At 43.6% G+C, this 72089-nt stretch overlaps 2 protein-coding genes across 9 annotated transcripts; one reads left to right on the top strand and one right to left on the bottom strand.

Moving 5' to 3' along the window:
* Nucleotides 1-7327: 7327 nt before the first annotated feature.
* On the top strand, nucleotides 7328-34935 carry LOC110527258 (voltage-dependent L-type calcium channel subunit beta-4). 5 transcript variants are annotated; one of them, XM_090207481.1, is made up of 14 exons: nucleotides 7328-7644; nucleotides 10434-10517; nucleotides 16900-17082; nucleotides 17444-17566; nucleotides 19782-19909; nucleotides 20509-20585; nucleotides 21408-21427; nucleotides 22304-22384; nucleotides 24034-24092; nucleotides 24522-24631; nucleotides 25117-25268; nucleotides 25721-25816; nucleotides 31193-31378; nucleotides 31580-34935. In XM_090207481.1, exons 1-14 carry the CDS (start codon nucleotides 7579-7581, stop codon nucleotides 31856-31858), a joined length of 1644 nt encoding a protein of 547 aa, XP_090063607.1. In that variant the 5' UTR covers nucleotides 7328-7578; the 3' UTR covers nucleotides 31859-34935. The 5 variants fall into 5 exon arrangements, with proteins under 5 accessions (XP_090063607.1, XP_090063608.1, XP_090063609.1 ...); XM_090207482.1 differs by having other exon boundaries at nucleotides 31583-34935; XM_090207483.1 differs by lacking the exon at nucleotides 20509-20585 and having other exon boundaries at nucleotides 19782-19906; nucleotides 21406-21427.
* A 2719-nt stretch (nucleotides 34936-37654) lies between these two features.
* LOC110527257 (ETS translocation variant 5) lies at nucleotides 37655-57431 on the bottom strand. 4 transcript variants are annotated; one of them, XM_036951755.2, is made up of 11 exons: nucleotides 57232-57431; nucleotides 47359-47517; nucleotides 47027-47162; nucleotides 46365-46415; nucleotides 43943-44063; nucleotides 43259-43534; nucleotides 42744-43042; nucleotides 41959-42087; nucleotides 41188-41357; nucleotides 40289-40390; nucleotides 37655-40016 (listed from the first exon to the last, which is right to left on the bottom strand). In XM_036951755.2, the coding sequence occupies exons 2-11, from the start codon at nucleotides 47404-47406 to the stop codon at nucleotides 39774-39776; spliced, it is 1575 nt and encodes a 524-aa protein (XP_036807650.1). In that variant the 5' UTR covers nucleotides 47407-47517; nucleotides 57232-57431; the 3' UTR covers nucleotides 37655-39773. The 4 variants fall into 4 exon arrangements, with proteins under 4 accessions (XP_036807650.1, XP_036807648.1, XP_036807649.1 ...); XM_036951753.2 differs by having other exon boundaries at nucleotides 40283-40390; XM_036951754.2 differs by having other exon boundaries at nucleotides 47027-47165.
* Nucleotides 57432-72089: the final 14658 nt, after the last annotated feature.

Here is a 72089-nt window from a genome sequence, read left to right on the forward strand (position 1 = left end):
GACTATTTACAGCAGAGGTTCAGAGAGAAGACTTCATTTGACTATTTACAGCAGAGGTTCAGAGAGAAGACTTCATTTGACTATTTACAGCAGAGGTTCAGAGAGAAGACTTCATTTGACTATTTACAGCAGAGGTTCAGAGAGAAGACTTCATTTAACTATTTACAGCAGAGGTTCAGAGAGAAGACTTAATTTGATTATTTACAGCAGAGGTTCAGAGAGAAGACTTCATTTGATTATTTACAGCAGAGGTTCAGAGAGAAGACTTCATTTGATTATTTACAGCAGAGGTTCAGAGAGAAGACTTCATTTGACTATTTACAGCAGGGGTTCAGAGAGAAGACTTCATTTAACTATTTACAGCAGAGGTTCAGAGAGAAGACTTCATTTAACTATTTACAGCAGAGGTTCAGAGAGAAGACTTAATTTGATTATTTACAGCAGAGGTTCAGAGAGAAGTTTTAATTTGACTATTTACAGCAGAGGTTCAGAGAGAAGTTTCAATTTGACTATTTACAGCAGAGGTTCAGAGAGAAGACTTCATTTAACTATTTACAGCAGAGGTTCAGAGAGAAGACTTCATTTGATTATTTACAACAGAGGTTCAGAGAGAAGATTTCATTTGATTATTTACAGCAGAGGTTCAGAGAGAAGACTTCATTTGATTATTTACAGCAGAGGTTCAGAGAGAAGACTTAATTTGACTATTTACAGCAGAGGTTCAGAGAGAAGACTTCATTTGACTATTTACAGCAGAGGTTCAGAGAGAAGACTTCATTTGACTATTTACAGCAGAGGTTCAGAGAGAAGACTTCATTTAACTATTTACAGCAGAGGTTCAGAGAGAAGACTTCATTTAACTATTTACAGCAGAGGTTCAGAGAGAAGACTTAATTTAACTATTTACAGCAGAGTTTCAGATAGAAGACTTCATTTGATTATTTACAGCAGAGGTTCAGAGAGAAGACTTCATTTAACTATTTACAGCAGAGGTTCAGATAGAAGACTTCATTTGACTATTTACAGCAAAGGTTCAGAGAGAAGACTTCATTTGACTATTTACAGCAGAGGTTCAGATAGAAGACTTCATTTGACTATTTACAGCAAAGGTTCAGAGAGAAGACTTAATTTGACTATTTACAGCAAAGGTTCAGAGGGAAGACTTCATTTAACTATTTACAGCAAAGGTTCAGAGGGAAGACTTAATTTGACTATTTATATTTCAGACGGATATGTGTCTGGATCGGACAGAAGCCTCATTGTCAGGGAGAGAGACGTAGGCAGTAGTTAATTACATTTTTCTACTTAAGAAATGAAGAACCTTTCTATGAACGGGCTCTTTCAATCAGACTTTTGTCTCTATTCTCTCCTGTATCTAAGACATCCTCTTACAACAAAGATCATGGCTCCAGATACACACACACACACACACACACACACACACACACACACACACACACACACACACACACACACACACACACACTACTCAAGTCTCTTATACATCACCAACTCTACTAATAACCCAACTCCTTTCACCTCTGGATCACTCTGTCATTCCTAGAACCTTTGGTATTTGGTATTTTATTAGGATCCCCATTAGCTGTTGCAAAAGCAGCAGCTGCTCTTCCTGGGGTCAGTGGATATGACTAGCTTGTATAGTAACACACCAGGCACACCAATCACACCTCTTATAGTCATCTGGCGAAGTAGGCCAATTTATCTGGCAAAGTCCCTGCATAGTGCTCTTGAGAGGTGGAGGGATACAGTCTGAGCTCCTAATAGACTGGACAAAGCACTGCTTTTGTGTTCCTCCTCACATTGTCACAGCAGCACACTGTGCAGGGACTGAAGCCAATGGAACTTTTTTCTCTCACTGAGATGATTAGATCAGACCATCCACAGGCAGACCTCCAGTCTAAGACATATTGGTTTTGGCCCTTTACTTATCTGGTCAGGGTGTGAGGTTCAGTTTTGAGGAGAACGGAGGGCTCACACAGCCTAATAGAAATGGCACCCTAAAAGTGTAGACTCGGGGGTGTCAAACTCATCCCATGGAAGGCCGAGTGTCTGCTGGTCACGTTCAATCTGTGTCCAATTAAAACCTAGACAACCAGGTGAGGGGAGTTCCTAACCAATCAATGACCTTCATTGACCAATTAAGCACAAGGGAAGAGTGAGAACCCGCAGACACTTGCCCCCCCCCCCCCCCCCCCCCTCCCCCCCCGTGGAATGAGTTTGATACCCTAAAGGTGCAAGGGGACTCAAATCTTCTGACAAAAGTCAGAAAATGATGTCTTTCAACAGATGTCTTGATGTCATCATGAAAACTCCAGTTTTTGGGACTTTTCTGAGAGTAAAGGGATAGATTTCTTCACTCGGTTTGATTAGCTTTAATCTAGAGCACAAAATGGTTGCTTGGTAAAACACAACATGCCTTTTCTACAGTATATACAGTATGTGAAGCCATGCATGGCTTTATAGCCTACACATAACACAACTTTATAGCCTACACATAACAACACAACTGTATAGCCTACACATAACAACACAACTTTATAGCCTACACATAACAACACAACTTTATAGCCTACACATAACAACACAACTTTATAGCCTACACATAACAACACAACTTTATAGCCTACACAACTTTATAGCCTACACATAACAACACAACTTTATAGCCTACACATAACAACACAACTTTATAGCCTACACATAACAACACAACTTTATAGCCTACACATAACAACACAACTTTATAGCCTACACAACTTTATAGCCTACATATAACAACACAACTTTATAGCCTACACATGACAACACAACTTTATAGCCTACACATAACAACACAACTTTATAGCCTACACCTAAACAACACAACTGTATAGCCTACACCTAAACAACACAACTGTATAGCCTATACATAACAACACAACTTTATAGCCTATACATAACAACACAACTGTATAGTCCACACATAACAACACAACTGTATAGCCTACACAACTTCACAACTGTATAGCCTACACATAACAACACAACATTATAGTCTATACATAACAACACAACTTTATAGTCTACACATAACTCAATCCTCTTCCAATTCCTCTTTCTTTTACTATTTTCAACTGTCCCAGACAGTGAGAGCAGGATCAAACGTAGCTTCTTCTCAGAATTCATGTGAATAATACTGTCAAGACAAAAATGGCCCCTCTGAAACAAGCAGGAATTTTATAATAAAGTCAGTCTTTGTTGGGCCTTTTAGAGTAAGAGAGTCACTCTACGGAGTGCAGACATTGCACCAGCAGTCCATAGCGAAACCCCTCTCCCCAGTCAGTGAAAGGCAGACCAAGTTCAGCTACGGTCCCCCTCTGACAAACACCCAACTGTGTGAATATAAATACACACCCAGTCCCCATCACACTAAATAAGACATGGACTAGACCTGTCATCTCTACTCAACCTGACACACTCTGTTAAAGGAGCAATCTATGAATTCTACATCCATTTTTGGACTTGTAAATGATTTATATATTAGCCATGATTCTTCAGGAATATAACCTATAAACAAACGTCTCGTTAGCTTTGTTCAACTGTCTAACCCCCCCAGAACCAAAAATATAAACATGTTTTACTCCTTTGTTTGTAAACAATTTAATTGTAAACAAGCACTGTATTATTTTTTTTACTATAACTTTGATATTATGGAGTCAGTCCTTGCATTCATAGCTCAAATCAAATCAAATGTATTTGTCACATACACATGGTTAGCAGATGTTAATGCGAGTGTAGCGAAATGCTTGTGCTTCTAGTTCCGACAATGCAGTAATAACCAACGAGTAATCTAACCTAACAATTCCACAACTACTACCTTATACACACAAGTGTAAAGGGATAAAGAATATGTACATAAAGATATATGAACGAGTGATGGTACAGAACGGCATAGGCAAGATGCAGTAGATGATATAGAGTACAGTATATACATATGAGATGAGTAATGTAGGGTATGTAAACATAAAGTGGCATAGTTTAAAGTGGCTAGTGATACATGTATTACATAAAGATGGCAAGATGCAGTAGATGGTATCGAGTACAGTATATACATATACATATGAGATGAGTAATGTAGGGTATGTAAACATTATATTAAGTAGCTCTGTCTATGAATTTGAGAGTGGTTACATTTCTCCAGCTCCATCCCCATGCTTTTTTCCCCCAAAATAGTGGCAGGGTGGTGCTTTGTTATTGTTTGAATTGGAGATTGCCCCTTTGAAGGGACAATCAGATTCTCTAGCCCATCGCTCATCTTACCAAGCAAAGGGGTGGGGTAAAGGCTGTTGAAATTGAAGATCTTGGTTATCACTCCTCCTCTGATAAATGATTTAATTGTGTTCTTCTACAGAGAAAGAAAAGAGTCTCCCTGTCAAAGGGGAGTGCATTGATCCTATTTCTATGGTGGCAGACTTAAGCCCTAGGCTGGAGGTTCAGCCAGTCATATTACACTGTGATACATTGGCCTACTTTGCCAGCTTACCTGACAAAAGTTAATTAATCTCAAATCAAATCAAATGTTATTGGTCACATACATGTGTTTAGCAGATGTTATTGCGGGTATAGCAAAATACTTGTATTTCTAGCTCCGACAGTGCAATAATATCTAGCAAGTAATATCTAACCATTTCACAACAATACACACAATACACACAAATCTAAAGTAAGGGAATGGAATTAAGAGTATATAAATATTTAGACGAGCAATGTCAGAGCGGCATAGACTAAGATACAGTAGAATAGAATACAATACAGTATATACATATGAGATGAATAATACATAGACTAAGATACAGTAGAATAGAATACAATACAGTATATACATATGAGATGAGTAATACATAGACTAAGATACAGTAGAATAGGATAGAATACAGTATATACATATGAGATGAGGAATACATAGACTAAGATACAGTAGAATAGAATACAATACAGTATATACATATGAGATGAGTAATGCAAAATATGTAAACATTAAGTGACTAGTGTTGCATTATTAAAGTGGCCAGTGAGTTCAAGTCTATGTATATAGGGCAGCAGCCTCTAATGTGCTAGTGATGTCTATTTAACAGTCTGATGGCCTTCAGATAGAAGATATTTTTTAGTCTCTCGGTCCTAGCTTTGATGCACCTGTACTGACCTCACCTTCTGGATGATAGCGGGGTGAACAGGCAGTGGCTCGGGTAGTTGTTGTCCTTCATATTGAGTGCTGTAGGTGTCCTGGAGGGCATGTAGTTTGCCCCCCCGGTGATGCGTTGGACAGTGCGGTTGCGGGCAGTGCAGTTTCCGTACCAGGCTGTGATACAGCCCGACAGGATGCTCTCAATTGTGCATCTGTCAAAGTTCGTGAGGGTTTTAGGTGTCAAGCCAAACTGAGGTTGAAGAGGCTGAGCCTCCTGAGGTTGAAGAGGCGCTGTTGCGCCACCCTCTGGAGAGCCCTGCGGTTGCGGGCAGTGCAGTTTCTGTACCAGGCTGTGATGCAGCCCGACAGGATGCTCTCAATTGTGCATCTGTCAAAGTTTGTGAGGGTTTTAGGTGTCAAGCCAAACTGAGGTTGAAGAGGCTGAGCCTCCTGAGGTTGAAGAGGCGCTGTTACGCTTTCTTCCCCACACTGTTTGTGTGGGTGGACCATTTCAGTTTGTCAGTGATGTGTACGCAGAGGAACTTGAAGCTTTCCACCTTCTCCACTACGGCCCCGTCGATGTGGATACGGAGGTGCTCCCTCTGCTGTTTCCTGAAGTCCACGATCAGCTCCTTTGTTTTGTTGACGTCGGGTGAGAGGTTATTTTCCTGGCACCACACTTCCAGGGCCCTCACCTCCTCCCTGTAGGGTGTTTCATCAACTGCAAAGTTGCCTAGGAACTAAAATCACGGCTGCCCTACCTGTCGGCTCAATTTTACTCCATCTTACTCCACCACTCCATTAATTACTCCATTACTGGACAAAACAAAGATAAACCCATTTTCCTCAGATCTTAGTGTTTATAGCAAACAGTCATTTTTAGCCTTGCAATAAACCAAAACCATTATTAGATACTCTACTGCCATCTACTGAGTATGGTTCCCATTGTCACAGTCGTCAAACAATACATTTAGCATGTCCTTTAATAGCTTTTGTAATACTGCCCTCTTCTGGCAAAAAGGTTTGGCCTAAATCGCCAATATTGGGGGAAAATTGAAGAAAGAAAACCTTCTCTCCAAACCTTCACAGCAACTGCCAAATAAGAAATAAGCTAACAGACTAAAAAAGGAAATCTCCCAGGGCAATGTCTCCCAGGGCAACGTCTCCCAGGGCAATGTCTCCCAGGGCAACGTCTCCCAAGGCAATGTCTCCCAGGGCAACGTCTCCCAAGGCAATGTCTCCCAGGGCAATGTCTCCCAGGGCAACGTCTCCCAAGGCAATGTCTCCCAGGGCAATGTCTCCCAGGGCAATGTCTCCCAGGGCAACGTCTCCCAAGGCAATGTCTCCCAGGGCAACGTCTCCCAGGGCAATGTCTCCCAGGGCAAACACCAGACTAGGCCCGGATCCAGTGCTCTATCTGAGTCAATAGATGGATCAACATAGGAGTGAAATACATTGGATTCAAGGATATGATTTTGTAACAGGAAAAATAATTCAGGCATTACATTTCTACAATACCATTATAGACCTACATTTAACAAAAATATATGTTTAATAAATGCACAATCTGAACGATGTTCTATTGATATTGACATTGATTAAGAATTACATGGCTAATGATCTTAGTACAAGTAAGCTAAGGAGGCCTGCACCTACACTATCATAAACAATATATGAAATGTTATTATGAGTCTTTATGCCTATTGTTTGTTTGTTATCCTCAGACATTTGTAAACAATGTCTACTCAGGTTAATCTCGTTGGCACTCCTATCTATAGATGCGCAATTAGCCAGGGGAACAGTTTAGGCTACTTATAGCCTATGTTTAAAACAATCATGTTGATCTCATGGATGGACTGTCAGTCCTTGTATCCATACAAGCTGTCTATGACTTTGAGCATGGTTAGGTTACAATTCCACAGCTCCATCTCTCAGCTTTATAGCAAGTGGCAGGGCCGCTTTGGGGCTGAAACAGACATGGGATTGTCAATTGTTTAGGAAGATGCCTTCGGCAAACCGATAATAATTAGCCTAGTGACAAAATGTACAACTTTTTCCACAAGAATAAACCCACTGACGCGCACAATGGGATTAAATCCCAAAAGACGCTGCTAACCATATTTTCTCCGGTGAAGATGTAAAGAAGTCATCTCCTCTCACTTCCGCTGTAGAGGCTCGAGCGAGTTGCAGTGGCGCGAAGCAGCAGTTGCAGCCAGTGCGCGCGCGCCGTGAGCACCTGTCACAAGGTGAAGAGCAGAACGAGTTGTTCGACTAGTACAAGAGGATATTGCAGGGGCTTGAAGCTGGAGCAAGTACACCACACTCCACCACACTTCCACTGGGCTGGGCCAGAGAGGCAGCAACCACCCATTTGGACCGATGTTCTGGCCGAAATGCAGTCTCGACACATCTACATTCGGAATAAGATCGGCGAGGGCATCCAAGCGACCAGCTTTCAGGTAGGTCACACCAACGGGAGAAGATAGACAGTTGTAACTATTCTCCTCAGAAACAGTTTTGTTTTCAAGAAAAACAACTTTGGCACTTGTTTAATTCCTTGTTTTACTACACACCGCGCCTCGTGCTGTTTTGGAATGTTTTATCATACAATCTCAATATTTAGTGTCGGCTACTGAGTGTTGTTTTAAATCAAATAAGAGTATCCAACATATCCTAGCTTCACCTAGTAATTACTAGACTAAGTAAGTAATGCATGTGCTCTAAGTCACATTTGGTAAGGTGTTGAACAGACAACATGCCCTATTTTATTTTCTGGTTTTATGAAACATGTAACGTGTTATTTCCTCCCCTAGCCTATGTGATTTCTAACCAAGTGTTTTCACCTAATTATGGCCACACCGCAGCAAGATGCAATACAAGACAAAGGGACACCCAGTGACTAACGTGACCCAGTTAAGATGGCCCTATTTGGTGTAGATTCATGGGAAAAGTAGGTTCTGATATTTTAATAGTGACATTGCTGCTAACTCTGGAGACTTAGCCATAAGTGGAGCAAATCACTGCTAGATAATTAACCTGCCCCTTAGAGGTTCAGGATGGGCCTATATTTGGCCCTTTTAGAGACTTGCTAATGAAAGTCGGAAACAGTGAAAGTCTTCATTATAGATAGGGTTGAACATTTCCGAAAATCTTCCCAAAATCCTCAGGGTTTTCATAAATCCTGATTGGAGGTTTTTGGATTTCTTGCATTTTCCCTCCTGATTCCAGGAATGTTCCAACCAGGATTTTGGGAAAGTTACCAGAATTTTGCAACCCTTATAGATCATTATGTTTCCTTGAATTTCAATGTTATTGTGGACATATTACTAGCCTACATAACATTACTAGTACTACTACAGATCTACAGTAAGTTACATCTCTCCTATGTTGGGATGACATTGGCTGGCTAGAGACAGAGTGGGGGGTTGTGATTGGGGGCTTGTGATTGGTCTGTAGGTGTCATGTTGCCGTCAGTGTCATGTCTGCCCTATGGGGGGCGATGTCACCGGGCTGCTCTGATAGTTCTCACACTGAGTCTCATGTGCACACACACACACACACACACATAGTCTTCCATAGCCTGACAGGATCACAGAGGACAAATGCGACAGGAATCTCCTGACATCAATATATAGATTAGATAGACTAATTGATACTCCCAGTTGGTATTAAATAGAACGTTGCGGCCCCGCCCACCAGTGGGGAAAACAACCCATGGTTACCTTGGTTACCCCATTGGTTCACAGGAAAAACTAGACTTATTCAAACACAATTATCTTGTTGTCTGCTTGTTTTAAACAATTACAAAACTACATTTAAGAAAAGTACAACATGTCTAATGATAACTTTTCAACATTGCCTGCTCCGAAGCATTAACACTACTTAGAAAAACCTAATGTTGTAGAACTTCCCTCATCAATCAATCAATCAATCAATCAATCAATCAATCAATCAAATGTATTTATCAAGCCCTTTTTACATCAGCAGATACATACAGAAACCCAGCCTAAAACCCCAAACAGCAAGCAATGCAGATGTAGAAGCACAGTGGCTAGGAAAAACTTCCTTAGAAATGCAGGAACCTAGGAAGAAACCTAGAGAGGAACCAGGTTCTGAGGGGTGGCCAGTCCTCTTCTGGTTGTGCCGGGTAGCGATTATAACAGTACATGACCATTAAGGCAAGATTGTTCTCCAAGATGTTCAAACGTTCATAGATGACCAGTAGGGTCAAATAATAATCACAGTGGTTGTAGAGGGTGCAACAGGTCAGTAAATCAGGAGTAAATGTCACTTGGCTTTTCATAGCCCGGCATTCAGAGGTTGAAACAGCAGGTGCGGTAGAGCGAGAGAGTTGAAAACAGCAGGTCTGGGACAATGTAGCACGTTCGGTGAACAGGTCAGCGTTTCATAGCCACAGGCAGAACAGTTGAAACTGGAGCAGCAGCATGACCAAGTGGACTGGGGACAGCAAGGAGTCATCAGGCCAGGTAGTCCTGAGGCATTGTCCTATGTCGCTAACGTTAGCCATGTGACTGAGTGCCAGCTAGCTACCAACCAGAACATTAAGCTATCCAAGACCAACAACACAAATGAATGGACTATAAATTTACAAGTAGTGAGTGGAGATAAAAACGGACTACTAAACAAGTTAAATGTCTTACCTGTGATGAAATATTATCCACACACATAGCTAGCTACGTGTCGTCTACTTGGACACTGGGTCTCCACAATTCCCCACTCTTCCACAGTGAATAGCCTGAAGCCACAGAGGTCTTCCCGCTGGCTCGTTTTCCATACATGGGAGCATTGCAAACCATAGGTCAGGATTTTTGACCTGGTTACTTGTACATTGAACAACACAGCAGCTCTTCAGATTGTTTTGTTATTTCTGTATAACAAAAAAATGGTGACTAAGTTGACTCTTTTACATTGGGGGTCAATGGGAAATACTGTTTTCCCCAATTTGTGGTCATGTTTGAGGGGAATTCATTCTTAGGACATGAATACCGACTCGGAGTACACATACCAAGTTATAGAATAGAACATAATATAATATAATTAAATAGAATAGAATACAACTATGTAATATAGGTAAGATGTAACACGGAAAGCAAGTCCATCAGCAACTGCTGTCTACTGTACCAATATGTATTGGGTTTTTTTTTCTGTTCATGTTTGTGTTGTTCTTTAGCTTGATTCCCCTTGAGAAGGACTTGGTTGGTTGTGCTGTTTGTCTGATCCCACACAGGTGAACCGAGGGACCTACTCCAGGCGAAGCCGATTGAAGAGGTCTGATGGCAGCACCACCTCCACTAGCTTCATCCTCAGACAGGTAGGGCCCCTGGGGTTTCCCCTAGGTACAGATCTAGGATCCCCTCCCCCAATCCTAACCTTAACCATTAGTGGGGGAAATGGAAAACTGACTGAAGATCAGCGTAAAGGGGCAACTTCACCCTATACCACAGGTAGGCTGGGATGGGTTAAATTCCAGAAAGATGATCCCTTCCCAATGTCCTCCTTCACTACCTCTTCACAGATCTGATAGGACTGGATAGGTGAAAGCAATATGGCGGAAACTAGCTGGAGCTGTTGCTAGCTTACACCTTACACCACAACTTTCTGGGATGAAACACAACTTTCTGGGATGAAACACAACTTTCTGGAAGGAAACACAACTTTCTGGGATGAAACACAACTTTCTGGGATGAAACACAACTTTCTGGGATGAAACACAACTTTCTGGGATGAAACACAACTTTCTGGGATGAGAACCCACACTGACAGAGAGACAGATTCAGCCACAAACAAACACGCACACAACAAGGACACACATCTTGGAAGCATCTGAGTAGTGCTTTTACATAGCCCAGTTGAATTGAACCATGAATTGGTCCTTGAGGCATACTACAGCAGGGAGTTAACAGCTAACCAGGATGAGGGAACAGCCAGAGAACAGTCACTGGAAAAGCAGTCATCCGTTCAGTCATCCATATGTTGCTGACCTGGGGAAACCAACCAAATCACCTTCATTGTGCAGCCCCAGGACAGATCCTTCTAGAGCAGGGGTGGGCAACTCCAGTCCTCCAGGGCCTGATTGGTGTCACACTTTTTCTCCATCCCTAGCACACACAGCTGATTAATCAAATGTCATTCTAAACTGAAGATCACGATTAGGTGATTATTAGAGTCAGGTGTGTTAGCTGGGGCAAAACTGTGACACCAATCAGGCCCCCGAGGACTGGAGTTGCCCAGCCCTGTTCTAGAGAGATAGAGAGCAACAGAGTATGCAGGTTGTTTCTCCAACCCCACTCTAACGCAGCTGATTCAGCTAATCAAGGAGCTGATGAGCTGCTGATTAGTACAATGATGTTTCATCAAGGCTGGAGCAAAAGCTTTACTGTACCTATCTCTCTAGGAGGAGGGTTGGCCAGCACTCATCATTTTGTTATTATTTCATGAACTTATTATGCAGATACACTTACAGATATTTTTATAATATAAATACTGTGCAAAATATATCTACAGGCCAATGTCTTTATTTAAAATATTTCTACTAGTGTGTCTTTCCATAAGAAGGTCCAGTAGATTTTATGAACCTGCTATTTTCTTATTTGTCTTTTGTCCCTTGTTTATTTTAGAAACGGATACACTTAAATAAGCATCAAAATGATAATGTGACTATCAGAATGAAAGCTTACAATTATAACATGCAATACATTGTGGTACAGAAAAACATTTTGGATTAAGTCAATTATATTCTGGTTATCCTCTATACTCTATACAGCTCATTTTGTTTTATATTCTGGTTATCCTCTATACTCTATACAGCTCATTTTGTTTTATATTCTGGTTATCCACTATACTCTATACAGCTCATTTTGTTTTATATTCTGGTTATCCTCTATACTCTATACAGCTCATTTTGTTTTATATTCTGGTTATCCTCTATACTCTATACAGCTCCTTTTGTTTTATATTCTGGTTATCCTCTATACTCTATACAGCTCATTTTGTTTTATATTCTGGTTATCCACTATACTCTATACAGCTCATTTTGTTTTATATTCTGGTTATCCTCTATACTCTATACAGCTCATTTTGTTTTATATTCTGGTTATCCTCTATACTCTATACAGCTCCTTTTGTTTTATATTCTGGTTATCCTCTATACTCTATACAGCTCCTTTTGTTTTATATTCTGGTTATATCTGTGGTGCTTAGCCTATACACTGGAAGAGAGAGAGAGAGAGAGAGATGGATAGAAAGAAAGAAGGGGGAGAGAGAGATAAATGGATAGAGAGGAAGGGATAGAGATAGATGATAGAGAGAAGAGGGGAGAGAGAGAAAGATGAGGGGAGAGAGAAAGATGGATGATAGAGAGAAAGATGAGGGGAGAGAGAGAGAAAGATGAGGGGAGAGAGAAAGATGGATGATAGAGAGAAAGAGGGGAGAGGGAGAAAGATGAGGGGAGAGAGAAAGATGGATGATAGAGAGAAAGATGAGGGGAGAGAGAGAAAGATGAGGGGAGAGAGAAAGATGGATGATAGAGAGAAAGAGGGGAGAGAGAAAGATGAGGGGAGAGAGAAAAAGGGGAGAGAGAGAAATATGAGGGGAGAGAGAAAGATGGATGATAGAGAGAAAGATGAGGGGAGAGAGAGAAAGATGAGGGGAGAGAGAAAGATGGATGATAGAGAGAAAGATGAGGGGAGAGAGAGAAAGATGAGGGGAGAGAGAAAGATGGATGATAGAGAGAAAGAGGGGAGAGAGAGAAAGATGAGGGAGAGAGAAAAAGGGGAGAGAGAGAAATATGAGGGGAGAGAGAAAGATGGATGATGGAGAGAGAGAAAGATGAGGGGAGAGAGAAAGATGGATGATAGAGAGAAAGAGGGGAGAGAGAAAGATGGATGATAGAGAGAAAGAGGGGAGAGAGATGGATAGAGAGAGAAAGAGGAGGCGAGAGAGCGAAAGATAGATGGATAGAGAGAGAAAGAGAAGGGGACAGAGAGAGATGGATGGATAGAGAAATAGATGGATAGAGAGAAAGAGGGGAGGGAGAGAGAGAGATGGGTAGAGAGAGAGAATGATGCTGCTGTCATCCCCCTCTTCCTATACTCCCTCAGTCAAGGAGAGAGTGCGTGTGCGTCCAAGCTGAGTGGAGGGCAGCACAGCCAATCGGCTTGCTGCACAGCCAATCGACTTGCTGCACATTGGCTTTGTCATCGGGTGCTGATATTGAGGAAGGATTCTCTATGCTGCTCCGTTCGGTGTGTTTAGAAGGGCTGATGAAATGCCAGGATTGGGCTGCCTCTAGGGAGAGCCTCTCTGCTTTATAATGTGAGCCAGTAGCATCCAGGCTCGGGCTAACTCACAACCATCGACCAAGCAGGCCTAGGGGAAACCAAGCAGGCCTAGGAGAAACCAAACAGGCTGGCTCTGCTACTGCTATTACCCCTTCTCCTCTTCCAACCGAAAAAGGAGGGATTTGTTTTTTACCGTCATCCCCCCATCCATCCTGTGTTCTGTGGTGGCTCCCTCCTCCTCCTCCTCCTGTTCCCCCTCCTCCACTACAGCCTCCTCCTCCGCTCTCTCGGTTTTTTCCCCCTCTTCCTTTTATTCTTCTAGAGGTGTTTTTGGAAATAGCAGACCTCCATGTATGACAATTTGTACCTGCATGGATTTGAAGACTCGGAGGCGGTGAGTGGTGGGGGGGTTTAGCTTCAGATCGTGTGTGTGTGTGTGTTTGAGCGTGTGTGTTTGTGTTTGTCGATGGAGGTGGCTCAGCTGTGGTGCACACACAAACACAGGGCTTACTGTAGGTAAGCTGACGGTCTCATGCTGTAAATGGAAGGATCGCGGTCTCCGCTGGGGGGGGGGGTTCAATGTAAGGAGAAGACAGAGTCAGACGTGTGTGTGTGTGTGTGTGCGCGCACACAGTCGTGAGAGTGTAATTAGTGATGATGTGTATAAGAATAAGTAGCAATATGTGTCTGTCAGCATCAATCAGCCCAATGCATCTGAATAGCTGCATCATATCATCAGCACATTTCAATGGCTGATGATAGCTATACAACGTACACTGTAGCCATGCATTTAATGCACAGCACACGTAGGAGCACAAAGATGGAGATAGCATTATATAGCGAGAGATGAGCAGTGTGTAAATGCTAATTCCTATCCCCCAGAGGGCCGTGTCGCTCCCTGCGTGAGGTTATGATTGTATAATGTATCCTCATATCACAGCCTCTCCAAATGTAGGGTATAGCCCTGCTGCATTTACTGCCTTTGTTTAAAGGGCCAAAGCTTCTATTTTTACACCCGGCAACAGCAGTGTGTTGTATTTCTGCTGCTGAGGACAGAGAGGACAGAGAGGAGCGTGCGTTGTGATGTCATATACTGGAGTCAGATAGACATGAGTCACGTCAGTGCTCCGTTGGAAGCCCGGCAGTCATACAATATGGCCGTGAAGAGATTCTGTACCCCTAAATGCACCCATCTAACTACCCATATACCCCGTTATCCATTTTGTATATATCGGCTGATCAGCAACCGGCTATAATTATTTATTCAGATATATAATTAAGATATATAAAGGAACATAGTATTTGTTGAGGGGGGCGTGAGAATACATGTTTACAAAAACACTAGAAGAGCTGGGTGGTAGTATGTGTGTGTGTGTGTTGTGTGTGGTGTGTGTGTGTGTGTGTGTGTGGGGGGGGGGGGGGGGGGGGGGTGTTCTAACAGGGTGTTCTTATAATATACTGTATGTCAGTTGGGTGCTTGTGAGTGCTTCAAATAGCACACCGTTATAAGACAGTGTGAAAACAGGGAGCTTTTACTATTACTAACAGAAATACTTTGAACAAGAGCCGTGCAGGTTGATTTGTGTCGTGTGTTTGTGCCATAAAGGTTACACCCGGTAAAAAACATTTAATGATTGTGATTAATAATTAGGCTCATAGTACTTTTATCACAGAACCTTAAAGTGATCTATTAATTTATATTAGCATCTGTTTCTTAATAGCATTGACTCAAGATGCAATTTCTTTTTTTTTTCAGAGCAATCAATTATTTTTCTAAATAAGCAAACCTCCTCGTTTTTTGTTTCCCAGACCTGGCATTTAGTGATTGGCCCACACAATTCAATAGAGCCCGTGCTGAAGTAAGCCCAAGAAATAGCTTGTCTGTTGTAAAAAAAGTGCTGTACTATGACTAGCGTCTGTGGATTTTAGCAGACTGCGAGACTTTCTACGTTCCTAAAGCGATATTGACACACATACACAGGCACACACATACACATACACACACACACACACACACACACACACACACACACACACAGACACACTTGAGTTAATGTTGTTCCCCAATTGGATTATCTTTAGTAGATTGACTCTCTGTTCTTCTAAGGCCAAGGCTTGGGTCAATACTTTAACTCACGCTCCAGTCACAGCCAACCTTCGGGGACAGTTTGCCTAGTGGTTAGAGCGTTGGGCCAGTAACCGAAAGGTTGCTGGATCGAATCCCCGAGCTGACAAGGTACAAATCTGTCGTTCTGCCCTTGAACAAGGCAGTTAACCCACTGTTCCCTTGGCGCCGAAGATGTGGCTGTCGATTATGGCAGCCCCCCGCACCTCTCTGATTCAGAAGGGTTGGGTTAAATGCAGAAGACACATTTCAATTGAATGCATTCAGTTGAACAACTGACTAGGTATCCCCCTTTCCCTTCCTGGTCAGTCTGGCTACCTATGGGCCACTGCTCACATATGAGCGTAACCGGTGGTAATGTGTAACCAGTGGTCATGTGTAACCAACCGGTGGTCATGTGTAACCAACCGGTGGTCATGTGTAACCAGTGGTCATGTGTAACCAACCGGTGGTAATGTGTGACCAGTGGTCATGTGTAACCAACCGGTGGTAATGTGTAACCAACTGGTGGTCATATGTAACTAACTGGTGGTAATCAAACATCTGGGCAATCAAGTCTCAGGTGGTGCTAGCTCATCACGAGACATGCTCTTCCTGGTACAATAGTGCCCCCAAGATAATAAAAAATAAACTGCAGTCATCTCAGAATATATTAGTCAGGATTATTCTGAAACTTCCGGCACGTACTCATCTTGACCATTCCCACTTTGAAAGCCTCCGATAGGTCAAAGTGGAGGAGAGAGTCTCTCAGATTAAAGTGAGTCTCGTTCATCAGCTTGTCCACAGACCCAACAGTATTGTCCCCAGGTACCTATTTAACTACTTTAACTTAGTCCGGGATAACCATAACTATTCTACTAGAAGGAGTGAAGCTGACGTTGTTCTTTTTAGATGTAATAGTGGTATTAATTAGTGGTATTAAATAGTGGTATTTGTACTCAGCTGCCATTCTTTGAAATAGTCTTCCAAATCATTTGAAACTATAAACTCCATGGGCTGTTTCAAGTTCTCACTGAAAAAAGTCTCAAAAGTGACCTTTCGTATGTGGGTGAGAAGAGTAGAAAATGCTCCCCCCACATTTTTTTTTTTTAATGAATCAATCAATTCCAAATCACCTCACCTCTGTTTAGTAAGATAAACTGGATACAGTTACAGAGCATTATGGGTACTGTAGAACGTCATCCTACAACCTCCTCCACCTGGTGACGTCCTGGTGATGATGATGCTGGCTGTGTGATCATGGTGACAGCTGCTGTCTTCCTGTCTGTCCCTGTCCTGTTGTATTGCAGGGCTCAGCTGATTCCTACACAAGCAGACCATCGGACTCGGATGTCTCTCTGGAGGAGGAGCGGGAGGTGCCGGGGCAGGTCCAGGGCCAGAGCCCGAGCCAAGGGGCCCCGGGGACCCAGGCCCCGGCCCAGACCCGAGAGCAGAAGGAGCAGCAGGCCACCGTGCAGCTGGAGAGAGCCAAGGTGAGACCCAGAGAGAGAGATACCTCACTAGGTTGTGTTCAGTAAGGATAAAACATTTTTTAAAGTTTTAAGTGAAATATGAGGGTAGTAGCTGGACTTGTGCAGCAAGAAGACTGTACTATGTAAAGGATGGTAGAAGGGTTATGCCACAATTGGCAAAGAAGCAGATGTAAGGATCTGTTATAGCACCCTTATATTGTATGACATTTGCTTATAAATGATTTGTGAATCATCCATGTAGGCATTATAAAGGGTTTATGAAGGCTTTATTAAGCCTTGTAAGCCATAGTTCATTCATGTGAACTGAAGTTCATACTTTGCGGCTCTCTGACTGAATCTTGTCCCTCTCTCTCTCCCAAAGGCTAAAGCCGTGGCCTTTGCTGTGAAGACCAACGTCAGCTACTGTGGAGCATTGGACGAGGACGTGCCGGTGCCAGCAACCGCCATCTCATTCGATGCTAAGGACTTCCTTCACATAAAGGAGGTAATGTTTTTTGTCACAAGAGACAAGGTTGAACTGTGGCAAACGATCAACCAGATTTTAATAAAATACATTTGTGAAGTACTTTTCAATGTCAAATGATTTAGGTCAGAGTGTGCAGTTTTCGGACTATACCATTGTACCAGACAAACTAGATTTAGCATAGCAATCAGAATCAACGGAGGCTGCTGAGGGGAGGACGGCTCATAATAATTGCAAATGGAATGGTATAAAACACCTGGAAACCATGTGATTGATGTATTTGATACCATACCTCTCATTTCACTCCAGCCATTATCACAAGCCTGTCCTCCCCAATTAAGGTGCCACCAGCCTCCTGAATTTGATATGTATTTGACCCAGGGCCGTTATCAACCACTATTACAACAGTGTCGTGACTTGACTTTAACATTAATCTGAAGACATTTATCTAATTACCTAACTATGTTTAATTGTTATCCGATTAAATTTGTCATGTAACAATTAACTCATTAGGATCTGGGGCACCACGAGAGCGGTTCTTTAAAGAGTTACCATCTCCCGAATTAAACACTGAAGGTCTTTACCTATCACATCTATAAACTTATTAATCATAACCTCGTATCATATCTTCATTCTGAACAGTCGTAACCTCCATGCATCTGCAAAAACCCCAGCCTTACTTATGATTCAGTACTACACAAATTGGTTAAATTATTTATTTACTAGCTAATTAAATGAGAACTCAGGATAAACATACACACTTTGCATCGGTTATTGACTGGAAACCTAATACGCTCAAAACAGGTCCCTAGCGGAATGACAACAACGTGGCTGCTTGTTACAAAAGAGATGGAGGGAGAGGGGGGGACAGAGACACTTAACATTGGTACTTTCAGAAACTACTCTCACTTACAGTAACCATATACTTTGCACATGACCCGCCGCCCGCTTGGTTTGCCGGATCTCTCGGTGGACATGGTCGACTTGCAAAAGGAGTTGGGCCTTTTTGTGACATGCTTTTAAGGCTCTGATTTTCCAAAAGGGTTCCAACAAGTCTACTGTTGTTCTTCTTTGTAGTTTTCTGGTATCCGGTGACTTGTCGTGCAGTCCTGCACAGAACTACACAGTTTATTTTCATTACATTCGATATTGAATATGCTTCTTTGAAGATAGGCTAGCCAGCCATGTCGATGGTTCCCATTGGGGTGATGAGAGTAGCATAATACGATGGTTTGAGCAGAGTAGTATAATGGTCCTACTTAAATTCGCTTTCGAAGATACTTTACTTAGGACAGCTAATCAGCCGTACCAGTGATTGTCCAGGAGGTGACTATCGTCTCTACCTCGTGTTGATAGTCACAGTTCAAACCACTTTAAACGTAAAGCTGCAGCTTGACGCTTTTCTGGTCTATTGTGTTCATTTATATAGTTTGTTGCAAAAGGGGTGGTTCCGTCATGCTGACCCGCTCTCACTCTGGGGCATTACTTGTCATTTGTACAAAGTTGTGTAAAACAATGATCTCATATAGCTTCTCGAATCACATCCCTCTCTTAACAAAAACACGTATAATTTTTTATATTACATGCACAACGCATAGTATGGAAACTTCATACATGTCGTGGGTTTACTTTCCAAGTTACAGTAACATTTAACATTTTTTAATGACATCACAAAATAACAAACAAAATGACATTAGTGTTCTATATATCACCTCTGACCATTCCCCACGTTCTATGTTATAAAGTAGTTGCTTTTGAACATGTTAGAGTTTCAGCGGGAAAAAGGTCTGTTGAGACAAAGCACAACACTATGGTGAATTTGGAGAGGGAGACCTAAATCTTTACAACAGGACTTGAATTGTTAATCCCGTTCTAGTTCTTTCCTCCCGCCCACTGCGGATGAGAGGGGGTCTGACCTATTTGGATTCTCGTGGACAGTCATGACAACAGCAAGGCATATACACTGAATTTAGTACCTGTGTTCTGAAACACACTCACTGTCTGTTCAAACTAGATAAAACTGCTTATTTCCTTATGTTCATGTCATTTTGGCTGCGTTTAGATAGGCAGCCCAATTCTGATCTTTTCTTACACTAATTGGTCTTTTGACCAATCACATCAGATCTTTCACATCAGATCTTTTTCAGAACTGATCGGATTGGTCAAAAGACAAATGAGGACTGCCTGTTTAAACGTACTGAAACTGATTTTTCAACCACACCCCCAACCCATCCAGAAGTTCAACAACGACTGGTGGATCGGCCGGCTGGTCAAGGAGGGCTGTGAGATCGGCTTCATCCCCAGTCCCCTAAAGCTAGAGAACATCCGCATCCAGCAGGAACAGAAGAGAGGGCGAGTCCAAGGGTAAGGCAGCCCATCACCAGTCCTCTCTCGCTCAGTCAGAGACCTTGTTACCCAGGGAAGGGGGTTAGGAAGGGGCCAGCAGTGCTATGTTTAGTTTAGTAAAACTGATTTGGGTTACGACAAATTAGTCAAATTAGTACAACTCATTTGGTTATAAATGTGCTTATGATGTGTTATAAAGAGGGTACTCATAGGAAGTGTTACAGATCATTATGAATAATTACATTTCTCTCCATCCATATCCACAATAGAACAACCTAAATATTTCTAAGGTCTCTGACCTTAATAATCAGTAATGCTTTGGTTCTTCTAGCGACCTAGCTGCTGTGTCTGTTTAATCGCTCTGGAAGCTCCCGTCACCAGTGGTTTGTCTCGTGTGCGTACTAGCCTTCAGAGCCGTTCGCGGCACTAGGCCTGTTCAGTTTTAACACTAATTCAGCGTAATGAGAGGACTAGACTTGGGATGAGTTGAGAGGCTCACCTCGAGTCCTTCGTTCACCCTATAAGGCCTGGATTCTGCATTTAGAACCCTGTCGCCGTTCGCCACATTAATTCTGTGATTCTTGTGTTTCTTTTTATCTCCCTCTTGTCTTTTCCAGTAAGTCTGGAGGCAATTCTTCCTCAAGTGTAGAGGATGAGGTGTCCGCCTCGATCAGACCCCTTATCTCCTCTGCAGGTGAGAGCCTCTTAGACATGATGGGGGGACGTTGTCCGCCCCTACTGGCCCTCCGCTAGGTTAGAGAAGAACTAGACAACTTTGTCAAGGCAACATGAGACGTAGAACAAAGATTGCTTAGTGTTTAAGCCTTCCCATGTCTCTCCATAGAACCTAAGATAAATGATTCCCAGCGGGCAAAACTGGTTGCAACAACATCGTTGTGACGTCTTTTTGTGACATCATGGTCAAGTTGTATTATGGTTGTAAAAGGACGTTTTTCTGGACGTCTTTTTAGCAATCGGAGAAAGAAGTCTTTAACTGGTTGTAATCTGAACAGATACCAACCAAAGTATGAAAGTTTACAACCATCCAGTTATCAGACTTCTCAACAACAACAAAACCAGTTTACAACCAGAATATGATGCCATTATAACATCCCATACCAACTTTTGCCTGCTGGGTTGTGGATCCATAGAGTGTATATATATAGTGTATTCTCCCATCCTCTTCCTCCAGTTGAGGACTGCAGGCGCTCTGAGACTTGGCTTACCACAGGGTGAACCCATCGACAAGACTTTGACCCCCCCTGAACTTCAGTCGTGACTTTGTGAATATGCCTCATAGGATATTAGGATCATGTTTATATGTTTGATGATGAATCTAAAGGGTATATGTTTATTTCATGTGTCAGTTATAATCCTCGGTTGAAAATGTATTTCCTGTAAATCACATTCTGATCATCGCAGGATCATCAGGTCTCTGACCTGACAAGTTATGGTGACTTATGATACAATACAATACTACAAGACATTGACAATTCTGTTTTGTTTTATTCCACAGGAAAGCAGAAACAAAAAGTGGTAAGTGGGTGATGGTAAAACCATCAACTATAGCTGTCTACATTACAATAGTACAGTGCACATCCTACATCTCATCTAACATCCCATCTAACATCCCATCTAACATCCCTTCTAACATCCCTTCTAACATCCCTTCTAACATCCCATCTAACATCCCTTCTAACATCCCTTCTAACATCCCTTCTAACATCCCATCTAACATCCCTTCTAACATCCCATCTAACATCCCTTTTAACATCCCATCTAACATCCCTTCTAACATCCCTTCTAACATCCCTTCTAACATCCCTTCCCATCTAACATCCCTTCTAACATCCCATCTAACATCCCATCTAACATCCCTTCTAACATCCCATCTAACATCCCTTTTAACATCCCATCTAACATCCCTTCTAACATCCCTTCTAACATCCCTTCCCATCTAACATCCCTTCTAACATCCCATCTAACATCTCTTCTAACATCCCATCTAACATCCCATCTAACATCCCATCTAACATCCCTTTTAACATCCCTTCTAACATCCCTTCTAACATCCCTTCCCATCTAACTTCCCATCTAACATCCCACTCACTGACTTGCCTAGTTAAATAAAGGTAAAGAGAAAAAAACAACATTTGAAATAGATTTGAGTCAGATTGTGCTGTCCCAATGATCCATACATCCCATACTGTGGTGTGCATCGATCCCATTTTATTACTGTGGGAAAATCTCAATTGCATTTCCTTGACTCCTTGTTCTCTCTCCTCATCTCATTCTCAAAACCCATTGGATGAGAAGGTAAAAGGTCCCTCCCCTCTGACTTCTCATCCAATGGGTTTTGAGTAGAGGCCCCCTCCCCCCTGCTCCACTGATTCCTTTGTTACTTTGTTACAGACTGAACACGTCCCCCCTTACGACGTGGTGCCATCCATGAGGCCTGTGGTGCTGGTGGGGCCCTCCCTCAAGGGCTATGAGGTAAGCAGCAGCAGCGGCGGCCATCGAGTCACATGATCATCCTCTGACTCCTCCCACGGGGCCCATCCTAGAGCTCCCATTGGTGGAATGACATTAACAGTGCATCATGTTAAATGATTGTTGTTGCGGCTGTCATGATCACATCTTATTGAGAGAAGATCTCCTCATGGCTGGATGATGTTTCTATTGACTTCATGTTTATAATCATTCATGTTTATATGCAGGCAATGTTTTTCTAATGTTGTGTTGACACAGGCCTGTTAGAGCTCTACTAGAGTCTATATTTAGACTGCTGAGTGAGGTGCTTTGTTGATGTTTTTTCTAGTCATTCTCAGAACACCATAGTACAGGGAGTTTCTTTCCTCTCGCTCTCTCTCTTTCTCTCCCTCTCTCTCTTTCTCTCCCTCCTTGCATGGAGGGTACACAATCAGTCGCCTCATCCCACAGTGTGCTCTGTTGCCACGGTAACAACCTTCTGGGTGCAAACGCTCAGCATCAGAAGTAGAGTAACGTTTGAAATTAGAAGGAGAGGAGAAGAGAGAAGAGAGTGGAGGGATAGAGTAGAGAAAGGAAAGAAGGGAGAGAAGAGAGATGCGAGAGAAGAGATAAGAGAGAAGAGAAGAGAGAGGAGAGATAGAGAAGAGAGATAGAGAAGAAAGAGGCGAGAGGAAAGAGAAGAGAGAGTAGAGAGGAGAACCCCTGGAAGCAGCATCACTGTGTGTCTAGACTAGACTGCTGTTAAACCAGCCACTAAAGGATCTTTGTATAGGCCACCATCCTTACTGGCAGGCCTCTGACCAGTTCAATGATACCATCTAACTTCAGTCATGTCAGGAGATCCATTTTAGACTGAAATTAGTCTATTGTTGACTATGAGGATTTTCCATTGCATTTCAGCAACATAATATGAATCTATCTAGTGAGTTGACTGATAGTGACTTGCCTAGCTAAATAAAAAATGTAATATCATGGAATTGACCCCAAATCCTGCTTCACTATTGCACTCATCCAGTAGCAGTTGTAGTTGTTTAGTATCAGGGTAGAACTCTATTAAATGAAATAGCATGTTTGATATGATTTTCAATATCCCCCTGTCAAATTACTGAATATCAGAACTACTAGAATAGAATTGTTAGAATGATAAATGGTTTGTTGCACGTAGGCTGTCGTCATGGGACATCTTAGCACCATGTGCTCTGGCCACGAGGAACACCCAGTTGATAAATTCTTTCCCAGGAAGTTTGCTTGATGTCATGGCTGTTAGAGTTAAATGTTCTCTTTTTTAACCATACTCTCTTTCTCCCTCTCTTTCTGTCTCTGTCTCTCTTTGTCTCCCTCTCTCTCTGTCTCTCTTTCTCTGTCTCTCTCTTTCTCTCTCTTTCTCTCTCTTTCTCTCTCTGTCTCTCTTTGTCTCCCTCTCTCTCTGTCTCTCTCTCTTTCTCCCTCTCTCTCTCTCTCTCTTTCTCTCTCTGACTCTCTCTCTGTCTCTCTTTGTCTCCCTCTGTCTCTCTCTCTCTCTCTGTCTCTCTCTCTCTCTCTGTCTCTCTCTCTCTGTCTCTCTCACTCTCTCTCTGTCTCACTCTCGTTCTCACTCTCTCCCAATCTCTCTCTCCACTATTTCTCCTCTTTTGGCTTCTCTTTCTCCACAGGTGACGGATATGATGCAGAAAGCACTCTTTGACTTCCTCAAGCATAGATTTGACGGCAGGTAAAATGAAAGCGTGCTCTTCCTTTCTTTTTTCTTTTTTTCTTTTGTTTATTTTTAAACTCGGTTCCACTCAAATGAGTGGACTTATGAAGCCCTTCGAGATAGATTGGCCTCGAAATTCACATGGAATAGAGCTTCAGTAAAGGAGTGTCTGTCTGCAAAATAAGGTTTACAGTATTTATCCACTGAATGCGGCAGGGTAGCCTAGTGGTTAGAGCATTGGACTAGTAACCGAAAGGTTGCAAGTTTGAATCCCTGAGCTGACAAGGTACATATCTGTTGTTCTGCCCCTGAACAGGCAGTTAACCCACTGTTCCTAGGCTGTCATTGAAAATAAGAATGTGTTCTTAACTGACTTGCCTAGTTAAATGAAGGTTAAACATTTTTTTTTTAAAAGCCTAAATTGGTGTCTTTGTTTGACCATTTCAGGATATCTATCACACGAGTCACAGCAGATATATCATTAGCCAAGAGGTCTGTTCTGAATAACCCCAGCAAGCGGGCCATCATCGAGAGATCAAACACCAGGTCCAGTTTAGGTATGTACCTCCATAATGTATCTATTTTACTGTAGGAGTCTTTTGAGTTTTCCTTGTGTATCGAAGACGGTTGCCTACTCTCCTCTGTAGCTAGCATCTCTATGAGACCCGGCTAAAGACGAATGATTTAGCTTGATTGAGCTTACCTCCCACAATGGAATCAATGGAATAGTCCCAAAAGTGCAAACTCCGCCCATCTGGCTCTCCAGACAGGCTCAATCAAATGCTCAATGTATTCATTGGCTTACGTTCCAGTGTCCATACTAGACATACTAGACACCACTTGAATGAATCAATGTATTGGGAATGCAATGAAGGAATGGGAGTCAGTGTGTACCGTTTGTTTACGTATATATAGTGTACTAGGCTGACTGTTTTCAGTGTGTAGGATTCTTGTACGGTGATGCCAAAGTAAAATGTCCATCCTGAATGGACAATAAAGTTGTATTCTAAAGTCTTGTGTTGTTTCCATCCTGTTCCCCAAGCGGAGGTGCAGAGTGAGATAGAGAGGATCTTTGAGCTGGCCAGGTCCCTACAGCTGGTGATCCTGGACGCAGACACCATCAATCACCCAGCCCAGCTGCTCAAGACCTCGTTGGCTCCCATCATTGTCCATGTCAAGGTCTCCTCGCCCAAGGTAGGGACTGGAGGGTCATGTGATTTGAAACACATCCATGTCTACTATAGGTAATGATACTATTATATGACCAGGAAGCAGACACATCATCTAAAACAACTCACAGAACCGTCAACATTGTCAATTATACAGTACGCTATAACCTACTGAGCCACTGTGACCTTTTGAAAATGAATGTCAACATGCTTAGACTCTGATTGGTTTATCAGTGGAGGGCTTTTAGAGTTATACATGTGTATTGTTATCAGACAAATACACTTTAATCTATCTAACGGATTATTAATTTATTTTAAATGATTCTATTTGACCGGTTTGCCTGGATAAAGATGTGAAAAGCAGTGTTCCCGTAAAAAACGTGTGTAGATATAACATTACGTTAGAAAAGAGCAGGACCATTTGAACAGAGGTCTGACACTATCTAACACATATTTAAATGTCTTCCCACCATCTAGGTTCTGCAGAGGCTGGTCAAGTCCAGAGGGAAGTCCCAGAGCAAGCATCTGAACGTACAGCTGGTGGCAGCTGACAAACTGGCCCAGTGTCCTCCGGTGAGTGACTCTCTAACAGCATGTTGTATCTTTAGTCTACACCACCCAGTATACTGTCTTTTTGATCTACACCACCCAGCATACTGTGTCTTTAATCTACACCACCCAGCATACTGTCTCTTTAATCTACACCACCCAGCATACTGTCTCTTTAATCTACACCACCCAGCATACTGTCTCTTTAATCTACACCACCCAGCATACTGTATCTTTAATCTACACCACCCAGCATACTGTCTCTTTAATCTACACCACCCAGCATACTGTCTCTTTAATCTACACCACCCAGCATACTGTATCTTTAATCTACACCACCCAGCATACTGTCTCTTTAATCTACACCACCCAGCATACTGTCTCTTTAATCTACACCACCCAGTATACTGTCTCTTTAATCTACACCACCCAGCATACTGTCTCTTTAATCTACACCACCCAGCATACTGTCTCTTTAATCTACACCACCCAGCATACTGTCTCTTTAATCTACACCACCCAGCATACTGTCTCTTTAATCTACACCACCCAGCATACTGTCTCTTTAATCTACACCACCCAGCATACTGTCTCTTTAATCTACACCACCCAGCATACTGTCTCTTTAATCTACACCACCCAGCATACTGTCTCTTTAATCTACACCACCCAGTATACTGTCTCTTTAATCTACACCACCCAGCATACTGTCTCTTTAATCTACACCACCCAGCATACTGTCTCTTTAATCTACACCACCCAGCATACTGTATCTTTAATCTACACCACCCAGTATACTGTCTCTTTAATCTACACCACCCAGCATACTGTATCTTTAATCTACACCACCCAGTATACTGTCTCTTTAATCTACACCACCCAGCATACTGTCTCTTTAATCTACACCACCCAGCATACTGTATCTTTAATCTACACCACCCAGCATACTGTCTCTTTAATCTACACCACCCAGCATACTGTCTCTTTAATCTACACCACCCAACATACTGTCTCTTTAATCTACACCACCCAGCATACTGTCTCTTTAATCTACACCACCCAGCATACTGTCTCTTTAATCTACACCACCCAGCATACTGTCTCTTTAATCTACACCACCCAGCATACTGTCTCTTTAATCTACACCACCCAGCATACTGTCTCTTTAATCTACACCACCCAGCATACTGTCTCTTTAATCTACACCACCCAGCATACTGTATCTTTAATCTACACCACCCAGCATACTGTCTCTTTAATCTACACCACCCAGCATACTGTCTCTTTAATCTACACCACCCAGCATACTGTCTCTTTAATCTACACCACCCAGCATACTGTCTTTAATCTACACCACCCAACATACTGTCTCTTTAATCTACACCACCCAGCATACTGTCTCTTTAATCTACACCACCCAGCATACTGTCTCTTTAATCTACACCACCCAACATACTGTCTCTTTAATCTACACCACCCAGCATACTGTCTCTTTAATCTACACCACCCAGCATACTGTATCTTTAATCTACACCACCCAGCATACTGTCTCTTTAATCTACACCACCCAGCATACTGTCTCTTTAATCTACACCACCCAGCATACTGTCTCTTTAATCTACACCACCCAGCCTACTGTCTCTTTAATCTACACCACCCAGCATACTGTCTCTTTAATCTACACCACCCAGCATACTGTCTCTTTAATCTACACCACCCAGCATACTGTCTTTAATCTACACCACCCAGCATACTGTGTCTTTAATCTACACCACCCAGCATACTGTCTCTTTAATCTACACCACCCAGCATACTGTCTCTTTAATCTACACCACCCAGCATACTGTATCTTTAATCTACACCACCCAGCATACTGTCTCTTTAATCTACACCACCCAGCATACTGTCTTTAATCCACACCACCCAGCATACTGTGTCTTTAGTCTACACCAACCAGCATACTGTCTCTTTAGTCTACACCACCCAGCATACTGTCTCTTTAATCTACACCACCCAGCATACTGTCTCTTTAATCTACACCACCCAACATACTTTCTCTTTAATCTACACCACCCAGCATACTGTATCTTTAATCTACACCACCCAACACACTGTCTTTAATCTACACCACCCAGTATACTGTCTCTTTAATCTACACCACCCAGCATACTGTCTTTAATCTACACCACCCAACATACTGTCTCTTTAATCTACACCACCCAGCATACTGTCTCTTTAATCTACACCACCCAGCATACTGTATCTTTAATCTACACCACCCAGCATACTGTCTCTTTAATCTACACCACCCAGCATACTGTCTCTTTAATCTACACCACCCAGCATACTGTATCTTTAATCTACACCACCCAGCATACTGTCTCTTTAATCTACACCACCCAGCATACTGTCTCTTTAATCTACACCACCCAGCATACTGTCTCTTTAATCTACACCACCCAGCATACTGTCTCTTTAATCTACACCACCCAGTATACTGTCTCTTTAATCTACACCACCCAGCATACTGTCTCTTTAATCTACACCACCCAGCATACTGTCTCTTTAATCTACACCACCCAGCATACTGTCTCTTTAATCTACACCACTCAGTATACTGTCTCTTTAATCTACACCACCCAACATACTGTCTCTTTAGTCTACACCAACCAGCATACTGTCTCTTTAGTCTACACCACCCAGCATACTGTCTCTTTAATCTACACCACCCAGCATACTGTCTCTTTAATCTACACCACTCAGTATACTGTCTCTTTAATCTACACCACCCAGCATACTGTCTCTTTAATCTACACCACCCAGCATACTGTCTCTTTAATCTACACCACCCAGCATACTGTCTCTTTAATCTACACCACCCAGCATACTGTCTCTTTAATCTACACCACTCAGTATACTGTCTCTTTAATCTACACCACCCAACATACTGTCTCTTTAGTCTACACCAACCAGCATACTGTCTCTTTAGTCTACACCACCCAGCATACTGTCTCTTTAGTCTACACCACCCAGCATACTGTCTCTTTAGTCTACACCACCCAGTATACTGTCTCTTTAATCTACACCTACCAAATATTGTCTCTTTAATCTACACCACCCAGCATACTGTGTCTTTAATCTACACCACCCAGCATACTGTCTCTTTAGTCTACACCACCCAGTATACTGTCTCTTTAATCTACACCACCCAGTATACTGTCTCTTTAATCTACACCACCCAGCATACTGTGTCTTTAATCTACACCACCCAGCATACTGTCTCTTTAGTCTACACCACCCAGCATACTGTCTCTTTAATCTACACCACCCAGCATACTGTCTCTTTAGTCTACACCACCCAGCATACTGTCTCTTTAATCTACACCACCCAGTATACTGTCTCTTTAATCTACACCACCCAGCATACTGTCTCTTTAATCTACACCACCCAGCATACTGTCTCTTTAATCTACACCACCCAGCATACTGTCTCTTTAATCTACACCACCCAGTATACTGTCTCTTTAATCTACACCACCCAGCATACTGTATCTTTAATCTACACCACCCAGCATACTGTCTCTTTAATCTACACCACCCAGCATACTGTCTCTTTAATCTACACCACTCAGTATACTGTCTCTTTAATCTACACCACCCAACATACTGTCTCTTTAGTCTACACCAACCAGCATACTGTCTCTTTAGTCTACACCACCCAGCATACTGTCTCTTTAATCTACACCACCCAGCATACTGTCTCTTTAATCTACACCACTCAGTATACTGTCTCTTTAATCTACACCACCCAGCATACTGTCTCTTTAATCTACACCACCCAGCATACTGTCTCTTTAATCTACACCACCCAGCATACTGTCTCTTTAATCTACACCACCCAGCATACTGTCTCTTTAATCTACACCACTCAGTATACTGTCTCTTTAATCTACACCACCCAACATACTGTCTCTTTAGTCTACACCAACCAGCATACTGTCTCTTTAGTCTACACCACCCAGCATACTGTCTCTTTAGTCTACACCACCCAGCATACTGTCTCTTTAGTCTACACCACCCAGTATACTGTCTCTTTAATCTACACCTACCAAATATTGTCTCTTTAATCTACACCACCCAGCATACTGTGTCTTTAATCTACACCACCCAGCATACTGTCTCTTTAGTCTACACCACCCAGTATACTGTCTCTTTAATCTACACCACCCAGTGTACTGTCTCTTTAATCTACACCACCCAGCATACTGTGTCTTTAATCTACACCACCCAGCATACTGTCTCTTTAGTCTACACCACCCAGCATACTGTCTCTTTAATCTACACCACCCAGCATACTGTCTCTTTAGTCTACACCACCCAGCATACTGTCTCTTTAATCTACACCACCCAGTATACTGTCTCTTTAATCTACACCACCCAGCATACTGTCTCTTTAATCTACACCACCCAGCATACTGTATCTTTAATCTACACCACCCAGTATACTGTCTCTTTAATCTACACCACCCAGCATACTGTCTCTTTAATCTACACCACCCAGCATACTGTCTCTTTAATCTACACCACCCAGCATACTGTCTCTTTAATCTACACCACCCAGCATACTGTCCTTTAATCTACACCACCCAGCATACTGTCTCTTTAGTCTACACCACCCAGCATACTGTCTCTTTAATCTACACCACCCAGCATACTGTCTCTTTAGTCTACACCACCCAGCATACTGTCTCTTTAATCTACACCACCCAGCATACTGTCTCTTTAATCTACACCACCCAGCATACTGTATCTTTAATCTACACCACCCAACATACTGTCTCTTTAATCTACACCACCCAGCATACTGTCTCTTTAATCTACACCACCCAGCATACTGTCTCTTTAATCTACACCACCCAGTATACTGTCTCTTTAATCTACACCACCTCAGCTCAGCTCTAATGCCACGTTACTCATCATGCGAGCCTGTTTCACCAAACCCTCTCTCTCTCACTCCCTCTCCATCTCCCTCTCACTCCCTCCCTCTCTCACTCCCTCTCTCTCTCACTCCCTCTCTCTCTCACTCCCTCTCTCACTCCCTCTCTCTCTCACTCCCTCTCTCACTCCCTCCCTCACTCCCTCTCTCTCTCACTCCCTCTCTCACTCCCTCTCTCTCTCACTCCCTCTCTCTCTCACTCCCTCTCCATCTCCCTCTCCATCTCCCTCTCTCTCTCACTCCCTCTCCATCTCCCTCTCTCTCTCACTCCCTCTCCATCTCCCACTCTCACTCACTCTCCATCTCCCTCTCCCTCTTTCACTCCCTCTCTCCCCTCTCTCTCTGTCCCTCTCTCACTCACTTGCCCTCTCTCACTCTCTCCCTCTCTTCACCCCCTCTAACAGGAGATGTTTGACATCATCCTGGATGAGAACCAGTTGGAGGATGCGTGTGAACACTTGGCTGAGTATCTGGAGGCCTACTGGAAGGCCACACACACCTCCATGGCCACGCCGCTCAACCCCCTGCTGGGACGCAACCTGGGCCCCACCGCCCTCACTCCTTACCCCACCACCATCTCTGGACTGCAGGTTGGTCATCAACAGATAGCTACAGCGCTATGGGGTTAAAGCGACATTACACTCCAAAATCAAAGTTGGTCCAAAAATGTTGAGTTTGGAGTGTGATGTCCCTTTAAAGGGAGACAGTTAATTGTCCTAAGTTAGATGAGTTGATTAGTGCCCAGTGTAACACACAGAAATGTAACAAAAAGGGGTTGTTTGTGTGTGTATGAGGTGAACCAGCAGACTCAAAGAATAAGACAACACAGCAACCACACGGGAGACCACTCCACGCCCAACGAGCGTCGCAACCTGATGACCGCCGACGAAAACTACCACAACGAGCGGGCGCACAAGGGACGCAACCGCATGTCGTCGGGCTCACAGCACAGCCGAGACCAAGACCCGTACCACCAGGACTACCAGGACCCCTACCAAGACTCCTACAAGCCCCACCGCAACCGCTCCTCCCCGGGTAGCTACAGCCACGACTCCCGGCACAGGCTTTGAGCCCGAATGACGTCCCAGCTTCACAACCCTTATAGGCCTCAAGTCAACTCTCTGGTGGCAACAGAGTCAAAATGGTTCCCGTTCAAAATATTGTGTCCAATTCTGTTGTTTTCGATTATTTGTTTTACTTCCCTCCTGAACAAAACCTCCAATCACCTCTCATTCCCATTCTGTCTCTCAGTCTTGCCTTGGCACTGGCAGGGACCCCTGTTAAGCAATGTGGTCAGATTGAGGAAGAAGGACATGATGCTAATGCTACATAACTGAGTTAATACAACTCATATGACTGATTTGCTTTCCCTCACAAGGGGACTTTCCTAGTTCCTGTGTTCCCCACACAAAGAGATGGGTGGAAGAGGAAAGCAGTATGAGATTGAGATGTGGACTTTGCTAAGCTAACAACAAGCTAAGCTATTTTAGCTAGCATGGTTAGATTGTGGGTACATGTGTACCCCCCCCCCCCCCCCCCCCCCCCCCCCCATGAGTCGCCATAGCAAGTGGTGGAGTCACTGCTGAAAGTCCCCAGACCGTTCAGTTGTTTGCATGCTGACTGAGAGCGTTTCGCTAGTATCGTCAATATATTCACTTACAGTACATGTCTGTTGTCATGGGGAGTTGTATACGTAGACCTGCCCCACCATGACTGGCAGTGGTATTTTTCCAGACCTTTACTGATTCCTGAGAGGAGCATGTGGAGTATTTGGTTGTTTTGTTAACAAGTGCTTTCACATGTCAGATACTGTATGTGCCATTTGAACACCTGTCTAGCTTGGCCTTTCTTCGGCAACAGTCGATACTTTGCATATCTCAGTATTTTTCGCTACTCTGATTCAGTTGTGTCAGAGACTCATAGAGGTATTATAACAAGAAGCAGGGGTGTCAAACAATCAGAGTTCGCCTCATCTCTGGCCAGCCTCGTGATTGGTTGACCGTCCATGCTGCTTCCTGTGTTTCTCTCTGGCCAGCCTCGTGATTGGTTGACCGTCCATGCTACTTCCTGTGTTTCTCTCTGGCCAGCCTCGTGATTGGATGACCGTCCATGCTGCTCCACTAACGTTGGATTGTGTCTTCCCAGGGTCCTTTGCATCATGATCATTGATTCTCTGTGTAGCTGGCATGTTTTCCCTGACTTGAAAAAGTAATGCTCCCTTTGGTAGTAATATCCCTGTGTAAAATAGAGGGTGTGTAAGGAGGGAGAGCACACACTGGTGAAAAATAGGTGCAGTCTAATTACTTGAGAGTGGGTTATCTGAACTTTTTGGGGGTATTTAAATAGATGAACATGGAAATGAAAGAAATTAATTTGGTTAGTTTATTTCTAGCAACAATTTTTCTTCAGTAATTGTGGGTTTTTGGAGTTTTTGTTGAGATGAGAAGCATGCAGTTGTACCCATGGGGGTTCGGTGACTAGTTGCATTGGCTCGCTGATCCAATGCCTAGGCTTTAGTTTAGTGGGCAAATAGACACTTCTGGCGTGCAGGAGGCCCGGGTTCGAACCCGGTCGGTCACAGAGACACAACCACCCTCCAGGACCAGGGTTTTCCCTGCGGTGGATAGGTCATCTAAACTGGAGCTTTGACCATGATGGAGATGGTGGTCCCTCCCTGTGCATCCTGGGAGAGTGAGTTCTTGGGGCAGCGTATTCTGAGACATTGTTAGAGAGATGTGCAGAGTTAACTTGTTATAGCTGTCTTTTAGTGTAATTCCCTCCAATAGAGTCGAAGGTACTGTAGTGACATTTGTAGCACCCGCGGCAGGTGGTGCCTTAACATTCTAGAGCCAGTTGATTTCCTTGCTCATATCTATGTCTCTTATGCTAGTTTGTTCACTGACTGAAAACAATAGACTGTAAAACGAAGAAGAAAAAATAATACAAGTACATCTGCTGTTGTTTATGAGCATGCTTCTCTGTCATATTGTGATTCAGGCCAAAGGGAGTGTTGGCTGATTGAATGGGGAGTTATTCACTGTCCATTAAAAACCAGAACCAAGAACCAGAACTAAGATTCAGCTCTGTTGCTTGAGACAATCAGAGGGATTTTCTAGCCCATTGACCTCTGTCCCACCAGAGTCCCCAGACCAGTCTGTGAGGGTTTGGTAACTTAAGGTCGGGTTACTGCTACTGGGTGTAGCATGTCTTAGCCCTTTTTGAAACATTGGGGGGGATCTCCTTTTCTATTAACAATTAATTAACTTAATTCCAATAGATTTTCTGAATTGACTGGAAATGAAAATTTACCTCTCTCTTTTTCCTATGAATGCCCTGGAAAGAAAACATTTGTTCTTTGAATGGTGTAGATATAATTTCTAAAGGTCTCTGTTACTGATCTGAGAAAAAAAAAGCATGTGTCCTGTACTCTTCTTTTGTCTTCTTGTAAGAAATGAAGAGGCTACATTTTTGCCTCTAAATTAAGTTGAATTACAATTCTCCTTATTTGATTAAATAACATGGGTTTAAACTCGACCAGACCATTTCAAACAGTTAAATGTTTTTTTCTTTGGTAAAAATGTACAAAAAATAAGAAAAAATCAAAAATGTATCTCAATATAGGAAAAAGTAAAAGAAACATCTTTGCTGGTGATTATTTTTATAATAAATAAATACATGTACATAATGTCTTTGAGAGATGCTATTTGCTGTATACTTGCATTCTCATTAAGAAACTACGGTCCTCGACGGGACAACTTGGAACAACAAAACGTTTCAGTCTACAGAAATGTCAGTATACTAAAGTTTCAGTAATGTGCAATACAAAAAGCATGCTGTTTTAAAATGAGGAAATTCCATGTACTATGCAACCACAACCATGTACATCGCTTCATGCTGTGACTAATTCTCCAACGGTCCTTTTCCAAGCAGCTTCATCAGAACTCTTTAAGGACATTTTGTGTTGATACTTTTTGTGGAAGACGAACAACTCAACGGCTAATGCGGTATTGCATGCATAATGTACCATTTTAATTTATTAAAACGAATGAAAATAAAATCATGTGAAACGCGAGATGATTGTGTCAAAGGCGAAGCTAGAAGTAACTTTAAAAGTTTTCTTTTACAAAATAAAAGAGTCGTTCTACAACAACTGTCTCAGGTAACTTTTTTATCATGTATTATCTATATAGGCTTTTATTATTTTTTATCAATATTTTACGTAGCAACATGTACCTACCAAATAGAATCTCATTCTGGTTCTGTGGTACCTACAATGAGGAATGCCACACTTCAAAGGCCCTTGTTATTTATGATAATGTTGTGCAGTACACAAATCAACCACACAGTGGCACTGTCTAGTAACGAGAGTATATCAAGTCTCATTTTAGTCTTGCCCTGGCATAGCCTGGTGGAAACAGACCTATCGCTGCACTCACCATTCTCATTCACTTCACGTATTATCACTAATTAAAAGATGATTGATATATGAAGTGAAATAGAAAGGTGAACGGTGTGATCAGGGTGGTTCCACCAGGCTAACCCTGTCATAGGCTACCGCTCCAGTAAATCCATGTGTTATCTTCACAGAGGAAAAGGTTTGATCCAGAGCTGATCCAACTCAAGATCCAGTAAATATAGTACAGGACAACATTAATCAGATTTTAATCTGATTTATTTTGGACTGAGCTGTCAATGATATCCAGAGATCTGAGCTATCAATGATATCCAGAGATCTGAGTTGTCAATGATATCCAGAGATCTGAGCTGTCAATGATATCCAGAGATCTGAGCTGTCAATGATATCCAGAGATCTGAGCTGTCAATGATATCCAGAGATCTGAGCTGTCAATGATATCCAGAGATCTGAGCTGTCAATGATATCCAGAGATCTGAGCTGTGAATGATATCCAGAGATCTGAGCTGTCAATGATATCCAGAGATCTTAGCTGTCAATGATATCCAGAGATCTGAGTTGTCAATGATATCCAGAGATCTGAGCTGTCAATGATATCCAGAGATCTGAGCTGTCAATGATATCCAGAGATCTGAGCTGTCAATGATATCCAGAGATCTGAGCTGTCAATGATATCCAGAGATCTGCTGTGCTTGTGAGTTTGACAGACGAAGAGGGAGTCATGCAGAAAGGATCCTTACAGAGAGGAACATCATGTTGAACTATGGGGGTTTGTCTTTGGATGCATCCATTTATTGCCAACCTACCTGTGTGTGTGTGTGTGTGTGTGTGTGTGTGTGTGTGTGTGTGTGTGTGTGTCTGTCTGTGTGTCTCTGTGTGTGTGTGTGTGTGTGTCTCTGTCTGTCTGTCTATGTCAGTGAGCATGTGAAACCCTGTACAGTTTTCTATAACAGTCCCTTTCAGAGTATGTGCAGAACTCGTTAGCTGCCTGAAGCAGGTTGATTATGTAACTGGAAAGGAGGATGAGAGACGTCCTTATACACGTGTCTAAAAGGCGTGTAGTAGTGGTCAAGTGTGGAATTTCCACGAGTAGGACAGTCAATGTGTTGGTAATAATTCTGGAGCACGAACCTCAAATTACCTTTGTTAATCAACACATTGACTGTCCTACTCGCGGAAATTCCACACTTGACCACTACTACACGCCTTTTAGACAGGTGTATAAGGCCGTCTCTCGTCCTCCTTTCGGTAAATCTCACCGAAACGATTTACCGAAGATCACATCCATTGAAAATGTATGCCGGCTTAATTTAGATGTGTTGTTTGTGCACAGAAGTTACAATTACATTCGCTACATTTCAATGTCACACAGAGGTTTTTGAAACAGTTTTGATTGTCTAGGACCGAGTTTGGGAAACACTGAACTAGTTGACTGCTGTGGCTAGCTGGCTGACTGCTGTGGCTAGATAGTTAACTGCTGTGGCTAGCTGGCTGACTGCTGTGGCTAGATAGTTAACTGCTGTGGCTAGCTGGCTGACTGCTGTGGCTAGCTAGCTGACTGCTGTGGCTAGCTGGCTGACTGCTGTGGCTAGATAGTTAACTGCTGTGGCTAGCTGGCTGACTGCTGTGGCTAGATAGTTAACTGCTGTGGCTAGCTGGCTGACTGCTGTGGCTAGATAGTTAACTGCTGTGGCTAGCTAGCTGACTGCTGTGGCTAGATAGTTAACTGCTGTGGCTAGCTAGCTGACTGCTGTGGCTAGATAGTTAACTGCTGTGGCTAGCTAGCTGACTGCTGTGGCTAGATAGTTAACTGCTGTGGCTAGCTAGCTGACTGCTGTGGCTAGCCTAAAAGGGATTTGTTTTGAAAGTTTGATTATCTTATCCTTTGAAGTTTTAAAAGTGTTCTTCCTCTATGAATTTGAACATTCACAGCAACTGGGAAATGTCTATGGCAGCCATTGTTGTCACCTTAGCTTGCTACATAACTTCTGAGTGACAGGAAGCCTATACCACTGTTCACACACCCGTCATTACTATGACGTTGTTACAACAGTATCACAACTAGCGTGACCATGTCAGCAAATAACGGCTGTCTGAACACACACAAATCCGATTTGATCACTTGTAACTTGCTGTTTGGACAGTCAGTATTCCAAAACAGAATAGAAGAACCAAACTATTCTGACCATTAAAGCCTGCAGGGTGAACAAGGCTTAAGTACAGGCGCCATTCTAAAGGCCACATCTTATTGCCTGTTCTTCATAGGACTATTGTGATACTGTGTCCTGAAATCAGGAATGTGTCAGATGTTGTTATACATTCATAAGAAGTGGATAAAGAAGTGCATAAGAAGTGGATTCAATAAAAAAGACCCAACTCAACTTGAACCACAGTAATTCGTAACTGAAAGCTAGATTGGTTGGTCAGAATAGGAAGAGACTCAATACAACAGTTTGAAGCAGAAAGTATAGTTTATTGTATCCAGTATAGAAAATCAACCAAAAGCAGTGGAAGGCACACATTGTTTTTGTGGGGAAGGGGGTGGGGGGGTTGTCACTTGTATAAGTGCCAGCAAACTTCAACGTCGTGGACAAGATACCCCGCAACCCACATATAGACAGAATCATATCAAAATATACTGTTACACACGTGTGACGCCGACACAGCCCACCACACAGTCAACGGGGAGGTCTTTCTAGGCTCCAACCCACTGCCTCAATACGGTGTCCATATTAGGACAGCCTCAGTCTTTGCAGGACTTGACAGACAACTCCTGCAGAGACTGGGGATATGTCCTAATATGGACGCCGTAACTTCATGACAAGAATTAAAGGATGCAAACCCGTTACCAGGCCAAACATTCCAGCGCGTACAATGTCAAAACATATGACTTTGCAAAAATATATTCATATATACATTTACATTTTAGATGTTTGTTTCATATACTCCCCGATAAACTATACGAAAAGCAGAAAACTGGAATGGTACAGCAATAGGTTGGTACAGCTTTCTGTGAGAAAATGCGAAGAGTAGAGCCCCCCCCCCCCCCTGTTTAGCTTACTATTGGCAGTTACAGTTTTTGGAGAAGGGACTGCGTGACAGTTGCAGTACTTTTGTCATCGTCATAGTACATAAACATGTATTTTTCAATACACACTTCTTAATAGGAAGTCAACACTTCAGGAAAAATACTGTTTTGTATGCGCGTCCCTTTTACACGACAAAATGAGTCAAATGAAAGAGCTAAAAAAACATATTGGAAAGATACATCTGGTAGGACACGCCAACATCAGGAGTAAAGAGCTGCCATGGTTAAATGCGGTGGAAAGATACATCTGGTAGAGGACACGCCAACATCAGGAGTAAAGAGCTGCCATGGTTAAATGCGGTGGAAAGATACATCTGGTAGAGGACACGCCAACATCAGGAGTAAAGAGATGCCATGGTTAAATGCGGTGGAAAGATACATCTGGTAGAGGACACGCCAACATCAGGAGTAAAGAGATGCCATGGTTAAATGCGGTGGAAAGATACATCTGGTAGAGGACACGCCAACATCAGGAGTAAAACAGCACCGGGAAGGCTTTACATTTTTGGGTGAGAGAAATTTTTTTTTCCCCCAGAGTCTGAAGAGAATGCTGAGCTAGCGAGTCCGGAGTCCACCTCTCCCATTTCAGATTGGATTTCAGTGTGTTGTTGTTTTTAATGATTGGCCAAAGCAACTTGCTCCGGGGTACTCGCGTCCCAGCTTCTTTATAGTCGTACGATGTATTATGGATTAATAAGAACAGTCGGTTGGTTGCCTGTGTGTTTGGCCCATTCATTGCATACAGAGCTACATTACATCACCACCTGCGGTACTAAGGTTCGTTGGAGTCGTAGATTCTCTCCAAGGTGAAGCCTCTGTGCGCGTGTCAAGTGTACTACTCTTTTTGTTTGGGATCAAGCCATAAAACGATTGCTTTATCAATGTTTTATATCCTTGCCATTACTTGTCATACTCGTACCGAGCAGATTGTGGAAACTGCATGGCTATTGGCTACAATCCTGGCACACTCGTGCCCATTACTTGAGTCCCATTATAATCACGTGAACAGTGTCCTCGCTCAACCCCCGTAAGGGAGATCACTCAGTTCAGTTTATGTTGATGAGGACCGCACACCTTTCGCCACAATTCAGTTTGATAACAGAGGGCAAAGAATAAGCAAGATGGCCGTCTCAGGGTTGACTGTTTTTTCCTTGGGACTTGGGGAGGGTAATCTCAAGACTGGCAAGAGGAGCTGAGTTTGGGATAGGAGTAGGGGAGGGGGGTTACAGAGCTCCAAATCCGCTCAGCAGTTTGGGCTCTGGGTGTGTAGTTAGGGGACTAGGGTTTGGGCTCTGGGTGTGTAGTTATGGGATGTGGGGTAGGGTAGTGGTGTGTAGTTTTGGGATGTGGGGTTGGAGTGTACAGTTAGGGGACAAGGGGTAGGGTAGTGGTGTGTAGCTAGGGGACCAGAGTTTGGGGTAGGGTAGGGGTGTGGCAGGGTACCAGATGACAGCTGTCTTTATTCCGTCATTGGTCAGAACATTCAGAATGAATAGTTATCGGGGAAGCCCAGTAAGGAGACGCACCGCTCCCCTCCGTCGGCCAGGTAGGGGCCACAGCCATCCTCGTAGTGGGCCAGGGGCACGGTGGTGTCGTCCTCCCCCGCAGACGGCGGCAGGCAGTCCGGGTCCTGCTTCAGGCTGGGCCTCTGGTTGTCAGGGAAGGCCATGGAGAAGAGCGCCTCGGGGTCACACGTAAACTTGTACACGTACCTCTCTCCAGCCACCTGACCCCACCCGAAGAGGAAGAGGGAGTTAAACAGTCGTTCAGCGCACAACCACTAGTAGTTTGAAAATAACGTTTGACTTTATACCCAACCTTCTGAAACTCTCAATGCATCTGACCTGTCCTTATATACAACCAATGTACTATTTATTGGTGCAATGTAGCCCTCCATTGTACTGTGATGTTTTCCATCAATTCACAAAGCCTCCATTGAATTTGAACCAAAACAGAAAATTCCAAATTGACTTGAATGAAATTAAAATTTACCTTTACCTTCTGCATGATGCCCTTCTCGTAGTAGTAGCGTAGAGAGCGGCTCAGCTTGTCGTAGTTCATGGCAGGCCGGTTCTTCTGGAGGCCCCAGCGCCGAGCCACCTGCCACAGGAGAGAAACGGTTTAAATCAACCTGTAGATACACACACCAAGCTCTTCTGATCAACCTGTAGATACACACACCAAGCTCTTCTGATCAACCTGTAGATACATACACCAAGCTCTTCTGATCAACCTGTAGATACACACACCAAGCTCTTCTGATCAACCTGTAGATACATACACCAAGCTCTTCTGGTCAACCTGTAGATACACACACCAAGCTCTTCTGATCAACCTGTAGATACACACACCAAGCTCTTCTGATCAACCTGTAGATACATACACCAAGCTCTTCTGGTCAACCTGTAGATACACACACCAAGCTCTTCTGATCAACCTGTAGATACACACACCAAGCTCTTCTGATCAACCTGTAGATACACACACCAAGCTCTTCTGATCAACCTGTAGATACATACACCACGCTCTTCTGATCAACCTGTAGATACATACACCAAGCTCTTCTGATCAACCTGTAGATACACACACCAAGCTCTTCTGATCAACCTGTAGATACACACACCAAGCTCTTCTGATCAACCTGTAGATACACACACCAAGCTCTTCTGATCAACCTGTAGATACACACACCAAGCTCTTCTGGGGTTAGTTTCTGGTGTGCCACTTCTCGTGCCGTAGTAATACTGTGTGGTTATTCCTGGAAGCACAGCGACTTATCACGACTTGTTGAAACACTCTTCTACTTTAAACTCAGAGACATAATGATGAAAAACTCCAAAAAGCCCTAAAGTCTCTAAACTCACTAGGACCACAGCTCTGCCTGCTGACCAACTGACCTCTTCGGGCTCGATGAGTTTGAACTCCATGCCGCGGCCGGTCCAGGAGATGAAGTGACCATTGGCCGGGTCGTCCAGCAGAGTGACCAGGAACTGCCAGAGCTGCAGGGAACCTCGGCGCTGGTAGGGCGGTCCGTCCCGGAACACTCCGGCCTCCTGCTTGATCTTGCCTGGATGGACAGAATGAGAGGGTTGAAAGAGGGAGTGAGTGTGTAAATGAAGGAGTGACGTGGTGGGGTGGGGCGGCAGGGTAGCCTAGTGGTTAGAGCGTTGGACTAGTAACCGGAAGGTTGCAAGTTCAAACCCCCGAGCTGACAAGGTACAAATCTGTTGTTCTGCCTCTGAACAGGCAGTTCTTAACTGACTTGCCTAGTTAAATAAAGGTAAAATAAAAAATAAAAAAAGTGGTCACAGTCAGGTGAAAGACTCCAGTGATTGGCAGTCTGAGCGTGGGGATACAATAAGAGGCTCTGCTCATGTCACACAGGCTCTCTGTCCAAGGCCCCGTGGGTCTCCTCTGGCATCCACACTGCCATGACATAACGAGAAGATGTCAGATACCAGGATTCACTACCTGCTGCACTACCTGCTGCACTACCTAAAGCCCTGTGTCAAACCAGTCAGAGGTTCAAACAGTATCTGTGTCTTTTTAAATACTTTCAGTGTTTGATTCTGGATGGATGGGGTTTGCACTTTTGGGACAATTCCAGGGGTTCCATTGTGCCGGGCAAGCCCTTGTTTTTCATAGCAATTTACGGAAGAATGTCTCACCTTCTAGTCTCTCTGGAACCACGCATGTGTCGTCGTTGTACAGATGAGGCTCTCCGTCGTAGATCAACCCATCACTGTTTTGGTAGAAGTTACCGGACTTCCTGAAAGAAGACTGGCAGTTCTGCATTTCTGTAAGACACAAGGGAAAAGAGAAAATATTAGACATATTTTTCCTTAACATGCTCTTCAAACCAGAAAGATACAAAAACTATAAGGTGTTTCTTTGAATAGATTCTTACTACTAACTTAATTTCCCAACCCCATCTTTTAAAGTAGCCATTAGCCTAATGACATAATACCCAGTAGAAGGCGGACATACATTCTCACACAGACAGCGGTCTCTTAACAATCCCCTGGGGTTTTCTTAGCTGGGACTTTATTAAGAGGATTTGACTGTTACATCACTGACAGAAAGTGGCCCAGACATGGAGAGTGAAATGAGGTCATCTTAGCTTAGTAGAGTCTTAGAATGCTACACTGCTACATACCCAACCACTACTGCTAATACTAGTGTCCACATCAGTCTGAAACATGCTTACTGTTTTATCCCCATCGCTGCACTATTAGCCGTGTACAGTAGAGTCTCAAAGGAACTTGGACTACCTCCAAACCCTTAGGGCCTTCCTGTCTGGACTCAGATTAAGCCTAGGCATGGAAGGAGAAGCACTTCCTATTGAGATTCTCCATTGAACATGTTTTTTTTAAACTCCAGGACTGGGTCTAATCTATGAGTGGGAAACTGAGCCTGAAAGACTGTTGCCATCCAGCGATTCCCCAGGGCTCACCTTGGTCAAAGCAGAAATCCCGGGGCTCCTGCTTTATAGAGAGGCCCTGGAACGGGGTGCGGGGAGGGCCCATGGTGGGGACCCCCTGCTCGGTGTAACGGAGGTCCACCAGCTCTTGCTTGAAGCCCTGAGCAGGGAGGAGGACCAAGGGCTCTGACAGGTGCCGCTGGTAGATGGGGCGGCCGTCCCGGGACAGGGGGGCCCGGTGGGGGTGATGGGGCTGAGGAGGGTAAGGGGTACAGGCGGCACCATCAGGCGGAGGGAAAGGCAGACATGGCTCAGAGAGCTGCCGCTGGAACCTGCAGAGGGGAACGAGACAGAGAGACAAAATAAGGACAAATTTGTCAATTAGGATCTTAAACCAGAGAATCATACATCAATGGGATTTCAACTGTAGCACTGAACATGCATGCTGAGTCCCAGCCTACAGTAGTTCCAATCATGCCTTATACAAGCTATGGGGTCAAACAGTGCATGGTGTCAACACATGGTGCCAACACATGGTGCCAACTCACCTGTGTTCTGAGCTGTAGGAGGCATCGGAGTGATTGACAGGTAGGCGGGGCACGGCGAAAGGCTGGCTTTGGCTCGGGTGTGGCGGGAGTGTCCGGTGGTGGGAGGGGCTGTGCCCGTGAGTTGGACGACTGTGGCCGGGGTGTGTTGCCTGGACAGGGGACGTGATCTGCCTCTGTAGGGGGTGTGTCCCCGGGGTGGGGGCGGGGCTGCAAGGTGAGGCGGGTGTGGAGGGTGGGGTTAAAGTATTGATGCCAAGTGGCTTCCTGTTGTAGGCACTGTGGAGGGAGGAGGGGGATGGAAGGGGTTAACTTGGGCCTGTAGAGCATGGCTGTACACCTGTTGTATTCGGCGCATGTGACAAATAAAATGTGATTTATAATAGCACTAAGGCACCTTGGGGGTTTGTGGTATATGGCCAATATACCACGGCTAAGGGCTGTATCCAGGCACTCGTAAGAACAGCCCTTAGCTGTGGTATATGGGCCATATACCACGCCCCTCAGGCCTTATCAACTTGATGTAGGTATATCTAATTAAGCAATGTCTTAGTAGTGAACTTTATTATGCCTTACCCTCTTTTATGATCTTTTATTGGTTGTAACTGAAAATACCTCTTGCTACTGAGAGTACAATTTGTGTGGGGTGTCAAAACCTGGTCCGTCTCAGTGGGTACTGTAACGTACCTGTAGCTGTAAAGGCACTTGTCTGTGTAGAGTCTCTGTTGTTCCTGACTGCAGGGGGACAGATCTCTGGAGGCGCTGGACTCTCGCTTCACTTTATTGGCTGGAGGTCCATGGAACATTACTTTGAAGAAAGGAGAAAACATTTAAAAAAAACTGAAATATATAATATGCCATTTCAAAGATTCACAAAATAATCACTACGTTGAATATATTTACTCAGTATTCTTGTTTTGTGTGCTTCACTAAGGAATAAGAAGATACATAGTTTTCTATCAAAGGATCAAATGTGTCTCCTATGCTGGGATTTGTCTTTAATTCCAACTTCCCAAATGTTTGTTGTTTAGTGAATTGGTGAGGTTGTAAATCTGTCCTTCCATTTGCGAGGGAAAACTATAAACCCAGCACTGAAAGACAAACAGTGTACTTTCACTATTTTTTTTTATTGTTTCCAAGGCAACAATCAGACCAGTAACAAAGATGCCTTTGTATTAAATGACACAGACCAAAACAGTCTGCTCCGACTTCCACCACCAGTTAGTAACTTAGGCAACCATTGTGTGTCTGTACATAAAGTAGGACTTTAACTGGGTGCTGTGTTGGCATCAGAGGCCCGGTCTGTCAGAGGCCGGGTCTGTCAGAGGCCGGGTCTGTCAGAGGCTGGGTCTGTGCCTACATCAACTCTCCATTTCCTGTTGTGCCACAGAACGGCCATCATTCAGCTTCCGCAGCCACGGGCCAGCAGTCTACACACACTCATGTTATGGGGTTAGGCCTCTCAGTGTCCATAGTGACCTCCATTATAAGATCAAATTTTGAACACCTAGCATCTATGAATGAAACACAGTGCAACTCTCAAGCGTGGCCAGAAGACATTTAAATCTCAGGTTTCAAATCATTTGCAACGTTTCTTTAAATCACTAACTGGTAGTTAATAAGAGTGTGTTCTCACTTCTCAGCCAAGTTCATTGCTAAATTAAGGAGTAAGGAGATGATGGCATAATGCCATTTGATCGCTATGGACACTGCCCCTTTGCCCAGCTGCAGAGTCCACACACACACACACACACACACACACACAGAGAGAGGAGGACTGCTGAATGAAGGGTCTGTGAGACCAACTGGCAGCGTGCCAAACTAGGGAGCGTCATGCCAACCCCGTCGCCGCACACACACACTCAGACTCTTCAGCAAACACAACAATCGCCCGGCTGTGCCACGACACAATTCACTCAGTGTGTACACACTGCATTAAACCTGTCACTAGCTGCATCCGCGACAATGAAATACAACGTTACAGGGAAACAAGGCGATACCGGGCCTCTAAAAACACTCTTTCTTCCTCCACAGGATCATTCACATCTTGAAACCCAGGCCTGCAACTACACCAGGCCTACAGCTCCGTCTGGAGCCCAATCAAAGGCTTCCATTCAAACCCCATGCATATATTATTCTAGACAGAGAAAGGAGAGAGGAGATGAGTATAAAGCAAACAGCATGAGGGTTCTGTGGGCTTGGATTGGAACGTAGCCCATCCTAGCAGCCAAGAGCTGTGGTTAGTAGGTTGGGACTCCATGGAAGGCCATCCCAGGCTGCTATGGTGCACCTGGGTCATGTTAAGTAAGGCCCACCGTAGCAAAACTCTAATGCAACAGAACATCTCCCCGTTTCAAACCGTTCTCTCTTTATTTCCTCTGATGTTAATGTGGTGGATTTGGGCAGAGATCAGAGAATAGGATTGTTCTCATCCGGGTTGACGATCAAAGAGGAGAGCTGAGGGATTTCTGGTATAAAACCACAAGATTCTTGATTTTCACAGAGTGAGTAACGTCTTATTCTGAGGTAGCCCTATTATTCCTGTGCCTTTGTTGGAACACAAATCCCTACAATACAATAATCAAATCAAGTTGTATTTGTCACATGGGCCGAATACAACAGCTGTAGACCTTATTTACAAGTCCTTAACCAACAATGCAGTTTTTTTTTTAAATACACTTCTTTTTTTAAAGTAACAAAACAGCAAGGTGTGCATTAAGGACACTGATTGGCAACAGGGCAGAAGTAGGTCCACTGCAGGGTGAGTGGAGGTTGGTTAAATCAGGGCTCAATGACATCGATTGGATTTCTGCTTTCGACGAGGCAAATCTGTCGATAATGTTAGCCCTCAGCCTACATAGGCAACCCGAAAACCCCAACCACATACCCATAAAAACACACTCACTGTGACGCACTGAGTTAATATGCCAACTGGATAAGACTGGTATTGGAAAACCAGTTCATCTCTTTGTTGTGCTTGTATGTTGTGTCAAAGACCATGTCTGGGAATTAAAGCATCAATTAGGAAATGCGCAACTATGCAGGAGCAGACGCTGTCGATTCCCCTTTGTAACACACATACACATACATTTCATTGGTTGGTACTTACGGTTATCCGACTGGAAATCTGGGACAAACTGTTCGTCATCAGGCACCTGAGCTGAAAGAGGGGACGGAGAGAGTTAAATGACTAACTTATGGAAGGCATGCCACGTGGCTGAGTCACTTTAATATGCTTCATAGAACAAATATAATGCACTTGATGCAGTACAGTCAAAAATACAGTAAATATGTATGATACAGTACAGTCAAAAATACAGTAAATATGTATGATACAGTACAGTCAAAAATACAGTAAATATGTATGATACAGTACAGTCAAAAATACAGTAAATATGTATGATACAGTACAGTCAAAAATACAGTAAAAATGTATGATGCAGTACAGTCAAAAATACAGTAAATATTTATGATGCAGTACAGTCAAAAATACAGTAAATATTTATGATGCAGTACAGTCAAAAATACAGTAAATATTTATGATGCAGTACAGTCAAAAATACAGTAAATATTTATGATACAGTACAGTCAAAAATACAGTAAATATTTATGATACACTTGTTAAAAAGAGGAAGTTGTATAAAGTTCTTATAACAACTTATTTTCCAGTTTTTCCTGATTCAATAGCCTCGGCTAAACCACTGATGTTACTAAAAACAATGAGTATGATGCAAGATTGAAAACCTTCTGAAATACAAGAGCAGAACTCACCTTCTGCAATCCATGTCTCTTGAAGTTGCATGAGGTCCTGAAAGAGATCTTCTGTGTCCTGGGCGAGCTCAGTGTCAACAAACTTTCTCTTCCGGTCGTTAAATGGCGTGTTCGCTGGTTCTTCCACGTGACAATTCTGCTAGTACAATGTTTAAAACACCTACAACATTAGTGATTGCATTGGTGTGAACAAATCCCTAAGCATTCATATATGCTAAAAAAGTAATTGTTATCTTAATCCACTATGAAAAGTTTCAGATTAGTGCTTTGATCAAAATCCTATGTTGAAAAACTATCAGAGAAAACATTCAGAGAGTCAGCCAAACACTCACCCTGGAGGGGGCCATGAAAGGGACTTGCTGGTCATAAAATCCATCCATGTTGCCGGAATATCTTCACGCCCTCGGGACTGAAGTTGGTCTTGGAGGGGTGGAGGGGGAGGAGGGGCTGACGGTAGCAGCAGGAGACGCTCGTTCGTCTGTCTGTTCTTTCTGTGGAGAGCAGGGAAAAGTGTGCCCCCTGGTCAGTAGCTTATACCCAAATCACCTGTCATATAACATCAACACAGACATAGGATGTTTCCCAAATGGCAACCTAACCAATTCCCTGTATAGTGCACTATATCATATGGGCCTTGGTCTAAAGTAGTGCACTATGGGTCCTGGTTTAAAGTAGTTCCCTATGGGTCCTGGTCTAAAGTAGTTCCCTATGGGTCCTGGTTTAAAGTAGTTCCCTATGGGTCCTGGTCTAAAGTAGTGCCCTATGGGTCCTGGTCTAAAGTAGTTCCCTATGGGTCCTGGTCTAAAGTAGTGCCCTATGGGTCCTGGTTTAAAGTAGTGTCCTGTGGGTCCTGGTCTGAAGTAGTGCCCTATGGGTCCTGGTCTGAAGTAGTGCCCTATGGGTCCTGGTTTAAAGTAGTTCCCTATGGGTCCTGGTTTAAAGTAGTTCCCTATGGGTCCTGGTTTAAAGTAGTTCCCTATGGGTCCTGGTTTAAAGTAGTGTCCTATGGGTCCTGGTTTAAAGTAGTCCCCTATGGGTCCTGGTTTAAAGTAGTTCCCTATGGGTCCTGGTTTAAAGTAGTTCCCTATGGGTCCTGGTTTAAAGTAGTTCCCTATGGGTCCTGGTTTAAAGTAGTTCCCTATGGGTCCTGGTTTAAAGTAGTGTCCTATGGGTCCTGGTTTAAAGTAGTGCACTATGGGTCCTGGTTTAAAGTAGTGCACTATGGGTCCTGGTCTAAAGTAGTGCACTATGGGTCCTGGTTTAAAGTAGTTCCCTATGGGTCCTGGTTTAAAGTAGTGCACTATGGGTCCTGGTTTAAAGTAGTTCCCTATGGGTCCTGGTTTAAAGTAGTGCCCTATTCCCTATGGGTCCTGGTTTAAAGTAGTTCCCTATGGGTCCTGGTTTAAAGTAGTGCCCTATTCCCTATGGGTCCTGGTTTAAAGTAGTTCCCTATGGGTCCTAGTTTAAAGTAGTGCCTTATTCCCTATGGGTCCTAGTTTAAAGTAGTGCGTCTATTCCCTATGGGTCCTGGTTTAAAGTAGTGCCCTATTCCCTATGGGTCCTGGTTTAAAGTAGTGCCCTATTCCCTATGGGTCCTGGTTTAAAGTAGTGCCCTATTCCCTATGGGTCCTGGTTTAAAGTAGTTCCCTATGGGTCCTGGTTTAAAGTAGTGCCCTATTCCCTATGGGTCCTGGTTTAAAGTAGTTCCCTATTCCATATGGGTCCTGGTTTAAAGTAGTGCCCTATTCCCTATGGGTCCTGGTTTAAAGTAGTGTCCTATTCCCTATGGGTCCTGGTTTAAAGTAGTGCCCTATTCCCTATGGGTCCTAGTTTAAAGTAGTGCCCTATTCCCTATGGGTCCTGGTTTAAAGTAGTGCCCTATTCCCTATGGGTCCTGGTTTAAAGTAGTGCCCTATTCCCTATGGGTCCTGGTTTAAAGTAGTGCCCTATTCCCTATGGGTCCTAGTTTAAAGTAGTGCCCTATTCCCTATGGGTCCTGGTTTAAAGTAGTGCCCTATTCCCTATGGGTCCTGGTTTAAGGTAGTGCGGCGGGGTAGCCTAGTGGTTAGAGCGTTGGACCGGAAGGTTGCAAGTTCAAATCCCTGAGCTGACAAGGTACAAATCTGTCGTTCTGCCCCTGAACAGGCAGTAAACCCACTGTTCCTAGGCCGTCATTGAAAATAAGAATTTGTTCTTATTAACTGACTTGCCTAGTTAAATAAAGGTAAAATAAAAAAAACTAAAGTGCAATATGGGTCCTGGTCTAAAGTAGTGTCCTATTGGTCCTGGTCTAAAGTAGTGCCCTATGGGTCCTGGTCTAAAGTAGTGCCCTATGGGTCCTGGTCTAAAGTAGTGCACTATGGGTCCTGGTCTAAAGTAGTGCACTATGGGTCCTGGTTTAAAGTAGTTCCCTATGGGTCCTGGTTTAAAGTAGTGCACTATGGGTCCTGGTTTAAAGTAGTTCCCTATGGGTCCTGGTTTAAAGTAGTGCACTATGGGTCCTGGTTTAAAGTAGTTCCCTATGGGTCCTGGTTTAAAGTAGTGCCCTATTCCCTATGGGTCCTGGTTTAAAGTAGTTCCCTATGGGTCCTGGTTTAAAGTAGTGCCCTATTCCCTATGGGTCCTGGTTTAAAGTAGTTCCCTATGGGTCCTAGTTTAAAGTAGTGCCTTATTCCCTATGGGTCCTAGTTTAAAGTAGTGCGTCTATTCCCTATGGGTCCTGGTTTAAAGTAGTGCCCTATTCCCTATGGGTCCTGGTTTAAAGTAGTGCCCTATTCCCTATGGGTCCTGGTTTAAAGTAGTGCCCTATTCCCTATGGGTCCTGGTTTAAAGTAGTTCCCTATGGGTCCTGGTTTAAAGTAGTGCCCTATTCCCTATGGGTCCTGGTTTAAAGTAGTTCCCTATTCCATATGGGTCCTGGTTTAAAGTAGTGCCCTATTCCCTATGGGTCCTGGTTTAAAGTAGTGTCCTATTCCCTATGGGTCCTGGTTTAAAGTAGTGCCCTATTCCCTATGGGTCCTAGTTTAAAGTAGTGCCCTATTCCCTATGGGTCCTGGTTTAAAGTAGTGCCCTATTCCCTATGGGTCCTGGTTTAAAGTAGTGCCCTATTCCCTATGGGTCCTGGTTTAAAGTAGTGCCCTATTCCCTATGGGTCCTAGTTTAAAGTAGTGCCCTATTCCCTATGGGTCCTGGTTTAAAGTAGTGCCCTATTCCCTATGGGTCCTGGTTTAAGGTAGTGCGGCGGGGTAGCCTAGTGGTTAGAGCGTTGGACCGGAAGGTTGCAAGTTCAAATCCCTGAGCTGACAAGGTACAAATCTGTCGTTCTGCCCCTGAACAGGCAGTAAACCCACTGTTCCTAGGCCGTCATTGAAAATAAGAATTTGTTCTTATTAACTGACTTGCCTAGTTAAATAAAGGTAAAATAAAAAAAACTAAAGTGCAATATGGGTCCTGGTCTAAAGTAGTGTCCTATTGGTCCTGGTCTAAAGTAGTGCCCTATGGGTCCTGGTCTAAAGTAGTGCCCTATGGGTCCTGGTCTAAAGTAGTGCCCTATGGGTCCTGGTCTAAAGTAGTGCCCTATGGGTCCTGGTCTAAAGTAGTGCATTATGGGTCCTGGTCTAAAGTAGTGTCCTATGGGTCCTGGTCTAAAGTAGTGCCCTATGGGTCCTGGTCTAAAGTAGTGTCCTATGGGTCCTGGTCTAAAGTAGTGCCCTATGGGTCATGGTCTAAAGTAGTGCCCTATGGGTCCTGGTCTAAAGTAGTGTCCTATGGGTCCTGGTCTGAAGTAGTGCCCTATGGGTCCTGGTCTAAAGTAGTGCCCTATGGGTCCTGGTCTAAAGTAGTGTCCTATGGGTCCTGGTCTAAAGTAGTGTCCTATGGGTCCTGGTCTGAAGTAGTGCCCTATGGGTCCTGGTCTAAAGTAGTGCCCTATGGGTCCTGGTCTAAAGTAGTGTCCTATGGGTCCTGGTCTAAAGTAGTGCCCTATGGGTCCTGGTTTAAAGTAGTGTCCTATGGGTCCTGGTCTGAAGTAGTGCCCTATGGGTCCTGGTCTAAAGTAGTGTCCTATGGGTCCTGGTCTGAAGTAGTGCCCTATGGGTCCTGGTCTAAAGTAGTGTCCTATGGGTCCTGGTCTAAAGTAGTGCCCTATGGGTCCTGGTCTGAAGTAGTGCCCTATGGGTCCTGGTCTAAAGTAGTGTCCTATGGGTCCTGGTCTAAAGTAGTGCCCTATGGGTCCTGGTCTAAAGTAGTGCCCTATTGGTCCTGGTCTAAAGTAGTGCCCTATGGGTCCTGGTCTAAAGTAGTGCCCTATTGGTCCTGGTCTAAAGTAGTGCCCTATGGGTCCTGGTCTAAAGTAGTGTCCTATGGGTCCTGGTCTAAAGTAGTGTCCTATGGGTCCTGGTCTAAAGTAGTGCCCTATGGGTCCTGGTTTAAAGTAGTGTCCTATGGGTCCTGGTCTAAAGTAGTGCCCTATGGGTCCTGGTTTAAAGTAGTGCCCTATGGGTCCTGGTTTAAAGTAGTGCCCTATGGGTCCTGGTCTGAAGTAGTGCCCTATGGGTCCTGGTCTAAAGTAGTGCCCTATGGGTCCTGGTCTAAAGTAGTGTCCTATGGGTCCTGGTCTAAAGTAGTGCCCTATGGGTCCTGGTCTAAAGTAGTGTCCTATGGGTCCTGGTCTAAAGTAGTGCCCTATGGGTCCTGGTCTAAAGTAGTGCCCTATTGGTCCTGGTCTAAAGTAGTGCCCTATGGGTCCTGGTCTAAAGTAGTGCCCTATGGGTCCTGGTTTAAAGTAGTGTCCTGTGGGTCCTGGTCTGAAGTAGTGCCCTATGGGTCCTGGTCTGAAGTAGTGCCCTATGGGTCCTGGTTTAAAGTAGTTCCCTATGGGTCCTGGTTTAAAGTAGTTCCCTATGGGTCCTGGTTTAAAGTAGTTCCCTATGGGTCCTGGTTTAAAGTAGTGTCCTATGGGTCCTGGTTTAAAGTAGTCCCCTATGGGTCCTGGTTTAAAGTAGTTCCCTATGGGTCCTGGTTTAAAGTAGTTCCCTATGGGTCCTGGTTTAAAGTAGTTCCCTATGGGTCCTGGTTTAAAGTAGTTCCCTATGGGTCCTGGTTTAAAGTAGTGTCCTATGGGTCCTGGTTTAAAGTAGTGCACTATGGGTCCTGGTTTAAAGTAGTGCACTATGGGTCCTGGTCTAAAGTAGTGCACTATGGGTCCTGGTTTAAAGTAGTTCCCTATGGGTCCTGGTTTAAAGTAGTGCACTATGGGTCCTGGTTTAAAGTAGTTCCCTATGGGTCCTGGTTTAAAGTAGTGCACTATGGGTCCTGGTTTAAAGTAGTTCCCTATGGGTCCTGGTTTAAAGTAGTGCCCTATTCCCTATGGGTCCTGGTTTAAAGTAGTTCCCTATGGGTCCTGGTTTAAAGTAGTGCCCTATTCCCTATGGGTCCTGGTTTAAAGTAGTTCCCTATGGGTCCTAGTTTAAAGTAGTGCCTTATTCCCTATGGGTCCTAGTTTAAAGTAGTGCGTCTATTCCCTATGGGTCCTGGTTTAAAGTAGTGCCCTATTCCCTATGGGTCCTGGTTTAAAGTAGTGCCCTATTCCCTATGGGTCCTGGTTTAAAGTAGTGCCCTATTCCCTATGGGTCCTGGTTTAAAGTAGTTCCCTATGGGTCCTGGTTTAAAGTAGTGCCCTATTCCCTATGGGTCCTGGTTTAAAGTAGTTCCCTATTCCATATGGGTCCTGGTTTAAAGTAGTGCCCTATTCCCTATGGGTCCTGGTTTAAAGTAGTGTCCTATTCCCTATGGGTCCTGGTTTAAAGTAGTGCCCTATTCCCTATGGGTCCTAGTTTAAAGTAGTGCCCTATTCCCTATGGGTCCTGGTTTAAAGTAGTGCCCTATTCCCTATGGGTCCTGGTTTAAAGTAGTGCCCTATTCCCTATGGGTCCTGGTTTAAAGTAGTGCCCTATTCCCTATGGGTCCTAGTTTAAAGTAGTGCCCTATTCCCTATGGGTCCTGGTTTAAAGTAGTGCCCTATTCCCTATGGGTCCTGGTTTAAGGTAGTGCGGCGGGGTAGCCTAGTGGTTAGAGCGTTGGACCGGAAGGTTGCAAGTTCAAATCCCTGAGCTGACAAGGTACAAATCTGTCGTTCTGCCCCTGAACAGGCAGTAAACCCACTGTTCCTAGGCCGTCATTGAAAATAAGAATTTGTTCTTATTAACTGACTTGCCTAGTTAAATAAAGGTAAAATAAAAAAAACTAAAGTGCAATATGGGTCCTGGTCTAAAGTAGTGTCCTATTGGTCCTGGTCTAAAGTAGTGCCCTATGGGTCCTGGTCTAAAGTAGTGCCCTATGGGTCCTGGTCTAAAGTAGTGCCCTATGGGTCCTGGTCTAAAGTAGTGCCCTATGGGTCCTGGTCTAAAGTAGTGCATTATGGGTCCTGGTCTAAAGTAGTGTCCTATGGGTCCTGGTCTAAAGTAGTGCCCTATGGGTCCTGGTCTAAAGTAGTGTCCTATGGGTCCTGGTCTAAAGTAGTGCCCTATGGGTCATGGTCTAAAGTAGTGCCCTATGGGTCCTGGTCTAAAGTAGTGTCCTATGGGTCCTGGTCTGAAGTAGTGCCCTATGGGTCCTGGTCTAAAGTAGTGCCCTATGGGTCCTGGTCTAAAGTAGTGTCCTATGGGTCCTGGTCTAAAGTAGTGTCCTATGGGTCCTGGTCTGAAGTAGTGCCCTATGGGTCCTGGTCTAAAGTAGTGCCCTATGGGTCCTGGTCTAAAGTAGTGTCCTATGGGTCCTGGTCTAAAGTAGTGCCCTATGGGTCCTGGTTTAAAGTAGTGTCCTATGGGTCCTGGTCTGAAGTAGTGTCCTATGGGTCCTGGTCTAAAGTAGTGTCCTATGGGTCCTGGTCTGAAGTAGTGCCCTATGGGTCCTGGTCTAAAGTAGTGTCCTATGGGTCCTGGTCTAAAGTAGTGCCCTATGGGTCCTGGTCTGAAGTAGTGCCCTATGGGTCCTGGTCTAAAGTAGTGTCCTATGGGTCCTGGTCTAAAGTAGTGCCCTATGGGTCCTGGTCTAAAGTAGTGCCCTATTGGTCCTGGTCTAAAGTAGTGCCCTATGGGTCCTGGTCTAAAGTAGTGCCCTATTGGTCCTGGTCTAAAGTAGTGCCCTATGGGTCCTGGTCTAAAGTAGTGTCCTATGGGTCCTGGTCTAAAGTAGTGTCCTATGGGTCCTGGTCTAAAGTAGTGCCCTATGGGTCCTGGTTTAAAGTAGTGTCCTATGGGTCCTGGTCTAAAGTAGTGCCCTATGGGTCCTGGTTTAAAGTAGTGCCCTATGGGTCCTGGTTTAAAGTAGTGCCCTATGGGTCCTGGTCTGAAGTAGTGCCCTATGGGTCCTGGTCTAAAGTAGTGCCCTATGGGTCCTGGTCTAAAGTAGTGTCCTATGGGTCCTGGTCTAAAGTAGTGCCCTATGGGTCCTGGTCTAAAGTAGTGTCCTATGGGTCCTGGTCTAAAGTAGTGCCCTATGGGTCCTGGTCTAAAGTAGTGCCCTATTGGTCCTGGTCTAAAGTAGTGCCCTATGGGTCCTGGTCTAAAGTAGTGTCCTATGGGTCCTGGTCTAAAGTAGTGTCCTATGGGTCCTGGTCTAAAGTAGTGTCCTATGGGTCCTGGTCTAAAGTAGTGTCCTATGGGTCCTGGTCTAAAATAGTGCCCTATGGGTCCTGGTTTAAAGTAGTGCCCTATGGGTCCTGGTTTAAAGTAGTGCCCTATGGGTCCTGGTTTAAAGTAGTGCCCTATGGGTCCTGGTTTAAAGTAGTGCCCTATGGGTCCTGGTTTAAAGTAGTGCCCTATGGGTCCTGGTTTAAAGTAGTGTCCTATGGGTCCTGGTCTAAAGTAGTGCCCTATGGGTCCTGGTCTAAAGTAGTGCCCTATGGGTCCTGGTTTAAAGTAGTGTCCTATGGGTCCTGGTCTAAAGTAGTGTCCTATGGGTCCTGGTCTAAAGTAGTGTCCTATGGGTCCTGGTCTAAAGTAGTGCCCTATGGGTCCTGGTCTAAAGTAGTGCCCTATGGGTCCTGGTCTAAAGTAGTGCCCTATGGGTCCTGGTCTAAAGTAGTGTCCTATGGGTCCTGGTCTAAAGTAGTGTCCTATGGGTCCTGGTCTAAAGTAGTGCCCTATGGGTCCTGGTCTAAAGTAGTGCACTATGGGTCCTGGTCTAAAGTAGTGCACTATGGGTCCTGGTCTAAAGTAGTGTCCTATGGGTCCTGGTCTAAAGTAGTGCCCTATTGGTCCTGGTCTAAAGTAGTGCCCTATGGGTCCTGGTCTAAAGTAGTGTCCTATGGGTCCTGGTCTAAAGTAGTGTCCTATGGGTCCTGGTCTAAAGTAGTGTCCTATGGGTCCTGGTCTAAAGTAGTGTCCTATGGGTCCTGGTCTAAAGTAGTGCCCTATGGGTCCTGGTCTAAAGTAGTGTCCTATGGGTCCTGGTCTAAAGCAGTGTCCTATGGGTCCTGGTCTAAAGTAGTGTCCTATGGGTCCTGGTCTAAAGTAGTGCCCTATGGGTCCTGGTTTAAAGTAGTGCACTATGGGTCCTGGTTTAAAGTAGTGTCCTATGGGTCCTGGTCTAAAGTAGTGCATTATGGGTCCTGGTTTAAAGTAGTGTCCTATGGGTCCTGGTCTAAAGTAGTGCCCTATGGGTCCTGGTCTAAAGTAGTGTCCTATGGGTCCTGGTCTAAAGTAGTGCCCTATGGGTCCTGGTCTAAAGTAGTGCCCTATGGGTCCTGGTCTGAAGTAGTGCCCTATGGGTCCTGGTCTAAAGTAGTGTCCTATGGGTCCTGGTCTGAAGTAGTGCCCTATGGGTCCTGGTCTAAAGTAGTGCCCTATGGGTCCTGGTCTAAAGTAGTGCCCTATGGGTCCTGGTCTAAAGTAGTGCCCTATGGGTCCTGGTCTAAAGTAGTGCCCTATGGGTCCTGGTCTAAAGCAGTGTCCTATGGGTCCTGGTCTAAAGTAGTGTCCTATGGGTCCTGGTCTAAAGTAGTGCCCTATGGGTCCTGGTCTAAAGTAGTGCCCTATGGGTCCTGGTCTAAAGTAGTGCCCTATGGGTCCTGGTCTAAAGTAGTGCCCTATGGATCCTGGTTTAAAGTAGTGCACTATGGGTCCTGGTCTAAAGTAGTGCACTATGGGTCCTGGTCTAAAGTAGTGCACTATGGGTCCTGGTCTAAAGTAGTGCCCTATGGGTCCTGGTCTAAAGTAGTGCCCTATGTTTCCTGGTCTAAAGTAGTCACTAGGGCATAGTGCCAGCCGGCCTTCAGGATAAGACAGTTGTTCCTTTCCTCTGTCTTGGGTGTTTGTTTTGTGTTGTTTGTTTGCGTAATCCTCCCTGCATCGTAGTGCTGGCGGGCTGTACACTATGCCAGTGAGCATGTACTCAATACGCTGGAGACTACGTTCTTACATAAGCAAGGCAGCAAGGCACAGTAAGCTATTTGGAGAGGAGACTGTTGACATTACAATAAGTAGAAGGACTAGGAGGGAGCTGTTTTGAATAAGTGTTCAAAAATAGGATGCAAATCAGGGTATTGAGTTAAGTAGTCGTTGATATCTAAACATTGGATAAACTATCTCCATAATGGGAACATATAAAACGTATACATGCAATAATCTGAATAAAACATTTAGAGATCAAATTTCAGCATTATTTGACAAGTATTGGATAAAGTTATTTATTCAGGGCAGCAGAGGGTTAATCTCAGCAAAGAAAATCTGAGCCAGTTCAAGAAGTAGCTAAACTCCCCCCCAGACCCTCCTCCCTCTACCGTTTCCTATTCCCCCTCTCATGGCCCCAGCTTGTTTTTCTCAATGAAGTGAAATTTGATCCCTGACCTAAGGGGGGGTCGAACCTTCCATTCATAAATGTTAGAACCGTCTATGAAGATGCTGCATGCGCCGTAGCAAGTCAAAATACTGCAACATAAACATTCTCACGTCAAAGTACTGCAAAAACATTTGACTACAAATAAGAAAATGGTTCCCAAATTAAGATACATATAAAATGGCGTTCACATTTCTACCCCCCCCCCCCCTCACCAGACAGCTAGAAAATGCTTGGCAGAGAGCTCGCATTCTACGGATACTAGTCGGTCAAAGTAAATGCATTATTACAGGCGCTAGAAATAAACTAACGCAAAAACCTTATACGCATCTTTTTTGTTGCGGTTGATAGTTTGATGTTAGACTCACATTTGCGAAGATTTAATTCCTTTGCAATGTTGAAAATAAGTTATGTTTCACTCCACGCTGTTGCAAACGTTCTTTCAGGGTTGTCGTCTATGCTCTTCTCACACAAAGCTTGACTGTGGATTTCTGAATGGAATCGTCTGGTTTTCCCTGAAGCCAAAATAGAGGACTCCATAATACACGCCAATTGGTTGTTACACAATGCCATTCTAGTGACTGGCCAATTGACGTTCAGAGAGCTCTTTGGACCCCAGTGACCAATGGTAAGCGAGCTTGTCTTGTTTTTATGAATGACTGCTTTTCATTCACGTCTGACGGCCAGACACGGGGCGGAAACGAAAAATGTACAGTAGAAACAGATACTGACATCTTGAAACTTATAACTCGAGTACATTCATACAACAACCAGATACAATGTTTTGCCGCAAAGTTGTTACATAGTTATTACAGCATCTTGCTACATTGCTATTACAATATCTTGCAACATATTTTCCATTTTCAGTTTAGAAAAGCTGCCTTGTGTAGGAAAACAGCAGGATATGCAGTTTCCATTTTCACATGTTTTTCTGTTTTTTCTTCTGACATTGATTAACTGCTTGGAGTTGGGTACGTTGTTGTGATATTCTCAGGACAGAGCTGGCTGTAGGGAGTCTGGACACAAGTGATCACACAAACACACACGCATGTACTGTATGTATGCACACACAGACAGACACACATGCACGCTACACGCACGCAAGCTCACACACACGCACGCAGACACGCCCCACACACACACACACACTATTCTGCCCAGGGTTGAACTGCAGTCAGATAAGAAAAGGCTAAAATTGTTACAGTCGATTAAATGCCAAACATGATCTGACTTGCAGGGTAATTATAGGTCCCATGATGACCTCATACTACCTTGTTCTGGTGATACAGAGGAATGCTCCATTGTCTGCACAGACTCTATCGTATTAAAGAGATGGAACTATGGTATTACAGAGATATACACTGAGTATACCAAACATTAGGAAACACCTTCCTTTAAAAAAAAACGTTTTACCCCTTTTTCTCCCCAATTTCGTGGTACCCAATTGTTTAGTAGCTACTATCTTGTCTCATCGCTACAACTCCCGTACGGGCTCGGGAGAGACCTAATATTGAGTTGAACACAGGAGAAACTTCTGAGCGTGAAAAACCCAGTAGTGTTGCAGTTCTTGGCACAAACAGATGAACCTGGCGCCTACAGTGCACTCGGAAAGTATTCAGACCCCTTGACTTTTTCCACATTTTGTTACGTTACAGCCTTATTCTAAAATGGATTAAATCATTTTAAGTACATTTTTACACATAATAATTATAATACTCCATAATGACAGAGCGAAAACAGGTTTTTAGAATTTTTTGCTAATTTATAAAAGAAAATGCAAAACTGAAATACCTTATTTAAATAAGCATTCACACACCTGTCTATATAAGGTCCCACAGTTGACCGTGCATGTCAGATCAAAAACCAAGCCATGAGGTCGAACGAATTGTCCGTAGGGCTCCGAGACAGGATTGTGTCGAGGCACAAATCTGGGGAAGGGTACCAAAACATTTGTGCAGTATTGAAGGTCCCCAAGAACACAGTCGCCTCCATCATTCTTAAATGGAAGAAGTTTGGAACCACCTAGACTCTTCCTAGAGCTGGCCGCCCAGCCAAATTGAACAATCCGATGGTCACTCTGACAGAGCTCCAGAGTTCCTCTGTGAAGATGGGAGAACCTTCCAGAAGGACAACCATCTCTGCAGCACTCCACCAATCAGGCCTTTACGGTAGAGTGGCCAGACGGAAGCCACTCCTCAGTAAAAAGCATATGATACTCCATTTGGAATTTGCCAAAGACACCTAAAGGACTCAGACTATGAGAAACAAGATTCTCTGGTCTAATGAAACCAAGATGGAACTCTTTGGCCTGAATGCCAAGCTTCATGTCTGGCACTATCCCTGCAGTGAGGCATGGTGTGGCAACATCATGCTGTGGGGGTGTTTTTCAGTGGCAGCACACAGCTAAGACAATGCAACAGTGGCTTTGGGACAAGTCTCTGAATGTCCTTGAGTGGCCCAGCCAGAGCCCGGACTTGAACCCGATTGTCACGCCCTGGTCTTAGTATTTTGTGTTTTCTTTATTATTTTGGTTAGGCCAGGGTGTGACATGGGTTAATTATGTGGTGTGTTTTGTCTTGGGGATTTTGTAGGTATTGGGATTGTGGTATAGTGGGGTTGTCTAGAATAGTCTATGGCTGTCTGGAGTGGTTCTCAATCAGAGGCAGGTGTTTATCGTTGTCTCTGATTGGGAACCGTATTTAGGCAGCCATATGTTTCGTGGGTGATTGTTCCTGTCTCAGTGTTTGTTTGCACCAGATAAGGCTGTTTAGGTTTTCACGGTACGTTTATTGTTTGTGTTTATCTTTTTATTAAACATGAATCGAAATAACCACGCTGCATTTTGGTCCGCCTCTCTTTCGACGGAAGAAAACTGTAACACCGATAGAACATCTCTGGAGAGACCTGAAAATAGCTGCGCAGCAACACTCCCCATCCAACCTGACAGAGCTTGAGAAGATCTGCAGAGAAAAATGGGAGAAACTCTCCAAATATAGTAGGTGTGCCAAGCTTGCAGTGTCATACCCAAGAAGACTCAAGACTGTAATCGCTGCCAAAGTTGCTTCAACAAAATACTGAGTAAAGTGTCTGAAAATGTGATATTTCAGTTTTTTATTTAAAATAAAGGAGCAAAAATTTCTAAAACGTATTTTTGCTTTGTCATTATGGGGTTATTGGGTGTAGATCGATGAGGGAAAAAAATATTGAATCCATTTTGAGAACAAGTCTGTAACGTAATAAAATGTGGAAAAAGTCAAGGGGTCTGAATACTTTCCGAAAGCACTGCACTACCAGACCCCGTTCAAAGGCACTTCAATATTGTCTTGCCCCTTCACCCCTCTGAATGGCACATAAACAATCCATGTCTCATTTGTCTCAAGGCTTAAACATCCTTCTTTTACCCTTCTCTTCCCCTTCATCTACACTGATTGAAGTGGATTTAACAAGTGACATCAATAAGGGATCATAGTTTTCACCTGGTCAGTCTATATCATGGAAAGAGCAGGTGTCCTTAATGTTTTGTACAGTCAGTGTAACTCTACGGTGTAACACATCCTATCTTTCACATCGGTTCTATTCCCCTGGGACTAGTATTTGCTGTTTATATATGGGCATGTCTATTTTAATGTATTTTATGGTTGTGGGTGTTTCATACTTTACACTTTATGAAGGAATTGCAAACAGGACAGGTATCTAAAAATGAATTTGATTGATGAAAGTGTTATCCAGTGGAGGCTGCTGAGGGGAGGACGGCTCATAATAATGGCTGGACCGGCGCGAATGGTATCAATCACATAGAAACCATGTGTTTGTATTTCATACCATTCCACTGATTCCACTCCAGTCATTACTACGAGCCCGTCCTCCCCAATTAAGGTGCCACCAGCCTCCTGTGGTGTTATCCACTTGCTTGGGAAACCAAGGCCTTATTGACCAATCACCACACTTTACACTGTCATTATTGACAAATCACATTTTACCCTGTCGTTATTGACCAATGACCACAATTTACACTGTCGTTATTGACCAATGACCACAATTTACACTGTCGTTATTGACCAATGACCACAATTTACACTGTCGTTGTTGACCAATCACCACGCTAGGAGCATTGCAGTTCCCTTTGTGTTGGCTTTCTCCATGCTCACCCCTTCCATAATACATTGTCTCTCTGTTCCATCTCTGCTGTGTGGATTGCAGTAGGACTGGATCAGAGGCCTGGTGTTAGTGGTGTCTCTCTGTTCGTAGGACTGGATCAGAGGCCTGGTGTTAGTGGTGTCTCTGTCCATAGGACTGGATCAGAGGCCTGGTGTTAGTGGTGTCTCTGCACATCTATTATTAACACCAGGAACGTTATTCAGTAGTGCACACCCTAGCAAAATGTATTGCAACGGAAAACAAAATGAGTTGGACAAGTCCAGATAGTCACTCCCTGTTTCAGTCAGGTTTCTTCCTTTTCGTGCCTAATGAACACGACCCAGGTCTTCAAAGGGTCTTTCCACCACCCTGTGCGGTCTATCTTTGGAGTATTTGTACCCAACCCACTGGCCTACTGACCCCTTCTCACCCTACGTTGGTACCCTTGGTACAGGTATGCACCAACACCAGCCCAGAGTGCACATTCACAAGACCCCCAAATTCACACAGTCCTGTGATTGAATACAGCTCCCTTTGTCCTCATTGGCTGTGTTCCCAGATCCCCCTCCAGGTCTCCTAGCCTCCTCCCTCTGAAGCCTGCAGACATCTGTACAGTCTGCGTCTGAAATGGCACCCTATTCCTTACGTAGTGCACTACTTTTGATCAGAGCCCTGTCAAAAGTAGTGCACTACATAGGGAATAGGGTACCATTTGGTACACGCGCACAGTTTGGTAACAGTTCTCGTGGCTCTTTGATAGTATTTACCATGCAGTATCATGACTGTATGCTTCAAAGACTCTTCATCTCCCCCCTCCCGTCTCCCACATTTCAAGCAGTATGTCTGTCCAGCTAGGAGCAGCAGATTCCTCTCTAATTCCCCTTTGAACTAATTCTAGTTCATTACCCTTCCCATTGTTCCTAAGCAGAGGGAACTAGACCATGAAGCTCACCGCTCTCTCACCCACCATTATCATAGCTCACCTCTCTCACCCACCATTATCATAGCCCACCTCTCTCACCCACCATTATCATAGCCCACCTCTCTCACCCACCATTATCATAGCTCACCGCTCTCTCACCCACCATTATCATAGCCCACCTCTCTCACCCACCATTATCATAGCCCACCTCTCTCACCCACCATTATCATAGCCCACCTCTCTCACCCACCATTATCATAGCCCACCTCTCTCACCCACCATTATCATAGCTCACCTCTCTCACCCACCATTATCATAGCTCACCGCTCTCTCACCCACCATTATCATAGCTCACCTCTCTCACCCACCATTATCATAGCTCACCTATCTCACCCACCATTATCATAGCTCACCTCTCTCACCCACCATTATCATAGCTCACCTCTCTCACCAACCATTATCATAGCTCACCTATCTCACCCACCATTATCATAGCTCACCTCTTTCACCCACCATTATCATAGCTCACCTCTTTCACCCACCATTATCATAGCTCACCTCTCTCACCAACCATTATCATAGCTCACCTCTCTCACCCACCATTGTCATAGCTCACCTCTCTCACCCACCATTATCATAGCTCACCTCTCTCACCCACCATTATCATAGCTTACCTCTCTCACCCACCATTATCATAGCTCACCTCTCTCACCCACCATTATCATAGCTCACCTCTCTCACCAACCATTATCATAGCTCACCTCTCTCACCCACCATTATCATAGCCCACCTCTCTCACCCACCATTATCATAGCCCACCTCTCTCACCCACCATTATCATAGCTCACCTCTCTCACCCACCATTATCATAGCTTACCTCTCTCACCCACCATTATCATAGCTCACCTCTCTCACCCACCATTATCATAGCCCACCTCTCTCACCCACCATTATCATAGCTCACCTCTCTCACCCACCATTATCATAGCTCACCTCTCTCACCCACCATTATCATAGCTCACCGCTCTCTAGCTCACCGCTCTCTCACCCACCATTATCATAGCCCACCTCTCTCACCCACCATTATCATAGTGCAACGCCTCTCTTTCTCTCTCTCTGAACTACTAGGCTATGTGGTGGGATTATGCTGCCACTTCATGTAGGGTGAAGTACAGTATATTAATGTTATTGGTTATGTATGCCCTATAATGCCTGGTTAAAACATGAGGAAATTGACTGCTCACTACTGTACTGCAGTGGTTCCCAAACTGTGCCCCCTCCCAAACAAAAAAAAAGAAATATATTTATTATTATATATATATATATATATAATTATTATTATTATTTTTTAGAGGAACTCAGTCCGGCTTTAAACCTACTCTTGATAGTTGTAATAGTAGAATGCAAAAGGTGTCATTTCTATATTAGGTATTGCATCATCAGTTCCTCTTGTCATGTCAGTCATTGCAGACCTTAGAGAGATATTTATAACTTGTCAGAAATGTCCAGATCAACTAGCCCATGTCAGATAATGTTTTTTTATTTAGGTTTATTAGCCCAAAGATGTTGTTGTATTTTTTTTGCCACTTAAATATCACATGAATACACATTAAGCATGGCAAAATGTATAGAATTGCAAAAAAAGATGTTTGCTTTAAAACTGCAATGCTTTCTTCACAGCCCATGACAAAATGTGTAGAATTGCAGGAAATGAGCTTTAAACCTGCAACATTCTCTCCACCAACAAGAAGGGTGTGAACAGTTGATGTCATGATCAGTGCTTGTGCCCATGGAAATATGTGGTGTGAGATGTTACCCAATGCTGGCAGGGGGGCCCTGCTGTACTGCACAGTATCACTAGTGCTCTACTCTACTGTATCACTAATGCTCTACTCTACTGTATCACTAATGCTCTACTCTACTGTATCACTACTGCTCTACTCTACTGTATCACTAATGCTCTACTCTACTGTATCACTACTGCTCTACTCTACTGTATCACTAATGCTCTACTCTACTGTATCACTAATGCTCTACTCTACTGTATCACTACTGCTCTACTCTACTGTATCACTAGTACTCTACTCTACTGTATCACTAATGCTCTACTCTACTGTATCACTACTGCTCTACTCTACTGTATCACTACTGCTCTACTCTACTGTATCACTAGTACTCTACTCTACTGTATCACTATTGCTCTAATCTACTCTACTGTATCACTAGGGCTTTTCTCTACTGTATCACTAGTACTCTACTCTACTGTATCACTATTGCTCTAATCTACTCTACTGTATCACTAGGGCTTTTCTCTACTGTATCACTAGTACTCTACTCTACTTGTATCACTAGTTCTCTGATCTACTCTACTGCATCACTACTGCTCTACTCTACTGTATCACTAATGCTCTACTCTACTGTATCACTAATGCTCTACTCTACTGTATCACTAATGCTCTACTCTACTATATCACTATTGTCCTACTCTATTGTATCACTAATGCTCTACCCTATTGTATCACTAGTGCTTTACTCTACTGTATCACTAGTGCTCTACTCTACTGTATCACTAGTGATCTACTCTACTGTATCACTACTGCTCTACTCTACTGTATCACTAGTACTCTACTCTACTGTATCACTATTGCTCTAATCTACTCTACTGTATCACTAGGGCTTTTCTCTACTGTATCACTAGTACTCTACTCTACTTGTATCACTAGTTCTCTGATCTACTCTACTGTATCACTACTGCTCTACTCTACTGTATCACTACTGCTCTACTCTACTGTATCACTAGTGCTCTACTCTACTGTATCACTAGTGCTCTACTCTACTGTATCACTAGTGCTCTACTCTACTGTATCACTAGTGCTCTACTGTATCACTAGTGATCTGCTCTACTCCACTCTACTTGAAAATGCACAAATTAGCCCACTTGTTTACCCTCTTATAGCAAAACACATGGAATACACATATCTGAATATCTTATTAAGTTGTCTTTATAATCCCAACCACCCAACCATTGTAAAATGTATTATGGGGTCTCTATCATCTTCCTGGCCCCTTCATGTTGCATCATGTGCTAGGCCTATATTTTTCCTCCAACTAACAAGCAAAGCAGCCAATCTGAAAGGGCCATTCCATCCCTATACCTAAGCATTTTAACCATCAACCTAATTATATTCAGCACAGAGCCTGCTAGTTGTTCAGAGAGAAGGGTTTCTCTGGTTTGATCTTTGCTACACGTTTCTTTCTCATACCTAAAATCATCTCCAAATGGCCTCTTACATGAGACTGCTCAGTGCTTCGAGAGAGATTCCTGTTGCTGCTGATGCTGATGCTGGTCATCTCTCTCCCTTTCTCTCCAGCTCTCTCTCTCACTCTCTCTTGTTCTCTCTCTTTCTCTTGTTCTTTCTCTTTCTCTCACTCTCACTCTCGTTCTCTCTCTCTCTCTCTCTCTCTCTCTCTCTTGTTCTCTCTCTTTCGCTGGTTCTCTCTCTCTCTCACCCACACCTTCTCTTGTTCTCTCTCTCTTGTTCTCTTTCTCTTGCTTTCTCTTGTTCTCTTTCTCTTGTTCTCTCTCTCTCTCTCTCTCCTGCTCTCACACACAAGACAAATTATCTCTCTCTATTTGCTCTAGTGAGGGAGGATGGCTGCCAAACAGATCATGTCCAGGCTTGCTCCCCTCCCCTTTTAAATGCACCGCATCAGGTAAGATAGGATGACTGAGAAAGAAAGAGTTTTAAATGAGTTAAACCAATCATAAGTCAAAGAGGAAGAGCCCTGGGTGGTTGGATGTTGTCCTGCATAATGACAGGGGGTCGTTTTTTTTTATTAGAGGATCTGAAACACAGTATGGAGTTCTTGGCTTTGTAGTGGGTTCCACGTCACCATCGTCGGAAGCATCATCCTCCATTCAGCCAGGCTCTGGAAAGTATCCCTGAGGACACGTATTCCACTGCTGCTGTATTTATGTGTGTGAGTGCTGCTTTTTGCATACAAATGTATTCTCTCACTGCAGGACTGTTTCTTCAAGTTATACTGTAGAAGTCATTGCATGATAAAGGACCCACCAGTGTGTGGATAGCTGCTTGGCCTTGCACTGCTTATTTTGTGTCTTGAGGAAAGCAGGAAAACAGGGTGTAATGATTTAGCTAGTGTGGAAATACAAGAGGTTGTGACATAATTAAAGATAATAGAGGATTGTGGGAAGGGAAACTACTAAATCGGTTCTATTAAACCCTAATTTTATCAGGTAAATTGACTGAAAGCAAATTCTCATTCACAGCAACGACTTGGGGAATAGTTACAGGGGAGAGGGTGGTGGGTGAACCAATTAATTAAAGTGATGTGTGTTCGAGAGCTTGATCATGCAATGAGCCATATGACTTACAGTACAACGTCTCGAGCTGAAAAAGTTTAAAACCCCAGGATTAGATGGTACTTTATTGTTGGTTTTCACAGAAGTTTGTATTACGTTCAGAAATTGCACTGCACTTATAAATCTATCAGGGACACATCACATCCACTAATTAGACTATCAGGGACACATCACATCCACTAATTAACCTATCAGGGACACATCACATCCACTAATTAACCTATCAGGGACACATCACATCCACTTATTAACCTATCAGGGACACATCACATCCACTTATTAACCTATCAGGGACACATCACATCCACTAATTAACCTATCAGGGACACATCATGTCCACTTATTAACCTATCAGGGATAATGTCCTGTGTCCTGTGTTGTCCAACTTCATCCTCTATCCATTGTATTCATCCAGCCTCTTATATCCTATATTCATTGTGACATAGTGATTGCATCAACTCATACACAGTATCACTTCATCTTGTCATTGTAATGTAAACAACAACAGTGAAGAAAGGCAAGCAGCCTGTGTGTGGATGGAGTTACTGATCACATGTGGGTTTACTGTCATGTTTAAGGTAGCTTTGTATATTCAGATATGTTTTCAATTATGGGTATATTTTGGTATAACAAAGGCCCTGATGTTTGACTGACTGACTGGCTGAATGACTGACTGGCTGAGTGACTGAATGACTGACTGACTGACAGACTGAATGACTGGCTGGCTGAATGACTGAGTATCTGACTGAATGACTGACTGACTTACTGACTGGCTGGCTGACTGACTGAATGACTGGCTGACTTGCTGACTGATATTGTAGCTGGAGCGACAGACAGAACTGTCCATTAGAGAGTAAGGGAAAGGAAGACGTATGATTGTGCCGATTTAGAATGAATCAATTCCTAAATGATGAAATTGGGTTACTGATTAGGTTATAGCAGCAACGTCAATGACCCACTTCTCTCTACATTATGTTCATTTAACAAAACAAAAAAAGTTGTTTCAGCAAAAGGCAAAATGAGATGTTTCTTGGGTACAATAGCTATTGATTAGTGTTGATCATCATGAATCAAATCTATAACATCCCTTCTCTATGCGAAGGAGTGCAACTGCTGCCATACGTATACAGTTAGTGCTAGAACCCATGTGACAACCTGTCAGTTGAACCAATCAGCTGAAGACCATTATTACCTGGGCCAGTGATTATTTTGAGGCTGGCTGTTGGGATTATCACTAACCATCAAATGAAAAGTTAAAGAAAACTAATGCCAAATTAAGGTAAACAAGAAATATCCAACAAGATAGGAAAGACAGTCTGAAAAAGGATATGTTTCTATCCATGAGGAGATATTCTCTATTGTTTAAAACATACCCAGAACCAAACCAAATGTTTCCTACTTTAGTAATACCACAACTGCCCCCCCAGACATAGGCTTTTACCTTCTGACATAACAGAGGATCATGCACTATGCTTGAAGAACACTGTGAGTTGAGCCGTTTACATTGTTGTAATGATGTATGATCTTCAAGAGCAGTGTGCAGCAGGGTCATATTCGTTAGTGCAAAACGAAGCAAAAAAGGTTTTGCAACGGAAAACAAAAACAATAGTTTCTTAATGGATAAGTTCAGCTAGTCCCTCCCCTGCTGAGGGAATACAACCCAGGTTTCTGAGTCAGATTCACTGTACATTCTCCATATGCACAGCACCATGTCTGATTTGCTCTTATATAAAACATGAAGCTGCAGGCATGGAGCCAAAATAACCCACTGCAGCCTCAGCTACCTATCTGTGTTCAGCTCTCTTCTGCAGCTGGTGTTGGATTTCTCTTGCTTGTCTCCCGTTTCCACTTGGCATTTGTTAGGACAACACCGAGATGTTTCCTCACATCCCCTTTATGTAAAAGCTACTCTCCTATTAGTTCCGTTGTTGTATTGGGGCAGAAACAAGTATGACAATCCTTTTTTAGGAAGAAACGGAGCTAAGCACTGTGCCTTGGGGGATCCCAAACAAATGAAATACTGTTGCAACAGATGGATAAGGGAGAGAGATGTAGAAAGAGAGGAGGGTGAAGGAGGAGGAACGCACAAACAAACAAATTAACCCTGGTGACTCAGGTAAAGTAAATGAAAGCTTCAACAACAGGCCATTGACGTTCATTCGCTCCTCAGAGAGAAATTCTCCCAGTGTGTGGAATATCTTAGGACTAACAATGTATGACTCACCTTACAGTGAAAATTAAAGCCTGTACTCTGTGAGCATGTCTTCAGGTCATATAATGAAAGCCTGAACTCTGTGAGCATGTCTTCAGGTCATATAATGAAAGCCTGAACTCTGTGAGCATGTCTTCAGGTCATATAATGAAAGCCTGAACTCTGTGAGCATGTCTTCAGGTCATATAATGAAAGCCTGAACTCTGTGAGCATGTCTTCAGGTCATATAATGAAAGCGTTAGAGGACCGTGCACTGTGTTTCAGCCTGACTCACACTCTGACTGATCTTCCTCAGTTGGAGTCAGGGATCAAACTGTACTCAATTAGCGTCCCTGTATTTATAGGCCTTCAGGCTGCTAGGCTTATCGTTTTCTGCTCGCTGTTCACAGTTGTATATATTTCTATTTTCAGTCATAGCTCACTGCTGAGCCGCCGAGTTAGACAGGTTAGTACATGTAGTACTCATAAGAATGTGTGTGTGTAGACTATAGCGACCCTGTCACATGCCCATGCCTAGTGTGTGTGTGCGTGTGCGTGTAGGCACTCCTTTGATGACCTACTTGGACTCTATACAGTACGTACGTTCCATGTGAGAACGTTCTAAATGCTAAGGCACATGTTTTCAACAGCCATTTCAGCAAAAGGCAACAACTATGCATAATAGTAAGATCTCACTGTCCTCTTTGCAAAGAGAGGAGGTTGCTGCCACTTGTAGTTCTAGAACCTGGACAGGATTCTAGAAGAGCTAGAAGGCTTGAAAAGTGGGGCCTGGGCAAACTATTGAGAACTTCACTCTTCTGTGATGAACCACGTGATGGACTGGAATATGGGATATAGTATGCTGCCCACTCTCAGAATCTCACGTCACAATTAGATGTTCATCCATGTTTCTTTAACGTCAAATTTCTAAGTTGTTCCACTCATCAAATGTCAAAGTGTTTAAGATTAAGTTCAGGCATTAACTCTGAATGGTGAAGGTTAGGCATTAACTCTGAATGGTGAAGGTTAGGCATTAACTCTGAATGGTTAAGGTTAGGCATTAACTCTGAATGGTTAAGGTAAGGCATTAACTGAGAATAGTTAAGGTAAGTCATTAACTCTGAATGTTGAAGGTTAGACATTAACTCTGAATGGTTAAGGTAAGACATTAACTCTGAATGGTTAAGGTAATGGTTAAGGTCTGGGATAGGCTTAAAACCAAAATATCAAAAACAACTTTCTATCGCTGGATTCAAACTTGCAACCTTTGGAAATAGAGGCAGATGCTTACACCCATCCCTGTCCACATGCCCTGGCAAAACCGAAATCTACTTCAAAGTAACATGCTCACTGTTGCCCCTAGTGGCCGGTTTCCACTTCATCTCCCAACGTCCTCAGACATGGATGGACGTCCAATACTGACTTGTATCACAGGTGACCTGGCTGATAGTATGAGAATCATATCTAACTCTAGATCTACTCTGGATTGGATCTACTCTGGATTGAATCTACTCTGGATTGAATCTACTCTGGATTGAATCTACTCTGGAGTGGATCTACTCAGGAGTGGATCTACTCAGGAGTGGATCGACTCTGGATTGGATCGACTCTGGAGTGGATCGACTCTGGATTGGATCTACTCTGGATTGGATCTACTCTGGAGTGGATCTACTCAGGAGTGGATCTACTCAGGAGTGGATCGACTCTGTATTGTTTTCACTTTAAGAATGTGTCCTAATACTACTACTGTTAGCTAACTGTTAGGGACATGTTTTTGTGGTGGTATCTGGGATTCGCACCCCGGCTCCCGTGTTCAGTGTCCCAGCCTTAACGCTGGTCGATGGGGCGAGACACTGCTCTTAAAATAGGCCAGCTGCCAGAGAGATGTGCCCAGCGATCGCTCTTCCCGCATGCATGGTGAGAGTGGAGCTAACTGGGGCGTGATGGTGCCCACTGCACAGAGCTCAACCCCCTCCTCTCCCCTGCACTTGTCTCCTATCCCTCCCGCAACACAGTGAAGAAATCAACGGAGATTCAAATAGATTAGATCAGAAAATCTTTCAAGTTCCCGATGAGGCCATTCATTTCACTGCATACATAATACACATACACACCACTACACATACAGCAGGCCTGTTTTAAAGGCTGGATGGGCCAGTAGAGAAAAACCACTGTGGATAATGACCTTAATAATAGATTTATTTGGAGTGGATTACTTTGGATATCTACAGTTTAGCTCAAGGGGTTGCTTTGTACTCTGTATGATGGCTTCATGACCCTTTGCATAACTTTTGACCTGTGAAATGTGACTCTTGTCCCAGACCCCATTGTAGCTGCAAAGATAAGGCACTGACGTTGCAACAGAGCAACCTTGTCTCTGAGCATTTCATATTATTCTGTACGAACCTCTCCATTTAGAATGATATGTTTCGTTTGGTACGGTTACACACTGTAAGACAGATGGCTACTTAATGCAAAAACAAAAGGGAGGTGGATGGGTGGGCATATAACACAAATGTCTAGCAACCCAAAGGTTGCGAATTCGAATCTAATCACAGACAACTTTAGCATTTGAGTTAATTTGCAACTTTTCAAGTACTTACTACTTTTTAGCTACTTTGCAAATGCTTAGCATGTTAGCTAACCCTACCCTTAACCCTTTTAGCTAACCCTTCCCTTAACCCTAACCTTAACCCTTTAAATTTAACCCTAACCCCTAGCCTAGCTAACATTAGCGAGCTAGCTAATGTTAGCTACCTAGCTAGAATTCGTAACATATCGTACATTTTGAAAAACGTAACATATTGTACGTTTTTTCAAATTCGTAACATGTTATACGATTAGCAAATTTTTTACATATCACACATTGTAATTCATAACATATCATAAGAAATGGTCATCCACAAATTAATACATACCATACGAAACGTAACATATCATACTAAAAGGAGTGTTTCGGATTTATGTGCAGAATAATACAAAATGCTCTGAGACCAGGTTGAAGAGAGAAGAACTTTATAGAAGAGTTTGTCACCACCACTCAAAAAGACTTTTTCCTCCTCTTTGGCCCTCTCACTCCGGTTCACCTGGTGGGTAGGTAACATTTGGAGGTAAATTGTTTATTTCTCTCGCACGTGTTAAAAGTTCCAATGAGTACAACAACTCCATCATAGAGGGGGGGGAAGAAGGTATTTGCAAATGTGATCCACTCGCAGTTCTATGCAACGATTTTGTTATAAATATGTTGACTGAAAAATGTCAAAAAAGTTGTTCTTTTTTCTTTTTCTTTTGGATGACTGAACCCGTTCTCCTCTTCTTCCTACAGAAGTTAGACACCGCCAATGGAGAGTGCACTGTAACGAAGGGAGAACATCACAACCAAACTCGTGATGCATTAGGACCCATCTGGGAATGGCGGTTGATTGCAGACCTCTTTTAGAACTGTTGTGTCACACTGAAAGCAGCGTTCAGGCGGAGTTTGTGTATCGAATAACTAATAAACGGAGTCGTATTTCAGTCATATAGTACTTCATGTAAATGACCACAAACTGTATAAAGCCACGTTTTCTATTGTTATTTTCTAATTTTCTGT

Source organism: Oncorhynchus mykiss, chromosome 18 (genome assembly GCF_057628025.1).
Source record: "Oncorhynchus mykiss isolate SJ-2025 chromosome 18, ASM5762802v1, whole genome shotgun sequence".
NCBI lineage: Eukaryota > Metazoa > Chordata > Actinopteri > Salmoniformes > Salmonidae > Oncorhynchus > Oncorhynchus mykiss.

Bases quoted from the DNA above. Each gene is read 5' to 3' on its own strand.
- LOC110527257 (XM_036951752.2), bottom strand. From the start codon at position 47,406: ATGGATGGATTTTATGACCAGCAAGTCCCTTTCATGGCCCCCTCCAGG. The intron at 43,535-43,942 runs GTACGTTACAGT...CTCCCTCCACAG, and splicing joins AAGTGCCTTTACAGCTACAG to TGCCTACAACAGGAAGCCAC. The intron at 43,043-43,258 runs GTGAGTTGGCAC...TCCCCTCTGCAG, and splicing joins TCCTACAGCTCAGAACACAG to GTTCCAGCGGCAGCTCTCTG.
- LOC110527258 (XM_090207481.1), top strand. From the start codon at position 7,579: ATGCAGTCTCGACACATCTACATTCGGAATAAGATCGGCGAGGGCATC. The intron at 21,428-22,303 runs GTAAGTGGGTGA...ACTTTGTTACAG, and splicing joins GAAAGCAGAAACAAAAAGTG to ACTGAACACGTCCCCCCTTA. The intron at 25,817-31,192 runs GTGAGTGACTCT...CCCCTCTAACAG, and splicing joins AACTGGCCCAGTGTCCTCCG to GAGATGTTTGACATCATCCT.